We start from the raw sequence: 72,089 nt of genomic DNA, 5'->3' as shown, positions 1-72,089 counted from the left end.
TGCATGCTAGCTCTGTCACATGATTTTATTTACAGTGTAGGCTGGTTATTGCTTACCAACTAAGCAGGTATATATACCTGATGAACATACACATGATGTTTTATCATATTCTGCTGATACAAAATTTTTAACTGGAATTCCAAAAAGTCCCATCAGAATCTATCCAGCAGCTCAGAAAAAGAGCTGGTAAAAAGTTTTAACATGGGCAAAGCTAGGTTCTGCTTCTTACACTTGTTCTGAAGGATTGTAGAAGTGTTTTTGCTAACATAAATATAGGTGATGGAGAGGCACCTTTTCATTTAGGAAAAAAAGATAACTAGCTGAAACAGGTTAAACTATGGCTAGTCAAGAAGAATCTCAATCAGGACTGAGAATTATATCCTAGGCTTGCCACTTGGATTTTAAGTGTATTTTTTGTGGTAATGTTACATCCTTATTTTGAAAAGTATGACTATTATTTTCTGTACAGAATTCTGACTTTATGAAAAATGTTGTATAAAATATCTCTACTGTGTCATTTGAAATCTTTCTTAAGAATGCCTTGGAAGATGATAATTAGCAGAATGGCAGCCCAACAATAAAAATGCTGATTAGCTGCCCTTGTAGCTTAGTAATGTAAGAGCTGATATTCAAGGTATTGCTTCAGAAATTCATATCACTGGTGGTACACATGCTACCTAAACAAGGGTCAAATGGAAAACAGGCTTAGCAAAGATACTTTTGTCTTCAGAAACCCATGCACAGTTAAGCAATTGCATCAGCATTTATGCTGGTACTCAACTGTATTTTTCTCTCATTGTGTCTCCACCAAGAATTCCAGTATATATATTATTATGTAAATACTCCTTCTTAGAATAGTTCAGTTGGAAGGGACCTACAACGATCATCTAGTCCAAATATATATTCTTGATATAACCTTTTAGAAGAATTGTTGCTTCTTATTCCCAGGTTCCACTCTGTATGCCTGAATCATACTGAGGAATGTTAAACTCTAGGTTTGGAAGTAAGGGTTAAGATATATCTATTATTTGCATTTGTGGAATATTGTGGCAAATAAGTGGCAAACATTTTAGTATCTTCACTTTTTATCTTTATCGTCAAAGTAAACTTTGAAACAAATCGATCAATATTTGTCACATTAAAGTAATGTGTTCCCCCTCTATCATATCCCCCCAAAAGCATGAAACTTGAAACAGATGTCCTGATTCTTTATTTTGAATCAGAACTTCTCACTTCTATCGACCATGTCAGCTTAGAAAGTTCCAACACAGGTTTTGTGTGGGCAGCTCTTGCATTAAGGCATGTAACCACAATTCATGAAGCCAGTATTCTCATTTGCTTAACAAAAGACACAGCCAAGAATCTATCAATACTGTATGTATGACAGGCAGCTTTGAGCCATCCCATGATTAGATATTTGCTTTGACATTTCCTAATAAAAATCTTTCCTATGAAAACTCCATGACATTTAAGAGGCCAAGGCTCAGATTTTTTTGCCAGGCCAACAAAATATTATGCCATAAGAATCATCCTAATCCCTGTTAAAAGTAAAATCCACCTTCCAGTCCCATCATCCTCCCACATGCAAAAAATATTTATTTATATTCAAAAGATTTTGTTGGCATACAGCAACTCCAGGGCAGCAGCTGAGATTCAGGTCCACCATTTGGCTTAAACCAACTCCTGAACAGACTAAACTAAAAAAGCATTACTACAGTTACATCTATGTTCTTTTTCTGGGGAGAATCACTGTTCTGATTAGGGATATGGGACTTTTTTTACACTCATAACTGACATGAGTAAATTAGTGGCACCTTTTTAGCCCAAGTACATTTCACAACCTTGTGGCTGTATAGATAGAGAAGGTTGTCTTGTCGAATTTGAAACTGGTAGTGTTTCATTGGCTTGTCCTTTCACTTTTATTCAAAAACAGTAGTACTTCAAGGTGGAAGAAATAGTGAAATTGTAAGAGGCCTTGGAGATTAGTGTCTACCCCCTTGTATTGGCACTGGTATAATTCTTGGAGTGCTCACTTCATGACATTCTCCCCAGTGCACAACCAGCTCTTTGGCCACACCATCACCACATGGTTACTGGGCTGGTCAGTCTTAGTGTAGATTTCTTAGTGCACTTTTGCAGAGCATAAACAAGGTGAAAGTATGAGAGAACCAAATTGAAGAACCAAATGTGTTTCAAATCCTTTGGGGGATTTCAAGAGATGTTCACGCTACCTGGGGAAAAGTTAGCTACTTTTATTTCCTGGCAAGTACCTACTTCCTCCAGGGCAGAGGGGTGGATATTCATGCTTGTAATCAGTTCTCACTAGCTTCTGCACAACCAGTAAAACACATGCAGAGGACTTTCAGGGGAGGCTACAGCAGTCACGTGAACACAGATGTGACCAAAATGGGGATGCACTTGCAAAAAGTTTGGGAAATGTTGTGGATCAGTATTGAGAGTAGTGTAGGACAGTGGGACAGAAAAACCACTGAGCAGGAACATGAAAAACTTATTTTCTGTGCTAAGAGGAGTGTAAAAAAGAATGAAAAAAATTAATAGAGAGAGGAGGAAAGAGCTAGAAATCATACTCAGAGAAAATGGAATATAAAAGCATACAAAATAGATGAGAGAGAATGAGCAGTTCTTTCTCTTCTCTCGCTTCTCCAGCTGTCAGACCCTTTTTTTGCATCTCTTCCTGACACATACAAGAATCACTGCCTATGATCCTTTCTCCCCTCAGGACAAGAGCCTAGCTTTTGTCCATGAAAATCTGATTGCTCTCTAAACCTTTTTCTTTCGTTATTGAAAAAATAATGTCTTGAACTATTAAATGTCTGTAAAACCTTTCCAGAGTCTCTTGGGTATCTTCATGTTTCAGAAAGACACTTCTTGTGTGCATACAAATTTGTTTAACAGACTGTCAGACCTAAGGCTATGGGATGCTTTTGTTTGGCTGTTACCATTGCACCTGACACAGTGAAGACCTAATTTGGACCTTGATCCATTTACCGTTCAGTAAACTTATATCAGAGCAGCATTTCTGCTGTAGTAAAGGTTTCCTTTCTGTTTAAAACCAGATCATTTTAGGAGTGCTAAATGAAAAAAATAATTCATTGAAATTTTCTGTCTCTCTACTGAAGACAGAGGTTCCAGAGATACATCCCTTCTAAAAAAAATATGGTAACTCATAAAATCAAAGTTATAAAAGATTTGCACACTGAAATAATTTTTCTAATCAATTTCAGCCTACTCTCAGACCCCTAATATTTATATTACCTAATGCAAGTTAGCCATTAGCTCTTTGGGGAGGTAATATTTTTGGCAAAATATTATTGATCTCTAACAGCTTTAATCTACTGACTTGCTCATGTTCAGGTTGTGAGCCAAAGAATCAAAATGCACATATGAACAGGAGTCTGCAGTGTAGGGGCCCAAGAGAAGGGAGTGGAGGCCAATGGACAGAGAAGAAGACAGAAAGTAGGGGCTATATCCAGGGAAAGAAGGTTTAGGGAAAAAAGGATAAAAGAAAATGTTTGTATGAAACAATAATGAGATAAATGATTATTGAGCTTAGTGGCAAAGCCAGAAATTAAAATTATGATAATCTAATCTGACCTCTTAAATAACAAAGGTTATAGGATTTAACAGAATTAATTCCAGCAGAATTAAAAGAGTTTGCTGAGAAAAATATGCTGAGTCTTAATTGAAATTTCCAGAGAAAACCAACCATAATTTCATCAAGGTACTTGCTAGTTAATTGTCTTCACTGTTAACAGTTGTCTTATTCTATCAGTCTAAATTTGTCTTGCTTCAGCTTCCAGATGTTGAATTTTGTTATACTTTTGTCTACTATATTAGAGAACCCTTGATCAAAGTTTTGTTTGCCAGGAGATACTTCCAGTATGTAAGACAGTCATTCACCCACACATGCAAGAACGTACACCACCTCCCTTAAATTTATCCCTTTTATGTCTTTGATAAGCAGATTAAAACCCTCAAGGGGTGCTGTTTCCAAATCTTTTAATCATTCTTCTGGATTTTCTACAAACTTTCTCCAATTTCAGCTACCACCAAAAGCACTGTGTTCCAGTAGTGCTTACACCTATACTATGATATTGCCCCCTAATTTTACACAAGATTTCCCTCTTTATACTTATAACTCTCTCTTTGGGAACTCACATTTAGCTTGTTATCCACCGTGAACATTGAAATTCATTTCAAAGTTGTTGTTTGCCAGGCTAAAATTCCCCAGATTGTCAACACAGTTTGCAAGTCTTTGCCTTTAGCTGCATTAAAATACTGCACAGAAAAATCAAGATTGCCCTCACATTTTGGGAGTGTGTAAGAGGATACTTAAGCACATACTCCATTGTTAACAATGCCTTCATAATGTTATCTTTCTTATTTTCTCATTTTTGTCTATAAGATCTTTTCCCACTGCATCTGTACAAAACCAACAGAAAAATCTTTCCTGAACTGAAAAAAAACCACCAGACCTCTTTCCATTATTATTCTTATCTTTATGAAAAAATCCCATTGTGCTGGGTTGTACCTATTTCTGTTTAATAAGTAGAGAACTGAAGTGTGGCATACATGTTACAATCACATGCCTGGAAAATAGGGGTAGATCCAATGACAGGTTAAGGGCCAAATAAGGGCCCACAGATTTTACACCACAATATTTAGTTCTTAAGTCCTACTCAGGAACCCTTTTCTACCTTCTCCTCTGACGACCTATTTTGTTATCATGCCTCCAAGAAATGATCAAATCAAGGAATTATTTTCTAACTATGCAGAATGCAAAAGCAGAATTTGAATCTATTTTATGTTTGAATCTGCTTTACTTTTTTAGGCTCAAAATCTTGTTGTGTGCAAAAGGGGAAAAATATATACATAGGCTCAAATGTTACTGTTAGTTAATACATCAATATTTTAACAAACTAACAGCATGGCTTGTTTAATTAATACAGAAAAGTCTAATAATACCATTTAAATTGCTATACCAAAAAAAAAAAAAAAAACAACAAAAAACCAAACTTTCCTAGTATTTACATTTTTTGTGGTGCGGTGCTCACCCTTCCTGTGTCCCTTTGCATCCCGAGGCTGATGGTTTGCATCCCGAGGCTGATGGTTTCAGAGAAAGGGGCGGGGAACAGGAGGGGATAGCAACAAGCATGCTGAGGTCTTTCCTGGCAGCAGTATGATGATCATGATGGGGATTTCTTTCTCTTTGATCTTCTACTTGGGGCTACTTTTTTCTCAGAGCCCCTGTTTCCCTCTCAGGGGCTCCCATCTAAAGGCAGAGAGTGGCACAATTGCACCAGAGCTGCTGTTTGTCACTGTCCTGGTTTCATCTGGGATAGAGTTAATTTTCTTCTTAGTAGCTGGTATAGTGCTGTGTTTTGGATTTAGTATGAGAATAATGTTGATAACACACTGATGTTTTAGTTGTTGCTAAGTAGTGCTTACACCAGTCAAGGACTTTTCAGCTTCCTATGCTCTGCGTGGTGCACAAGAAGCTGGGAGGGGGCACAGCCAGGACAGCTGACCTAGACTGGCCAAAACGCTATTCCACACCGTATGACGTCATGCTCAGTATATAACTGGGGCGAGTTGGCCGGGGGGGAAGTGATCATTGCTCAGGAGCGGGCTGGGCATCAGTCAGTGGGTGGTGAGCAATTGTGTCGTGTATCACTTGCTTTGTATATTATTATTTTATTATATTATTATTATTATTATTACTACTACTACCATTCTATTTCATTTTACTTCAATTATTAAACTGTTATTATCTCAACCCACGAGTTTTCTTACTTTCACCCTTCCAGTTCTGTCCCACACCCCACTGGGGAGGAGTGAGCGACCGGCTGTGTGGTGCATAGTTGCTGGCTGGGGTTAAACCATGACAGTCGCCCACTGACTCCCTGCCTTGGCCAGGACAGTGCTATACTGAGGATCATAAGAAAAGCTGGAACAGGAAAGCCCATAGGCAGTGCTTCTCTCAGCAACTGCCAAACCAAGCTGAACCCAGCTGGGGCAACAGCAAGCCTGGATAAGCCCTGAGACCCTGTGCTGCCAGGGCAGCAAAAGGTTTGCAGATTTTTACTAGTTGTGGCAAAAATCACATTTACTGGGCTAAAATTGCTTTCTGTCTCTTGAGAGCAGAGATTGTGTCTTCTGGATTTAGATTATGCCTGACCCATTTTTAGATATTACCATAATCTGGGTAAATAATAATCTGTGGAAAACATACATGTTCTCCTAAGAAATGCCTACGATGCTGAGGGTAAAGGAAAAGGAAATAAATACTAAGTAATTTGACACCAAAAGAAAGTAGCATATAGCACTCAAAAATGTGTGATATGATAAGAAAGCCATAGGATCCCCTCACCAAAGATGTCTGGGAGAGAATGTTTTCCATGGGAATGGATATAGACTAATACATGTCTCTCTTATTTCTGACTTGTGTTAGCATCAAGAAGAAATGATTTTGTTCTTGCTCCCCTTTTCTGAATTGACATTAAGCCTACACTTCGCCTCTTCGAGCCACAAGTTCTAGTAAAATGATGTCACAATAAATCAGATGCAACACAAGCTGTTATGTAAAAGTGGTCTGGCTGCACAACTTGCATGGGATTCCTATTTGGTGATAAAAATTTGATTTAGCCTGAAACCATTTTTAGCCAATTCCATGTCATGATATGCCTTTGAGATTTTAGCCAAATTCTTCCTGATATGCCTGCTTAACTCTCATGAGAAGACAGAGGCCTTAGCAAAGTTGGAATAAAAAATAAGTGGAACGTTATCTGTTTGCATTTCATTCATCTTTATTACTTAATTACATATTCTCTACTCAGAGTAGAATTTCCATTGTATAGTAGGCTTCAGTACATACCCAATTTTTTTCTACAGAAATAAAATGTGTGTGTAAGTCTGTATGCATATATAAGTAAGGTCAGCATTTACATAATTTTGGTTTGATAACACATAAAAGTCCCTGATCATTGAGTATGTAAACAATGAAAAGCCTTAACAAGGATTTATCAACTCAGTTAGGTATTAGCAAAATCATTAACTTAAATGCCCATGTTACTGTACACTTCAAAAGAGAAATGTTATTGGCACCTTTTCTGTAAGTTAGACAGTAGTATTACAGAAATATAGCTGAGAGGAGACTAAGTAACCTTCAGTTAAATGAGGCAGCTTAAACTTGTGGAATGAAACATCAGAAATCAAAAATCATGTAAACGTAGTAAAACCAACAGCCTTAAATTTACTTGATTAGGTGATGAACCCTTTAGCTATCAAGACCTCCAGATTATTGGTCCTTATTTTAAAGAGATAGATAATTATTTTGTTAAAAGTCAAACTTTCTATAATGTAATACTTTTTTATATGTATATTCAGTTTGTAAATAAATATTTTAGACAAGCTGGCTGTTTCCATTCAAAACTTTCAGGACAGCACATGTGTCCCCAGATCTGTGTACTCTTCCAGCTGTATTTGTTGATCCAGTAAAAGATGCTATCTCTTCCTATGGAGCTTATCTTGCTTATGTCCTTAAAGCACCTTGGCTATAATAAAACTACCATTAAATTACAATGGATACTTTCACTGTTCCTGTTGGTGTCCTTATTTTTTTCTTTTAAAGAAAAGAAAATACAGACCAAGGGTAAAGACCTTCGGATCTTGAACTCAGAAGTCCAGGCAGCCAATGCAACACACTAACCAGGAAAATACTTTGAGCTGGTTCAAGGGGAATAGGAAACACAGAGGCATACCTATCATGCTCAGCAAACTGAAGGTGTAGTCGACGATTCATTTCAGCTAATGCAAATTTATCCCCAGCTATATACCCAATTCCTTCTGTGGTGGGTTAGCCCACCCCACGTATAGAGGAATTATTAGGAGAAAAGGGTTTTCCCTTCAGACCCTGCTGAAGCAGTGGCCCTTTCCAGCGAACTTAGTTCAATAACTGATAGGAAGGAGATTGTGTCTCTGTATTTAGTCATGATGAGGTTTAGCTGAGGACTGAGAGCCTTAGATGCTGGTCCTCATTCCCAGGAATGCTTGTAGATTTTATCCAGTATCTATTCTGGATCAAACACATACCAAAACAATCTTGAAAGCACAGGTACGTTCCCCATTTATCAGATGGATTTTTTTTTAATGATTGAATGAAAGAAAGATGCTTTTCCTGTGTTCTAGTTTCTTCTCTCAGAGCCTTCTTCTAACAGCACCAACTAGAGCAGGACATAGCTAACTGCTAAGACCATATTAGCCACAAAAATTACATCTGAGCTGTTTTCTGAAAACTTTTCATGTACCTATAAATAAGCCTTAATTTTTGGCATTTGCAATGATTCTATTCACAACGTAAAGCTTTGAATCTGATACTTTACAATTCCTGAAGTATAAGATTTCACCTTCAAGATCTTAAATAGTTCACATTTTAGAAACCACTTCTTTTTTTTCTTATGTCTTATAACAGCCAAGCTTGTCTGAGGCAACTCTGTTAACACTTTCAGATGTCACAAAAGAACTGGAGGAAATATCTTTTGTGTACAGGGTCACGAATTTCCTAAGCTGCAGGTTCTCCGGCTTTCAGATGCAAGAGCACCATTTAAAGCAGAGAGCGGCTAATGCACATCCTTCACTGTGACTTCTATCTGCATGTGCTACTTCCCCTTCTACTTGTGATTATGTGACATCTTTCTGGCAACTGCAACGAGGGAAACAAATATAAAAGTATTTGTGTATTTTTAGTTGTCTAGAATGCAATGATTGTGCTGTCACTTTTGCTCCTCGTTTTGTCTCCCACGCCCATCTGTTCTGTTCCTCTGCTGCATCCTCTACATGCTTCTTTGCCACTTGATTTTCTTGCCACCTCTTCCCTTCGGTGAACTAGGAGCAAGGAGGAGAGACTGCCACCGGACCTATGAATTCTCTGCAGACCACTAGCAAATGGTGCGCAGGCCACAACCTAAGGACTGCAGCTCTTTTATCTCTTATTCAGTGGGTTATTTTGGAGCTTACTGATTTGAGCTCACAGTTTTTAGCAGAGTTTTATTTACCTTCAGACAGATATACTTTGTAAATCTGCAGCGTTTATGCTGAAAATCTGTTGAATTGTTTATGTCTACTTCACACATTCATCCATGAACAGCTTCAAAGGAGAAAGGTTCATGCCTCAGTTTGATAGGGGATTCCAGACCAGAGAAAAGTAATATTGCTAACGTGTTGTGGATTTCTTTCTTCTTCTGTGTTGTCCATGAATTTTAATTGGAGTCCTGAACCAAGGCTATTAAACCAGTTGTGAGAAGAGCTGACTTTCAGATATCCTTATCCCTTAGATATTACTCTCAGTCTATTCTGTATTCCCACACCCCTTATTAGTTTACAGGTGTATATGATCACCTTGAGTATCCAAAACAACCTGTGTCATAAATGAGTGCTCAAATGAAGAGCAGATTTCTGATCCTTCTGTCCCCTGTGAGCATCCCAAAACTGCAACTACTTTTATGTCGAACTTGTTTTTCTTTATTGTTGAAGTCACTTCGAGTTTTTTGTTATTATTTTTGTTGTTCTTGAACAATGGCTAGTACTGTGGATATAGGCATATACTGTACTTATTGATATCTCAGTGTTTTGTTTTCTCTCGCAGATAAATGAATAATCTTTCCAGTGAGATTAAATCTGCCTGCCATTATGGCATGCATTTTTTTGAAGCATTTTTTCCAAAGAAGCTCAGGCACTTTAAAATGCGTTGCTTAACATCTCGGTAAAATTTAAAAGGAGTATTAGCTCTAGCTAAATAAATTCAGGCATCTTTTCAGTCTGTATTCTCATAGTTGTAAGGATTTCAATGCCACCATCAGTTTTTCAGTGATATGCATTGAGAAACATAATTTAAAATTTTTGTTTTCATTTTCAACAAAGGAGGTGAACAAACTGGAAGAACATCAGCTTATCATCAGGTGTTTTGTGAACAAAGTACTATTCTGTTTGCAGCTTGATGCAGTCTTTTTCCCTATCATCTTCTCCAACCACCAACAAAAAAAATTGACACTTTACACTCCTTCTGTTTTGAGTTATGTTGAACTAGCAATATATTGGTGATGTGTACTTGGAAAATAATTGGGGATTTGATGTGACAATCACTCAAACACTGTGAAAAGAGCATATACCTACATATATCTCATACAAAAATTTCTTTAGTAATTTCTAATAATTAGATTTAATGGTCTGAGTATTGAAATGACAGCACTGAATATTTCAGGCCAGAAGAGGGGAAAGGAGGGTGGAAAATGACCTTATTCATGCAGAAAGAGCAACAGCAAACAGTACTGACTCATTTCTCTTTCTGCTGAGAAGCCACATTATATAAGTGAGAAACACTCTTCAAACTGCTTTGCCCATTTAGGTGCGTGCACAAATGAGTGTGTGTGTTGATACATACACATATATAAGTTGTTGTAGCAAAAAACATTATTCCAAATAAGTCTGCCCATTTCTTTCCATATTATCTGTGTTTCTGACAGAAGTCCCTCAGAACAGTTTTGTGTGGCTAGTTTAGAAGACTGGTTTACTCTTTCACAGTGAGTTATCTGTGCAGTGTGGTATATGCTAACCTTTCTCTCATGAGGCCTGATGTTACTGTTTTGGCATAGATAAGGAAAAATGTGTCATATTAATCCTGCAGAAACATCTGCACCAGAAGCACTTTCATGATAGGTTAGGGTGTACAACAGCTTCTTCAAAATAGTACCACTTATTTGGTTTCTATTGCAGAAAGGTCTTTCTTGAATCTAGAGAACTCTGTTTTGAAGAATGAGCTAGCATATGATTGTTCTGCCATGGCTTCACCGTCTCTTAATTTTTTTTTCCCAAAGAAAACCAGCAAATTCATTTTACTATCACTATTCATCCATTATACTGCATGTTTACCACTTCCATCTTACTAACATGGAAGTATTATTTTCCTGGATGTGTAAGCACAGGACTCTGTCCTTAAAAATAATAATAATAATTAAAAAAAAAAAACAAACAACAAAAGGATACACTGTTAATTTGATACACTGAAAGGACAATAAGAACAATAAAAGAGTTACAGAGCTTCAGCTGAAATGATGAGTTTCTTCTTTACCCTTGTGTTTCTTTGCGGAAAATAGGTTTTTAAGAACTCCAGTTTTTCAGTTATAGTTCCTAGGAAATTTGTCCAGCAGGCCACAATGTTCAAGGCTACTCTTAGCTGGAGTAAATATATCAAAGAAAAAGCAATATACTTTAAAAAGATGTATTATGTGCAGTATTTAACAGGAAAATGGTTTGCCTTTAAAAAGATATTCCAAGTTCTACCTACAACTGTTTATGTGAATGTACTTGCAAGTGAGCCAAGGGGCTGAAAGTCCAAAGGACCTGAGTTTATTGAAGGAGTTCATTTACCAAGGGGAGAACACAACTGGATTCAGAACTGACCACACTGTTTCATAGATTTCCATAAGACTGTGCAATGTACAAATTACTAGCCAAGCGTACAGCAGAATGGCAGGTGGCTCTACCCACTTCAGCAAAATTAGGGGTTGCAGTGAAATATCTTTGAAAATTTGCTCATGTGGTTTTAAGGGAATGTGTTTACTTCTTTGTTTTTGCAATCAGCTGAAGTTATGAGAAAGAAAAAAATATGTGGATTTTTTTCCCACATTTCAGGTCCATATTTTAGCAAGACATAAGAATACGTGTATGTTTGCTTCACTGTATTTAATGTTTTAGCCCAGCTCTGGTTTGGCTGGCCTTGGGGAATAAGAAATAGGATCTGCTTTTGACAGAATAAGATTAGCGTGTTCTTTTGTTGTGCTCTGTGTGGTTGCATATTTAAACTTGAAGCCTAAGTGATTGACAAAGTGAAAGGAATCTAAGATCCAGTTACAAAAGAAAATATTTAAAGCAGAAATTATTAGCACATGGCAGTTTTAAAATATGCTTTGGAAACTAAAAGAAAAATATTCAGTTCCTTTGGCTATCATTCACTTATATTTTTCCCAGCAACTTGGCAACAGAGTATTTGCTTATTTAGTAATGATGGTCTTTGAAACTTACCTTGATCAGCGTTCTGAAACAGTTTTATATAGAAAGGTAAACTAAATTAATAATAGAACAGAAATTAGGCAATTAGGAAATTAGGAATAGAATAGCCTTTAACAGATCTTCAGGCTATCAAAATTATAGAGAGCTGTATGTTACTCTGCTTGTTTTAAAATCTATTTATCCTATTGATTTTGGTCTGGATGACTCAACCATATCATTGGATTGATGTTATTAAGCAATTTTTGTGTGAATTCAGTGTCCCCTTTTGAGTTCATTATGGTGAAGTTCAGCAGAGGATTCCTGTAACTAAGGAATGCACTTTTCCTAGGCACTAGAGTTAGCAATTTATTGTTCTACTCAAAGCAGTTTTCATGAGTATTCGTAGCCTCACAGAGTGGACAAAGACAGTTTTACTTCTAGTAATTCCTATTAAAATTGATTTGGGAAGTCAGGATTATGACCCATGCCAAGGGAGAATCCTCAAATATGTATTAAAAAGACTTTTGCATGGGATCTGAAGAAGTAGGTGTAATAGAAGAGGTTCCTGTAAGAGTTAGGCTACTGGGGGAATGGGACATCAATTATAAAGAGAGAATTGCTTTCTGCTAGTAATATATATGTACATTTGTGTGATGTAAGGTACACTTTTATATATGCATGTGAGTATATATACAATCTCACTGGAAATTTAAATTCTGTGGGGAATGTTTCAGGGGCATATAAAGGCCATGCAAAGATGAGTTTTGAATAAATCTGAACCTGCTTCAGTTATGCTATCAGCAGAGTGCTTGGGCAGATAGCCAGAGGTCATTGTTATCCACCGGCACTGGAACCACCTACTGAAGAGAGAGCTCATCTAATGCAGAAGGTTCCTCCTTACCCTGACCTAAAAGTAGCCTTCATTTTATTTTATCTAAAGCATTATACCAAGGGAAACTTTGCTTGCTGTACCTGCTCACTTCAGAAACCTATCAGATGATATATCACCACAACTTAAAATCCAGGTTAAGAGGCCATTCTCTGGATTGCACCTGAAGCATAAAAGACATTCTTTCTAAAGGAATAGGGATATGAAGAAAGAAAGATGGCTGAAGTGTGTGACTTTGACACAGCTGTGTAATATATGCATCTAGAATCCCAAATGTGGAAAATCTACCATGGCAGGAAACTACAGCAAGTTACAAACAGCAGCAATTTTCTGCTTCACTATACACTTAAAGTAGACTGGAGATAGTTGGTTCAGGTCTTTTTGTTAAGGTAATGAATGCCAACATAAAATTTACAGTAAAATGGGATAACCTGATTTGTACAGCCAGCCTGTATATTAGGCTCAGGAATGGCTACATATCAGGGATGGTGTTTTCTCTGTATTTTTTGCCCAGTTCCTTACAGAATTGAGACTTCTGTGATCCTACACTGAGTCCATATGTTTCTGTGAGTCCTTCTAGAAGATTTTAAACCAGTTAGCCAGATTAATCCACTTTTTTTGCAGAGGGGTAGATGTGTCATAGATGGCTCACTTCTACCGATGGTGTAGATATTGACAGCTAGCATACTCGAGACAGTCTATGGGTCCCCATATTAAGGAAAAGATAAAGTGTGAATTCAATCCTGATTAGATTTAAGCTTGAAAGAGATGTTATAACTGCATCTAAGTGAGATAAAACTTAATTTGGCATTTGCTTCTTGTTACACAAAACCAAACCCCACTCCAATACAGGAGGAAATACAATAGGAAACCCACTCTATTCTTCTGATCACAGAACTTCTTCCATTACACTTCTCATTGATAAAGTTGCAGTGCTCTAAGGAGTAAATCAGTTTCACTGCTTTCCATTCTTGCAAAAATAGGATCCAAAACGTAAAATTTTCCTATCATGCAGCAGAGAGGGAAGTAGAAATTACATCTCTCATACTGCAGATTAGCAACATGTCTATTAGACTGAGTTGGCAGCAGTGCCTTAGGTCTTCATAGAAATTCCAGGTAGGATTAAAATATGAGTTTAAGCTGTCAGGTTTGTCTAACTATATGCTAGCTTTATTCAATGAGCAATGCTTGAGGCATGGTCACAGGAGCAAGATGGCTGAATAGGTAGAGAGTCAGCCTTTCTCCTTGTATCTGAACTTGGAGGATGACGTCCTTGTGTGGCAGAACAAAGCCATTTCTCAATGATCTCTGTCTTCCAGGCATGACAATTCCCAGAGCCACTGGGTCTTAGGGGTGGCATTAGGACAAAACAATGCTGCAGCAGTCCTTCTCCAGTCAAACAAACAGTGGATTTATCTCCAGAGATTGAAAAAGAATTTGTTCATGTTTTTTGCCTTTTTTCCACTTTGTGCTGTGAATTCTAAACAGGAACATGAGTAGAGAAGTACTTTATTCTTTAGTTTCTCACTTACAATTTCACACTTGGAGGATACTATGACAAATTTGTACTTTGGCATGAAAGTGTCAGGATCACAAAATTTACTATAAATATCTAGTAAATATATTTAGTAAAAACTGTTTGCTGTAAATGCACAAAGGGAAAAAATGAGATAAAATTTTCTGTGATTTTTAGGAGTTTATTTTCCCTGCTATTTTCATTTGAAAGTTCAAACTGCCACTGAATGTGGCCAAACTGTCAATGCATGTGTCTAACATTACAGAGCTCAAACTTGATACTCTTGGGTAACTTGGGGCTCTAATTATATACTGACCTAAATTTTTCAAAAGTGATTTTAGATATTTCTCTTGGGATGCACTATTTGAGGCTGCTTAAAGAGACAAAAATCTTTATAGGTTCAGAATGCCTTTTGTATGTAATTATCTGGACCTTTTTAAGAAAAGAAAAATTAGGAGAGTTAAGGACTTACTCAGACCTGGCATTCTGAAATTTGTACTGGCTGAAAGTCATCCCTAATTTCTTATAAATGCCATCTGGGGCAAAGTGCTACAGGAAGTCTGGCGCCAAAGGCAGTAATTGGGCTGAACTGTGAAAGGCAAGAAAGAATCTATGATTGCAAGGTGCTGAGAGTGACCTAAACCAGGAGGGATACACTGTTTCATAATATCTCTAGCTGAAGAAATTTTACCCATCTGGGTAGTGGCAAGGAATCCAACAAACCCCAAAATAATACCGATTAAATAGCTCACAAAACCTGTAAACTCAAACCCAAATTCCTTCATTTGGGTTTTTTTCCCCTGTGAAAATTGTAGTTATACTTATTGCTTCCTGTATTTAGTGCACATCAAATTTTAGTAAAAGATGTGTTTTCCCCAAAATGTATTTTTCTCTGTTTGAATTGGACAGAAGCAATTTGAGCTACAACTTAAAATCAACTAAACAGAACACTTTTGGCCTGAAAAAGGACAGAGAATTATACCCTAACATAACTTGAAAAAAAATAAGAGTAGCTGAGGAAGGGAGTAGTTATGATGAAAACTGAAATTCAGACAGTCAGCCTAAGCTTCTTTAATACTTACACTTTTTTCTTATTTTTCAATTCAAAATAAAGGATATTTTATCAGTCACTTTGTGTTGCCCTATTCATCAGATAAATTAAATAGTGCATGTTAGCCAGTATTATTTGTTCAAACACATATCTTCACTGTGTTATTTGATCCTGGTATAATGTAATCACTTTTGATTACAGATATTGCTATCATCTGCTATGCTTGTAATTAATTAATCACCATTTAATTCATTTCCTATTGTAATACATCAGATGTTATCATGTGATACCTTGTAGTGCCATTTTCTATTAACCATATTTGGTGTTGTGAGCTGAAATTTAACCTTTAAGGATCCCACCATTCAAAGTTATCTCTAAAGAGTTTTAACTCTCTACTGAGTTGTGCTACAGATAATTCAATCTGCTCTATTTCATGTTTGTGATATTAATTATTGCACATGAAAGATTCTTTAATTCACTTTGCCTATAGTGGTTTTGCTGTCAGCAATGGTCTTCTTAATGATTTTAGTACAGATTGGGTCCTCATCCAGTTTATACATATTCACAAGAATAACTGTAGCCAGGCCAAACTGTCCCAGTCAGCTTAAAGGAACTCAATAATGTTACATTTACTGACAGAAGTGTTTGTGAGATCTGAGATTCAGCAAGTATTAATATTAATAAAAAAAAAATGCTATTAACAATCTAGATTGATTTCTTCTTTACTCCTTAATGTTTTTAATATTTTGGATTTCTTTTTAACACAAATCCTCTATATTACTATATTGCACTTCTATTTAACAAGATTAATATTCGTCTGGTTATATTTCACAGGTATCTCTGTCTCCATCACAAACATAGAGATGGGGGGCGGGGAGGGGGGGCGGGTTGTATGTGGATATCTCCCATACACACTCAGCTTAGGCTTTTCCATAGTATTTGAAGAAACTTCAGGTACTTGCTTTTAGAGACAATTTGCACCTCTGGAGCCGTAGGAGGAAGTTGGACTTGTCACCAAGATTTCATCCAATAATTCTCTAAGCTCTAAAGCCATGAAATTACCTTCTGCTCAGCATCAAAGTAGAAGGTTATCATATTGTCCTGAAGCAGCCAGAGAAATATAGAGATTGTAACTTCCTCCATCGCTCCCCATTACTCTGGAGAGTCACTGGGCACAGCACAGAGTAGCCTCCCCAAACTACGAGTGTGCACATATTACCAGGTATACTGTGGTCCACCACCAAGGCCTCCTCTCTTCCCTGCTCAGCTGTACGTCAGTAACAAAATGGGTCTTCAGTCCCTCCTCTCTTTACTGTGCCTTTTCCCAGGCAAAGAGCTGCTCAAAGCAATTTATGGTTGTGCTCTATATCCACCCTTTCATGTTCATCTGGTCCTGGTACACTCACTGGGTCAGTCAGCCTTACTCATTGCTGTCCCATCAGGGCCCCTCATGTCTTTAAAATAAGATCTATTCATCTCTCATTTGTTTGTAACCTGTGAATCTCGATCTACAGTTTTACATTAATTGCTATTTAACACAATCAATAGCCATACTTAGTGTTTCTGGTCCATGGAATAGGATCTTCCCATTCATTCTTAGCTGTGCCTTTCCACATAGAAAATGCCTGTGAGTGGCTACTTTGTATTTCTCTTTTGGTCTCTTTTGGAAAGAAACTTTTGTATGAGGTTATTTGACAATTTCTCTATGTACTTAGATCATAGAATAGATCATAGAATGGTTTAGATGGGAAGGGACCTTAAAGATCATTTAGTTCCAACTTCCCCCATACTTATTTGAAGACTGGACACTAGTATATAGGTAATTCTTAATGAAACCTTAGAAAGATGCTTTTTGTTACTAGAAAAGAGGATTTGGTCAAATGAACTGTAGGAGGGGATGTTACCCAGAGGATTCTTCCCAAGTTCCTACTTTATATTATCTATTATTCAAAAAGGATAAGCAGGATATTTCCCTCATGTACAATAATAAAGAGAGGTTGTCTCTATATCCTGATAATGATTGTCGTTAGTAATACTAGAGCATAAGAAACAGAGGAAATATACATTACCTTCTAGAAAATGATGTATTTGTAAACCGAACTCTGAAGTTGTACAAGTGAAAGAAAGGAAGGTTTTTTCCCAAAGTTGTTTTCTGAAGAGCTAATTTTGGCTCTATGTACTTTAGATATATATAACAAGGTACCTTATTTCACAAGTATACACACCAGAATGAACTCTTATGTCCTTTGATATTACACAGTGTCATATGACTGCTCACATGACCATATCTATGCAGGACTGCAAATTAAACTTCTTGCTATAATATGATATTCGTTATTCAGTGTAATATGATCAATCAAATATCGATTTCTTTAATTGTATGTATGCACCATATTAATTTCATTAAACTATGTACACAGCAGAAAATAGCTTACAATGTAGTTACATCACTTAACAGATTTAAAATAATTAATTTCTTGTTAGAGAAAATATGAAACTCTCGTCAATGCTGAAACAAGGTTATTTTAAAGCATGTGCTTACATCCTTTGAAGCCACTGCAACGTCTGCTTTGGTACTGCCCTCTAAATGAGCAGTGAAGTATAGTCTTTTGTTGACTCAAGCTCAGTTGATACAGAATAACAATCCTGATCTACTCAAACAGAAAGTTTGTTGAACTAATTATTTTTTTACTAAATTTCAATTAAACCTCAATAAATACTGCACATGCCTAGATATAATTCAGAAGAGTGATTTGGTTTTTTTACAGTTCTGAAGATTGGTAACTGGTAGAATAATTTTGCTACAAATTAGTAATGTACATATCATTTATCAATATTATATATTTCTATTCCAGCAATGATATGCTTGTGTTTCTTTACTGATACACTTACAACATGTAGCTATAGGATGCTGTTATGTGAACACTTTAGTATGTCTGCTTCCTGTCAGGGGGCATTTTTAAAAATTCAGAGATATTCTCATATCATCACTTTAGACAAACTAAAATGCTTGCAAACTATTAAACTTAATTCTTTGTCTATAGACTACTTTATTTTTACTGATAAGCTATCGAAAAGCAAATCCATTATTCCACACATGCAGTAGACTATACATTTCCAAGGCATATGCAAAACTTCAAGATAATGTGTTTCTAATACTTGTGCTTATCAATCCTCCCATTCATAGCTATGCATAATTCCCAAGGACAATAAAGGGTACTGAATATTTGTTTACTAAAGGGATATAAAGAAATGCCCAACTACTGTATTGAGCCTTAAGAAATGGTGATGTCTTGAATCTTCTGCTACTGTAAAACACAATGCACAAGTTCAATTTCAGCAAGTGGACAAAAACCATGGGATTTTCATTTACAATATGGTTACTTTACACAGCAGTGGCAATGTAAAAAAAAGCACTACAGGTAAGCAAATATTATATTATATAACTTTAGTTTCTCAAGCAAGCTGAAATGTTTTAAACATAAATGATAATTACACTGACAGTTTTACAGAGCTATAAATCCACATACAAGTATTCATACTTCAGCATCATTTGGATCTTACCAGGCAAATATCAAGCATTGCCCTTGGGATACTCTGGGGAGCTGTGCTGAATGCCAAGAAATCATAGCGAAACATTAGGTGCCAGAAGAAAAATGAACAGACGTACAGCTAGTATAGCAAGAATTTTACCTGTCCTCTACTGTTAATTCCCAGAGTGTTTTTTTGTATTTCCATGTATCTGTTCAGTTTAGCATAGATTTGCTCCAGAGTTTTATTATATTTAAAACAGTGGTGGATGTTGTTATGGTTAAAGTGGTATACTGTATTGCAAAAATCACAGCCCAGTGATAAATATAGAGTGTGTAAGTGTGCCCATCTTGTGCTCCTTACTTGAGTGGAAAAGGACATGGGGATGAAGTATGTAAGCATTCATCTATTTTTGGTATAATAATGTAACATTTCAGGAAGCTAAGAAATCAAGACCTGCTATGATCTGTAGTTCATGGCTGGTGCCAAGACTTTGGGTGAAAAACTGGCTGGATAGCCGGGCCCAAAGAGTTGTGGTGAATGGAGTTAAATCCAGTTGGTGGCTGGCAACAAGTGGTGTTCCCCAGGGCTCAGTGTTGGGGACGGTCCTGTTTAATATCTTTATCAACAATCTGGATGAGGGGATTGAGTGCACCATCAGTAAATTTGCAGACAACACCAAGTTGGGTGGGAGCATTGATCTGCTTGAGGGTAGGAAGGCTTTACAGAGGGATCTGGACAGGCTGGACCAATGGGTCAAGGCCAACTGTATGAAGTTCAACAAGGTTAAGTGCTGGGTCCTGCAGTTGGGTCACAACAACCCCATGCAATGCTACAGGCTTCGGGAAGAGTGGCTGGAAAACTGCCTGGCAGAAAAGGACCTGGGGGTGTTGGTCGACAACCAGCTGAATATGAGCCAGCCGTGTGCCCAGGTGGCCAAGAAGGTCAATAGCATCCTGGCTTGTATGAGAAATAGTGTGGCCAGCAGGACTCGGGAAGTGATTGTCCCTTTGTACTCGGCACTGGTGAGGCCATGCCTCAAGTACTGTGTTCAGTTTTGGGCCCCTCACTACAAGAAGGACATCGAGGTGCTGGAGTGTGTCCAGGGAAGAGCAACAAAGCTGGTGCAGGGTGCAGAGAACAATTCTTATGAGGAGCAGCTGAGGGAGCTGGGGTTGTTTAGCCTGGAGAAGAGGAGGCTGAGGGGAGACCTTATTGCTCTCTACAACTACCTGAAAGGAGGTTGTAGCAAGGTGGGGGTCAGTCTCTTCTCCCAAGTAACAAGTGATAGGACAAGAGGAAATGGCCTCAAGCTGTGCCAGGGGAGGTTTAGATTGGATATTCGGAAAAATTTCTTCATCAAAAGGGTTGTCAAGCGTTGGAAGAGGCTGCCCAGGGAAGTGGTTGAGTCTCCATCCCTGGAGGTAGTTAAAAGACGTGTAGATGTGGTGCTTAGGGACATGGTTTAGCGGCAGACTTGGCAGTGCTAGGTTAACGGTTGGACATGATGATCTTAAAGGTCTTTTCCAACCTAAATGGTTCTATGATTCTATGACTTGTTGGCCAAGAAATGTGCCTTGAATACAGAAAAAAGATTAAAATAATAAGTAACTGCAAAATATTCTTTATTACTGAATTAATAATTTGGCTTAAGACAAGGAAGCATGTGTGTTGCAGCAATCTCAGCCACAGATAAAAAATATTGCTAGGTTAGAGAGCTGCTTTTTAGTCAGGCCACATGTTGAAGCTGTCCACTAGCTGTGAACAGAGCAAATATTATGGGCCATTTGAGGCTCAGAAAGCAGAAAACAGTTATTCTAATTCTCCATTCCCAACACCAGTGCTGACAAGGTGTGTTTCATTCATGAGTCACATTAACTACTAGTCTGCCAGCCTTGTGCTGCCCCTGTGAAGACAAGCACCATTGCCTCTGTACCTCCTCTTCCAGAGGAACCCAGCTGGAGTTGGATGAAGCCTAGAATGTGGAATCTGCCATTTAGAGCAGAGGAACTGGAAAGAAGATGAAAGTGATCAGGTTCAGCCACAAAATGGTAGAAAAATACCAAACTGCGATGTCTTACCATGAAGAGCAGGACTTGTCCACATGGGACATTTTTTTTTCATAAACTTTCAATGAACTTTTAAAGCTGCTCAGTTAACAAAAGGAAATTGATGCAAATATTCATGTTCAAAATCAAAGATGTTTAATGCAATTTAGTTTTGTTTACTTAATGGTTGAACTTGCACACTTATGAATTGACATCTTCTGTTCCCCAAACATGCCTGTCTGTGGCTTCAGTGATAAGCACATTTTTTATTGACTATGGCTGTTGTCTCTATTAGTAGTTCTTTGTGACAAGTGCCAGACCACAATCAGAGCTCATGGGGATCTTTTTTCTCGGATGGGAGTCAAAATGAGTTGCTTCTCCTATAAACAAAGGACTATCATATACTTGCAGTCTGAAATACACTCTTGATCAAGGACCAAAATCCTTTAGGAAAGACCTGTACATGTACATGAAAAGACATAGCCCCTCAAAAGGCTGCAGTAAATCTGATAACAAAATGATCACAGACTTTTCTCCCGGATACCTTTCTTCATCCTTTATAGGAGTAATAAACATAATTACACAGGTCCCTAACTAAATACATTATGAAAATATTATGAAAAAGTAATTCAACTAAGTTAACAGAGTTCATCTAGGAGAAGTTCACTCTCTCAAAGAAATCAAATATTTTATGAATATTTTTAGTTTTCAAAAGTCTTGACAATCCAAATAGGTTTAATAATTAAATAAACTGTATCTCGTGTCCCAGTAATATCTCTAACCTTTTATTATTAAGCTAGAGTCTGGGATTTATGATGTCTTTCTTAATCTTCCCTCTGGGATCACACTTACCACACACTGTAAGTTGTGCATAAAGCAAGTCTTTTATTTATTTTTATGTTTGCTATTTCTTTCCTTATAAAAACCTCTAAACGTAAAACTGTTCTCCTCACCTCACAAAGAAAACTGAAATATGTATTTAACTAAAATACATATTTAACTAAAATACATACTTAACCTACCAAAAACATCTAACATTTTTAACAAAGCTTTCAACATCTGTGGAGTGTTGGAAGATGGGACAAGAAGACCTGAACAAGTTGTTGTGGACAAGGGAGTCTAACACTCCTTAAATATAAGGTCTGCAACCAGTGTTTCATGCTTTTCCACTGATGCACAGTGTGAGAGACACATTCACCTCCATCTACCACAATGAAGGTAGACAGACGCATAAATCTAGTAAATCCACAGTAAGTTATAGAAGCAATCATGGAGACCCAAAAACATCTACTGGATTTCATCTTTGCCAAGCAAGGTCCCTCCCACCACTCTATTGTTGGTACAGCCCAGCTCCACATTACCTCTTTAAAAAACTTTAATTTTACCCTGGATTAGACCTAGTGCATACTGAACATATGTGTCACCATACAATACCCTTAAAACTCAAAAAAAAATTGTGTTGACCTCATAATTTTTATTAACAATTAATCTATATTCTATACTTCCCTGCTGTGGAGAGAAGTCCCTGAAGACTAAATTTTTTTGAAGTGCTTTGGCATTTAGGTTATTTTCCAAAGCAGTGAACTGTTTCTCAGTTGTTCAGACAGAGACCTTAGTGCTTGCACCATAATGCAGATCCTGATGGCAAAACAGCAGTTGGCAAGATGACATCCAATTAGTATTGTTCGTCCCACCAAAAAGCATTCATAATTCCTAGTTCTGCTGCTTTCCCAATCCTTGCTCCTTTGTGTGTGTGTGTGTGTGTGTGTTCAAAACTTCCTCCTATTGCCTTTTGTTAAAAAAAAAAGTGCCTTCACAGATGGGGTATTTCATTGTGATTCTTTGTGATTGTTATTGTAACTTTTAGCATAAAGAAGGCTTCATTGGGTTAACTTAATGGTACAAGGCTTATACCATACTTGGTGTATGGGTAGAAACACATATGGGAGAGAGTAAGAAAGTGAATATGCACACAGTGACCCCCATATTTTATATATATATAGCCCTAGCTTCTGGTAAACTGAAGTTTAGGGACTTTCAGAGCAAAAAGTTGTATGTGAAACTGTCTTCTCAATGCCCCTCCATACCCTTATCTTCCATGATCTCTCTGACCTCCTTTTGCACCCATCCCCTGGTAATGAGTTCTGGGGTTTAATTATACACAGTGTGGAATAGCACTTCTTTCTGTTTTACACCAGCTGGCTGATTTTTTTCATTTTCTATTCTTGGGTTCTTTTATTGTGAGAAGAAAACGAATGAGGAGTGATTATTCACTCTTCCATATTGTTCATATTAATGAGCATATTTATATGAACGTGCATAATATTAAATGCTAACCATGCCTTCCCATTTTTTACAAACTGAAGAATGTTAATCTGTTCAATCTCCTCTTTTGTAGAAACAGCATCACGCCAAGAATCAGGGAGTTTTATTCAGTTACAGTTTTACTGTAATTGTACTGTTTACTGTATGGTTTAACTGAGTTTACTCAGTTACAGTTTTGCTATATTCTGGGTGAGCAGTACAAAAGGAGGGTAGAATTAGAATGCATGCAGTGTCAAAAATACAAATGTAGCACGGATTAGTTCATTGACACAACTGGTTTTGTTGTTGTTTTTTTGTTCTTTCTTCCTTTTCTTTGTATCCCTCCATCTTGCCAAAAAAGAGAGTTTTCTTGTTCAAAAGAAAATGTCTATTCATGTGACATACAGACTTAAATTGAAGGCTGTTCAAAAACCAGAAAAATGAGGACACATTTTTACACCTCTTTCTCTTCCTTTTCCTATGCCTACTTGCCTACTTGCCTACTTACCTTACAGTCTTTGCCATTTAGAAAAAAAAAAAAAAAAAAAAGCAAGCAACTTTCAGCTCATTCCAGGTATAAGTTTATCACAGTGTGAGGAACTATATTGATCCCAAGTTTTTCACAATATATTCCTTTCATTAGATTTATATATAGGTGATGTGTGGGGAAGATAAATATTTTACCAATACAAATGTAAGCACCGTTTTTCTTTTGCAAGTTATGTGCCATCTTGTCATCTACTATTAAAGAAAATGAAGTTGATCTGAATAAATGTGGAAAAAAACCTTCAGAGTTCAACCAGTTACTTTTCCTGCCATTAACCCATCTTCCACTTCGTCCTCAGCAAAGGCTTGCCATGCATTTATACATCACTCCTTCCCTGTTCTTTCTTGCAGAATTTTTTTAATCAAAACACCTACCACATAGCTGTCAACATAACTATGCTGACTTGGGGCTCTCCTTCAGTATCAATACTCTTCTGTTCCCATAACAGAATATTCCATTTTCAGTAAGCAGAGAGCCATTTAGAGGAACTATGGCCTCTTTGATCCATGACTTTATGCCTTTACATATATGGCCCAGGGTATATTTGCTTTTATTGCCAGCATAACACATTACAACACATATCTAATATGTTGCCCACTGACTCTCTTCCAATGTTACTACTTCCGTGGATTTTCCCTCACATTGATTCATACTGCTCTAGTTTTAATGTGTTAGTATGCCTTTTTCTGAGTAGTGGCTTGTTTTGTTATTTCCTGCCCACGTTTCTCCCTAGGGCCTTTGCATTATGCTTCTGTCCTCACTAGTATTTGTGACTCTTCCTAATTTAGTATCATTTGTGCATTTCATTAACATGCTGTTTATCCTTTCTTCCAGATTGCTAATGAAGATGTTAAATAGGAACAATCCTGAAACTGCACCCTTCATTACCCTACTAGATATTTTTCCCCTAGTCACTATCATAATCTTTTGTTTATAGTCTTTCAGCCAGTTTTAACCCACATGCTCCTATAAAAAACATTTCAATTCATTTTCCACTTACGACTGCAAAAACCACTGCAGTGAAAATTTCAAGAACATATGGATACAACCTTGATGCTCTGAAAGTCATGAGAATTGCTGGTAACCAAGAATTTTCTGAGTATCACCATTACATGTCAAGGGAGAGAAGATTTTAGGGATCAAAATGATGGTGGTGTTTGGGACTATGTGTATTGCTCCTGCTCTGCTCTTCGCACTTACTGTCATATATGCCATCATATGTGCAGTTACATTCAAAGGCATTATTAATACATTGTCTGAATTGTATGACAGAAGCTGCATCTTCAATGTAGTAGATTTCTTACACATTCACATGTAGATACGTAATAGAATTAATACTTTCTACTTCAATTTTATTCATTATCACATACTGTGGATCAGTAGCTAGATATCAATTTGTTAAAAATAGTATTTAGCTTTTTTATTGCATGAAAGCATAGTAGGTGTTAAAAAACATTCCTGTTTGTTTGTTAATTAATACTTTGCCACTCAGAACCATGTAAGCTCGGTGAGAGAAACAGATGTAGTGTAGTTTAAAGCTTTGTGAGGAGAAGATTTTCACACTGACTTCATTTCACATTCCAGATTAAAACAAACTTAATTGTGCTCACTGGGTCAAATTGTTTCCTTGTTTACAGTGAAGCACCTTCATTGATTTCAAGCTCAACATAACAGCAATGTTTAGGTTAGTGTACAATGCTGGGATGCACAGGATCCTTTAGGAAAATAAGAGTACCTCAAATTTATAACACAATGACATTGGACTTTAAAAGGAACTTTTTTTTTTTTAATACAGTCTTTTGGCTTTACATAATTGCTTCTGTACAATTAAGCAGTCCAGCATTCCAATAAAAGAAAAAAAGTCCTGCTTAAAAATGCTCTTCGGCACTTCAAAAGGCTATATATTAGAGAACTAATTGGTATAGCTTTTACACTCTACAATTGGGGTTTTTTTTTGCCACATTGATTTCGGTTTTTATTCTGGATACAACAGAATCATTCTCTCTTCATTCTGTTACAGCGTTTTTATGATTGCAACGGTTCAGTTCACATAGACATAGACAATACTTCATGTAAGCTCAGGAAGTGTGAATGATTGCAAGTTTCCTCAGGACCTTTGCTAGTATTTCTTTGTAGCATAACTTTTCTAACTGACTACTAGACTACTAGACTAGATTACTACAGTTCTAACTAACTGTTGCTTTTCAGAACTTAGAGCCTGTCTGCTGAAGTTCTTGTGACAGATGTGTGCTGCAGACGTAGCCAATCTAGTTTCACACTATCTAGTTCAGCTAAAAATCTAGCTTTGAACAGCAGAGAGGGTCAACATGAAGAGTGAAATTCTATCTTTGCTGATGTCCATGCAAACATGGTTAATCAAATAAGAGTACTCAACACAGCTAACATAGAGCTCCCATATTTGTGTATGCCATTTTACAGTCACAGTGATGTTAGCTGAACCCTAAAGAGGAAATCAGGTTTCCGAAGAAGTCAGTCTTCTGGCTAAATCATCTGGTAGATCCTAGTTTAATTTCTCACTTGGCCCTTTACATCCTTGAGCAACTCATGGGAACAAAGATCCTAATGTTTTGGGGTGCAGTTCCTATTTCTTTCAGTGCTAGAGAGCTTCCTGCATAACTCTGAGCACATGCTTCTGTGTCTTTCCAGGTTGCAATCCAAACTCCACAGACATCAGGAAATCCCAACTTTGGGGCAGAGACTGTTTCTCATGCATGAAATGAAGGTGGAATTGCTTTCCTTCTCCCGTCTTTTGACTGTTTCACCTGCTTAGACTGTAAACAGTTTAGTGCAAGAACTGCACCTTACGCTGCGTTACTTAAGTGACTGTTCTACATTCTCAGATCTCTTGCCGTTACCATGATACAAATAAATGAGAATACTGAATTATTTTGGTGATCCTTCTTATCAGGTTATCACATTTGAGTGGTAGAATCCCTGGAACAATGTCCAAAACATGAGACCATAAATTAATTAAGTATGTATGTATTATTATCATTTTTTATTGTTATTATTATTACTATTGAATTTTTTACCAGAAGAGTTTACAAAGGCAACACATTTCCCACAGCTGATTCCAAAGTAATTTCATTTTTCCTCTGATTGGATGCCCAGATGAAAGCCTCAGTTCCCAAGAGCATGGTGGTTCTCCTCTGATTGTATCCTCTGTGGAGTACAGCAGTATGTACCACACACAGTAGCTTCTCAGCTCTGATGTCCTTCCTCCCAGCTGGCAGTTGCAGTGAATTCGCAGTGCCTGAAGTTCTCCTCCCATTGCAGTCCACAGTGCCACTTCATCCTGTTCTTCACCGCAGAGATAAGAAGAAAGAAAAGCAGCTAGTGTGCTACACTACAACACAGCAGGGAACAGTCTGGCTTGTGTTCATTGCCCATCCTTTTTCCACTCCAGCTGTTTCGAGCCAGTGCCAGAGGGGCGACATGCTGCAGTCTTCTAGCAGGTACCATTGCCACTGTTGCATATGGTCTTTTGTGCCTTTGGAGGCTGAATGCCTTTGGGACTTGCCACAGATGTCTCTTCTGCATCACCTCTTTCAATGTATAGGTAACTCTAAAAGTTACAGTCTAGCTCTAAGTGCAGAAGGCAATAAGGACATATAACTAGAGGAAATATAGCTCCAAGTTCATGCAAAGGTATCTTTCCAAAGGAAATAATTTTAATATTATTTATATTATTATTTATAATAATATTAATAAATTGTTTGCTTTATTTTTTTCAAACACAGAGCTTTATTTAAGTCTCAAGAGGGGAACATTGCACTAACTTGGCAAAGCTCTATCACAATGAAATGGCATAAGCCTCAGTTCCACACTATTATGTATCTGTCCATACATAGAGACATATTGTGTATCTGTGCACATACCTGCATGTATTTGTGTGTGCATGTGTATGTAAAATACGTAACTTAGGTCTCTGCTAGCCTGGGAATCTCCCTATCACACTCCATCTCACAATGCAGTCATGTCCTATAATGTCATTTTCTGAAATAATCTGCCTTGGATGCACTACTTCCAGCAATAATTGCCAGGCAGATGGCGGTGGTAAATTAAGCAGTATTATTGGTAATAAAAGTTAGAAGCTTCAGATTTTCTGAATGGCATATTCATATAAAGACTTCCAGAAACAACATCTTTAATGACAGAACCAACATCCAATTTCATTTTCCCTCCATTTCCTGGAATATTTTACTAGTATTTGCTCAGTCTTTTTCTGTCTTTTGTTAGTGACTGCGGTGGTTGTGTTGTTTTTAAATACCACCTACTTCCAAATAACTACTCTCTGTTTACTTATCACCACCAGCTCTCTCACCAATTGCTATCAAGACCTATGCTTTGCATAGGGAAAGCACACAAAGTTCCATACTTTAACACGATGTAATATAAAAGCATTTGCAAAATAATGTAGGCAGCAATGCTTCTGGTTGCTATTACTTCCACTGCAAATAATGCCATCTGTTTATCACTATGCCCCAGTGCCTGCTATCTTACACGTGGACAGAACTTGTAATGTGTTGTTGTCTCTGTAGTAAACAGCCTGAATACTACACCCTGGAATAATGTCATGAAGAATACTCTCTTGGCTTTTTCCAATTAATTTCTCAGAAACAATTTATAGTAGAAAGCTGTAGTTAAAAGGCAACAAATACTGACTTGACCTTTCAAATTGGAATTCCCATGGTTCAGTTTTTCTGGAAGGAAGGAAGAGAGGTTCCAGAAAAATAAAATATGAGCAGTATCCAGTAATAAACACAGAAGTTTCTCAAAAGAACAGGAAATGTATGAGAAAATGTTAATAAGTTTGAACAGTTAATATTAGTATGAATTCTGCAAAAGCATTACACATTTAGATGTTGCTTTTGTCTATTACTGTTTAAACTCTCACACAGAGGTTGTTTATGTTTCCATACCTAAGAAAGTTTCATTCAACTTGGGATTCCAGCCCAATTATCTTTGTACTGTGTGATATTCAAAATACCATAAGATTGCGTGTGTGTCCTCTGGCCACACAGTCTATAAATAAGGCATGTTTATGGACTTTTGTACCTGTATTTTCATTTGTTGTATTCTGGCATTCAACAGCAGACCTTTGATTTCTATCTGAAATTCCTGTTACAAAAACAGACAGGGAAAGAAGCAGATCTCCAAAGACCATTTTCAAGAGACAGGATCCTCCTGCCTTTTGAATGAAGACAGGGTTGGGGTGGGGTTTTTTCCATTCTTTTGAATTTAAAAAAAAAAAAAAATTGAATGAAAAAAGGGAATTAAAAAAAAAAAAAAGGCAACTTTCCTAACAATCCACTGTCCTTCTTTACCAACAATTACGTTTCCACAGTTACAGACTCACTGTGCAGCAAACAGCAGTCATTTTTCACCAAGCTGTGAAGACAAGTTTGCTTTATCTGTTCAGGCAAGATTAAAGGTGTACAAGGAAGTTAGATCAAATACTGAACTTCAGAGGTCTACCTCTGCTTTCTCTGGGAAAGCTCCAATTTGATTCCACTTGAGATGAGGCAATGGTCCGTGGTTCCTGGCGAACATTCATCACAGGCTTCAGAATGAATCAAACTTTTCTCACATGGTGTATTTTATATTTAGAATGTCAGAAAACAGCCTGTAAGATTTCCTGCAGGCAACAATCAGCCTGAACTGTATCTCTTTTTAATTTAGAATTTAAAACATCTGATTTTGATGTGCTCTGCGGTTTCCATGTGATGAAAATATATAAATTATTTCTTCTTCAATAAAAAAAAGAGTTTCTCCTCTCTTGCAGAGTTTCTGAGCTATATTGTCTTTTTGCTTCTGATGTGCTTTAAATGGTGCATTGGCTTTTTCATGTCCTAACTAGGCAGCAGGCAGTGATTTTCACATTAAACTGTATGATGAGATTTTTGTCGAGTAGTAAATTCAATGAATCGTTGCCCCATATTCCTTTCACCCACAATAATTGGGTTTTGCTAAACAAAATCTTTTTTAATATGTAATTTATCTCTTTCTGTCAAAATTAAATGGAACTAAAACTGAGCTTAATTAGCTCATACTCCAGAATGCAGCAAAATAACTTTTTGATATGAGAAAAACTCCGAAGTACTCAAATACTTTTGTTTTCAGACATGGGCAGGTTGTATACAGAATTCAAGTCATATCTGGCTCAGCTGTTTAGACCAGAACTTTACTCATTCAAAATCATGAGGAGACCAAATTCAAGTCAGATTTCTGTTTACCAAGGAATTTCTGTTTTGTTCCAGCTTCTAATATAGTGGAGTGCTAAACCATGCCTGTGACTCCTAGATGCTATTGCATCATAAAGAAACCACACAGATGCAAGCAGCCCTCTCTGACTGATTGTTTTTAGGCAAATTAGAACATTTCCCTGCTATCTGAGCCAAACAGAATAATGTGGGTAATGACAGGGGGAACAAACGGTCAACCTTTTGCACCTACACCCTTCCAGAAGAATGTCATTCAATTACTCAAGGCATGTCTACAGGGATGGGTTAAGGCATGCGCCTGTGCTGCTCATGCTTGTAGCTGGTTAGAGAGAGCCCAACTCAGTCTAGAAGCCACAGAGGTGTACTAACATGGTGCCGGACATCAGTTAATATGGCAAAGTTACCTCAACAGAGGTTATTTGCTAGGTGGCAGCTCTGAGCGAGGTGCTACCAGCTACAGCTTTCATCCGTCTAGCTCTGAGCAGGGGCAGGCTGGACGCCCAATCATCCACACTCATCCATGTAGACATGCATGTCATGCAATGAAGACACAGACATCATGTCAATGTAATAAAATAGTGGGATCAGTGTCTTTTGCTTTGAAAATAAACTCCCTTGACTTTGCTTTAGTATTTGCACAGCAGCAGGAAGTCGGTGTTGATAAGCACAATTGTATGCCATTGGCATGACCTGCTTACTAAATGGACAATACACAAACACAAGCACTCCCACTTCAGTTGCACTTTGTGAAAGTAATTAAGATAATGTATACAAATACAGACTCTAGATTTAGTCATCCTAAATACATAATAAGGGGCTGTAACAACAGATACTTGTGAAAAGAAGTGAGGATCTACAAAGAATTAATGAAGTTTTTCAGGAGTCTAAATATATATTTAGGTAACTGACTTTGAGCATGCACAGTCATTATTTTTAGATAGCTTTCATTACCAGCAATAAAAGCAATGCTGAGGAACTGGAGAGAAAAATATTCTTCTTTCCTTTCCAACTGACTGGAAGCTTGGCACAGTGACTGTGAGACACTGCAGCAACCATGCCCCCATCTCCTTCCTGCACAGACTCTGAGAGTTGCCTCCACAGTCTCCACAGGACAAGAACCATTAATATTAATCATCTGAAGCATATTAAAGATGTGAACACTTCCTAAAGACTTACAGTCCTGAGATCGCCTGCTCCTTGCCTAAAGCTCTGATCAAACATCAATATAATTTTGAAACTGGAAATATGTAAGCCACTTATAAGAATACACCAAAGGGTATTAATAAGACTATCACAGCAAAGGGCATTAATAAAAACTTTAATATGAAAAGAAGAGGCTTCCGTTCCACTTCAGAAACTTGTCTCATATTTAGGATACAATACAAACAAACAAACAAACAAAAGTCTTTATGGACCACAACAGTAACATTTCTTTGTTTTCAAATGTGAATATTGGGAAGATTCACTAAAAGACAATTGTAAAATAGTCCATTTTGCTGGTGTAGAACATATGCGCACATTATAATGAATCAGACCAGCAGAGAGAGAAAAAATATCTGAAAGTAAATTATTGCTATCAGCCTGTACCTTGAGTAGTAGAATTTCCAATCTTCTACTCAAAAACCAAAGGTCCCTGGCATTTGAGAAAAAAAAAAAAGCATTTTACTAAGATATAGTGGTGGTAGGATTTTAGGGTTAGAGGAATACTTGGGAGTAGAGTATTAATAATTAGCACATGAGTCAGACAAAAGGTAATGTTTTAAAGTTAGAAAAGGTTTTCTCTATTTATGTGCTGTTGTAATTTAACCATTCCTTTACCCAGGAAGCAATGGAAGATGATTAGAAAAGTTGTTTCTGTGGTACTTATTATCAAGAAGAAGCCTAATGAGTTTCAAAGAAGATATTTTGATTATAGTACTAACAGACTCCTGTTGCAACTTCTGACTTCGGATAAATTTGAGATGTTTATTTGAATAGATTCCCCAAGCCTCTAGCAGCTTGCCAGCTAAATATTAACTGGAGAATTATCAAAACTTTCAATACATTCAAAGTTAGAATATGTTAGGGACATTACATCCAAAATAGTTAAGCTGTACACCTGCAGACCAACCAGCACTTTAAGATGTCTTGCAAAACTGAATTCACAGAAGTCTACAAATTAGCAAAATTTCACATCAAATTTGAACAACTGCAGTTGCTAAGAATAATATCCTGAAATAGCAGCTGAATCATCACTAATGCTGACTGTTTATCGAAGAAGGTGTTTTGTATTTGGTCTAGCTAGCTATGCTATACCATGTCACCAAAGGCAGGTGTGAATAATCAAATGAAACAGACTGGATGTGAGAAATGAACGATTATACATTATGTGCTAAGGACAGGATTTTCAAAATTGATTTATGATTGACTTAACCCTTACTTCAGTGGTGAAAAGCCAGAAGACTTTTTCACTGGCTTGAGTGGGAACAGAATTAAGCCAATATTGATCTTTCAACCATTTATTATCCTACCAGATATCGTAAAATTATCCAGCCAATTATCCTGCATTTACTATCTGACTGGATACGCTTGGGCTTCTTCTCTGAATAAGTCAGAAATGTCCCAGACCAACATGTGGTTGAACAGATGAACTATTGTGTACTATCTTGCAGGCACCCTGACACAGAAAAAGAAATCTGATTTGTGCATTGGGTATGTCTTTCTCTCACTGCTTTTTGAGCATCATGGAAGTGTCCTGATTCATCCTTTGTTAAATGACAAGGGTTACACTAAGTCTTATTCCCCTTGCTCAACAGAGAGCAAAATATTCCTATGTCCATACCAGTATTTTTTCATGCTGCTAAGCACTGATTTGGCTGACAGACTGGAAAATGTCACCATCCTAATTAAAAATAAACGGAACCTAGAAAAATATGCAGTGTCAGAAAGAAGAAAATATTGCTTTAATCAAAATTTAAAAGTTTTATATTCATGGTCAATAGTATCAAACAGGGCAGGCTCATTCAGTAAAATTAATAAAGATAGATGGGCAGAGTACATCAAAAAGAGAAGATGACTCCGTGCTATGTAACAGGAGTTGTTTTAGTGCTATGGTTGAACGTGTACTCAGAATAGAAGCTCTCAAAGAAAGAAAAAGAATTTATGAAGTTTTCAGTGAGACATTTGGTCTCTTGAAGGCCTCATGGATTGCTATTGATTTTGGTGGATTTGAGCTATTATACCAGCTGGGGCTCTTCTCAAATCACTTACTTCATCCTACCGGCTTGCTGAATTTCCTATTTCACCTTGTCATTCAGAACACAAACCCAATGAAACAGGTCCTGTCATATTAATATATTTGTTTAGTACATACTTCCCAAGGGTCCTATACTGAAAGTCATGTAAGCAACAATGCCAGCTATGATTTTTATCACATTCTCCTATGCTCATCCCCAAGAATGTTTCCTAACAAACCTGGAACTAAATCATTAAGGCTGCAGAGAAGCAATATATTAATATCTACCCAAAACACTAAAACAAAAAAACATGCATCTGTCAGAGTACAGGAGCTCTGCTTTTCATGACAAACACTCTCTATCTTACAGCAAACACGATTTACCAAGAAAAATGAAATATTTTTAATGGCAAAACCGACATGAACCAGCATGGCAAATTCTAAATCTTAATAGAAAATCTGAAGCCTTTAGGCAAGAGCAGTTAAAAAATAGTTCCCTTGGATGGTATTGCTGTCCAGGCCTTTAGGGAGCCAGTAAGGCACAGAGGAGGGTATTTCCATAAACTAACTTTTGCCTAGGGAGGCCACTAGCTCTCCACGGGCTCCATCTGCAGTGAGCAGAGAAGAGAGAGATGCTCTCAAAATGGCAATTCAGAGCCAAAGCCCAGTTTAACCACTCAGAATTGCTCTCCTGGGGGATTTTTTCTCTTCCCAATGACAGCAGAGCTTTTAGAGGACTATTAGCCTTAGGTAAAGTGAGAATACTCAATCGAACAAGAAACAATGGGTAATCCCTATCAATTCAGAAAATAAACTCGGAGCTCGGTTTCCCCTATTTGACAACTCTGTTAATTCCATTAAACAACTTGAGCAGCAAACAAGAGGAGGATCTTAGGTCTGCAGTAGATTTGTAGATTTCCATTCTAAAATCTGTTTTATATTCCTCCAACTGAAGGGATTTTTTTTTTTTTTTATAGCTGATGTGGAAATCAGAATTTAAAATGAGCCTTTACTCCTTTACTCCTTTGGGTAAATCAAAATGAATAAAATAATAGAATAGTCTTCTTTAAAATAATATGACTCTATGCTAACCCCCAAAATGCTTACAGAACTTTTTAGATTTTTTAGTTTATTTCTAATTAATAGAATATGAATTCACAGAATATACCCTAATTTCCTGCAACCTACACCACAAAAGTCTACAGTGCTGCAGGAATTCCTCCTGTATTTAAGACACCAGGTAGATTTGTCAGTAGCAGTTCAGCACCAAAAAGATTGTTTCCTGACTCAGAAGCCAGACTCAGATAAATAGAATGCCTGAAAAAAACCTTTAGATGTTCTTTGCAGACAGCAGCACACAGTAGATATTTTGAAAAGTGGGGAGTCTGCAGCTGGAAAAGAGCCTCCCAAGCCAGAATTGCTATCCTGTAACAAGTCAGCTGTTTCTTAGTAAACTGTTCTTCTATGGTCTAAATAGCATGGCTTGAATTTCCTATGTACAAGGTATACTTTACTTGTAGATATGCATGGATTCATGCGAATAACTCCTGTTAACACTAATGGCAGTTAAATGCATCAGTCCTTTAGTATTACTATTAAAATACACCATTTACTTGTACCCTTGATTAGCATTAACATGGGGCTAGCTGGAGTTGCAAAATGGTCTTCAGCAGCAAATTGTTAGTAATTTTAAGTGTCAATAATCATTATTCACCTTCTCTAAAATACAGTTGTTAGGAGACAGGGAGTTTTCATTCCTCAGCAAGAGATATAAAGCAGAGCTAGTCCTGAACATGGTCTCTGCTACAGCTCTGTAAAAGTTGGGCTACTGTAATGTCAATGAGTCACTTAGTCTAATACCTTTCAGCGTTGCCAGGAGCCTCCTTGAGCTGGCTAAGCACACCTCATGGGTATGGAAAAGATAGTGTGGCAAGTTTAGGTGCCCCAAAACTGGTAACACTAAGAAGGAATTATCAGTGATGGTAGTTTGCACAAAGCAACCATCAGCGTAATTAAACAGTAACCATAGAATTACTAGGGGATTTGCTCCTTTTTTTGTGTGTGTGTGTGTGTCTGTGTGTCCGTGTGTCTGTGTGTCTGTGTGTGTGTCTGTGTGTGTCTGTGTGTGTCTGTGTGTGAAAATGAGGAGTCAGCTTGAAAATAAGTTTAAAAGAACTGTGATAATTTGCTACAGAAACGGAGAGACCTTGGGGAGGGAAGGAAGAGCCATAGGCACCCAGGGTGGGTGCTGTCTGCAGCTGCCCAGCCAGCATCACCACCTCCACCTGGGACAGGCAGAGCCCCCTCCCATGGGGCAGCCTGTGCTCCACTCATGGGACTGAGATATGGGGAGACCCACACCAGCTGTTGCAGAGGGGATCTTGCAGAGGCTTTTTCACCAGCACCCATGTGCTGGGGGTCACAGGAGCAGGGCGGGTGGAGGTAGGACTGCAATGTGTGCATGTGTCGTTGTGGGACTAAAACTTTTGGGGATTAGTTACAGAAGGGTGTTTAGAAATTTTAAGTGCTTATTAACATTTCAGAAGTGACTAATATTGTGGTTTATCTGCAATATTTTTCATATTGATCCTGAATATATAGTTCACTCTTCTCCAGTTAATCACATGCTATCAATAAATGAATAAACTGCTTCAAACCTGATTTCATTTAAACCACATGACTTGAGCAGTGTTTTCCCTGTAACAATAAGTAGTGGATAAATATACCAAAAGTCGGGCACAGACCCAGTTTTACACCCAGATCACCGATGTCTGTGAGTACTCAGTTCATGATCTACCCTAAGCAAAAAGTGCTGTTCAACCTGAGCAAATGTTAGAGCAGAGAGGTAATTATATGCAGTACAACTACATCTCTGCTACTAAGTCATTGTTCAGACAACGAGTTTTCAGCATAAAGAGTGACCTGCAATGGTAATAATATGAATAATGTTGAGCTGCATCAAGCAAGTTGTGAAACATAAAATCTACATTTTTAAGAAAATGTTGATATTTCTTTTCTCCCACTTCCAGCAAAAATGAAGAAATGAACACAATTCAAACATTACAATATCAGAATAAGTGATCGAGCATATTGGAAGATTTGACACAAAGATATAAGCTGGTGTGCTTCACGAAGCTTAGGCCTCTTTTTATGTAGCTACTTAATAAAGCTCTCCTTGGTTTGCACCTGTTTCTCCTCTCAGTCACCAGTGTTCCACAGGGTGAGCTGTCACCAGTTTCGTGGACAGCAGTACAAAGACTTCTAGACACAAACACATGATGATTACACTCTCTGTTGCAAAAGCCGGATCCAAACATGGGTAGATACTGGAACAAATTTCCAGGTCCCATTTTTTCAAGTGAGTGCATTGAGCCTGTTCTCAATGAGCATTAGCCCAAAGGGTATGAAAAACAGAATAGGTGGAGTAGAGACAATCCTATACTTTGTTGTGTCTCATCTTCCTGTTCCTCCCAAGTCTAAGCAATGCAGGGGAGGAGATTGGAAATTGATTTCCCACCCTATGCTTCTGTATTAGTAAAAATATGAATATATATCCTTTGCCCTATAAATGTAAGAGGTAAAGGCATACTAAATTTGTAAAAGTTGCTTAGGTTGCTCTGACCCTCAAGATGTCAAATTTCCACCAAATTTCCACGCAGCACCTGTGCTGGAAGGAGCGCCGCCTGGAGCCTTTCAGCAGGTGCAGCCACCACTCCCCCTACATACACTTCCACATTGGCAGTGGTGGGCTCCTACTTATCATGGCTCACAGGCAACACAGGATCTCTGCAACCACCAGCAACAGCAGGCTTTCCTTCCCAAACTTGGCATGGAGAGCAGTGGTTTCACATTCAGTAGCAGTTTGTACTGTTTCCTCAGCACCAAACTCCCACCAAAAGCTAGTACCTGGATATACTTGGGGATACAAAGCACAGCTCCTCTGTGTAAAATGTTGCCTTTGACAGACACAGGAAAACACTGCAAAAATTGATAGTGCTAAAGAATTTACCAATGTAATTGTCATTAAGTAAATATGATTAGTAAGCCATCTAATTATAGTATGAGAAAGACACATTATATTCTCTCCTCCCTTTCATTCTTCACCACTTCCTTTATGTGACAAAAAAGAAAGCTCAGTGTACTGGGTCTGTGACTTTGCTTTGTCAGAGGCTTGTTTTTCTTGTAAGTTATCTTCTGTTCCATTGTAAAATTGTCCTGTTTCCTTACAAATTCAAGTATGTGCATCACCTGCTTCTGTGATTTTGCAAAGCACATGACTTCGTTTTCCAAAAAGGAAGTGGAGATTTAAAAGGGCTTTTTCCTTTAAATAAAATGGAATAGAAGCTACAAAGGGAAAACATCATTTTTTATTATTTTTTTAGATGTAGCCCAGAGACAGATTTTTCTCTTCACAAAGTAGAAAATTGAATTATTCTATCTGAGTGCTCTCTCTTTCTTTCTCTCATCCTCTCAACTTTCTACAAGCAACAGAGAAATCATTAAAAATACATGGAGTCTACAAAAATGGGGGGGGGGGGGGGAGGGAAATCTTGTGTAACACTAAGAGAAAGGTTTAATAAAAACATTGCTTATACTTTTTTTTCCCTTCTTTTTTTTTTTTTTTTTTTTCCCCCTTCCAGCCAGGGAAACGCATCTAGTAACAGAATCTGGAAACAGAACACAAATCCCATCCAACAGGCAGAAAATGTAGTGTTGTTAAAATCTGATGTTTATGATGCCTCTCAGTTAGTGAATGGTGGCAGTGGCAACTCTACAGCAACAAATGACATGCAAGAAACTATTCATTAGAGAAGGGCTGCTTCAGAATGTGATATATAAATGCCCTTATTTGCAATAAATATTTAAACATTTTATTTAAAACAAAGAAAAGAAACACAAATCAGAGGCTCCATTACCATGATCTGTTTTTAAAGAAGCTAAAATTATGTATCATTAAGCTGGAAAACTGAAACACTGAGGGATTGTTGCTGGGGAAATTCTTTCCTCTTCTGCTTTTTCTTCTGTTTTTCTATGTGGCAAGAATTCCTACCACTTCACATTTTTTGTAAGCCATGATCCTCAGCAAATACGTACATAATCACATCTGAAAAAAAAAGTATACTAGTGCCTAATACACAAGTGCCAGAGGGGTAAAATTCTCTGTCGTTTAAATCCTCATAACTTAATTGATTTTCACAGAGTTACATCACTTTGCCCCTGCTGAGAATCTGGCCTCATGGTTCTAATAATGTACAAGCAGAGCAAAAATTATATATGCACTCTGAGAAAAAAAAAATTAATGGGGTTATTCATCCTTGCAGCCTCACTGATAGTCACCCTAACCTTAAATGAAACGAAGGAACTGAATTCTCCCATTTGTTGTATGCTGAGGGGGAAGAAAGTGAGAGGAGGAGAGGAATGTGCTTTCTATATCGGTATGAAGGGTAGTTCAATGTACAGGCTACTACTATGGTTTCCACAGTCCTGGATTCAGCTCTGCATTGTGCTGCAGAAATGTGAAGTGTGCTGAGTAAATGTGTGGATCAAAGCTAGAATTATCTGTTAAGTCGGGTGCTGCAGTGCCTAGGCTTTAATCATCTGCTCCTCTTCCATCCCTTCACTGTATGGGATCTAGCCGCCTACTCCAACACCTACCCTCCCTGCACAGCAGCCGGGCAGAGGCAGGACTCCCACTGCAAGCTGCCAATGCAACCACACACAGAGCAAACCTCTTCTGATCCTCTGGCCTCCAGAACGGTGCCCCTCTGCACTTGTGATCACAGCACTCAGTCCTTTCTAAGGCAGTTTTTCTTCAAGGACTTGGCCAAATTATTCTTTTTATTTTAAAATATAGGTAGAAGAAGAAGAATACAACCCCACTTCCCACAACACAAACTAAGGTGGAAGAAAAACTTAGTGAGTTTACTTGCATGCCCTGAAAACGAGAGATTTGCTTTCAATCTTTTTTTTTCTTTTTTTTTCTTTTTGTTTTTTTTTTTTTTTAACCAGAAGATTCAGATATCCATTTATCGAGACAGTGTTTGAAGCAACAGGGCAACAAAGCAGGGTTGCTGTCCAATAGTTCTTCAGCTAAGGATGTGCTAAAGTGCAAAAAGAAAACCTAGTGAGTCCTTGGTCTGGAAATTACAGACAAAGGAATAGGAGAAAGAGGACGTGATCCCAGGATGAGGTCTGCTTTGTATCCACTGAGTATCTACAAAACAACCATGTAAAATTTGTGCCACCTGCAGACATTACAACATATTTTTGACCATTCAATGCAGTTATCTGCCCTGATAGCTAAATTCCGCACGTTTTTTGCACACATCTTTTAAATGAGCTTTAATCAGTCTAAGTGACAAGATTGAAGATCTTTTGATCAGTTCAGTATCTGAGTTGCAAAGGTGTCATTAGACTCCTTCCTTCAAAGCCTTCATCTGATATGTTACAGGTACCACAAAGAAATCAGCGATTAAAACCAAAACTGATACTTTCAATATGCGAAGGGGGAAAACCTAAATAGCATCTGAACTGCACTGTTTTCTTGAAAAATGAAAACTAAGAGGCTGCAGGTTTGCTTGCTTTGCTCTTTGATGTTGTGTGTCTTCTTTAAAAAAATAAAAAAACCTTGCATGTTATCCTCTGCACAAACTTGAGTACTAGCCTCAAACCCACTTTATTTTCCTGAGAGCAGAGACGATTATATGAATAAATTCAGTTGTGCGCTTAATAAGCTTTGGCAGGAAAGGGACTGGAGGAAGGTGAGCAATGGAGCAAGCCAAGAAAAATATCCAAATTGGCCTTCAACCTCCTCAGTAATATCTAAAGCTGATAAAGGAAAGTTTGTGAGTTAATTTCACAAGGATATAGCTCTCTGTTAGTGTAAGTAGCAAGTGGGAAATTACAAAGTAATAGAAAATACATTGTGGAAAGAAAAGAACATTTTAGGTATTTCACAGAAGCTCCGATTGTTTCACCTCTCTTTTTAGCTGTAGTTTGTAGCTCAGCTTTTCTGGGATTTAGTCAAAGAAATCAGACATCCTGGGGGGACATCCCATGGGACTGAAATCATCAGAGCAAAGCTGGCGTCAGCTTGTCCGTCCCCAGTTGTCATTTTAAGGGGATGTTACTACGAGACTTGACCTAACCATGTAAACACCTGCATTCCTGGAACGTTGAGACACCACCTTTAAAAGCAGTATAAAGTGGAAGACAGAAGGAGAGAAACCAAAATCCCTGCAATTAAAAAATGTATGGCAATGACATCAGGAAAAATTCAGTCTTGCTGTGTTTCTCAGAGAAGATTTAATGCCCAGAAACAGCTCTTTGGGCCAGTGCTGTTCTAATAACAATGCATGCTCACACTTATAGGATAATCTCATCTATTGTTTCTGATTGAATTTATAATAAAGAGAGATTACCTAAGGAAAATTACTTGGTGATGCTGCCTATCTGCAATTAGACATGCTCATGTTTGGAAATAGACACTATCATTTACCAACAGCAGTTCTGAGGGTAGTTTGCATTAAAATGTTTCTCACATCTACTGTATGCAATCTTTGTCAAATGAGGCCAGGCAGAAAAATATACATGAAGTTAGTGAAATAAAAAAAATAACAAATGGTGTATTCTGTCTGCTTGCCAGCTGCTTTATATCCACTGGCACTTGTTTTTTGATCCAACACACAAAATAATCTCCTTCAAATCTGTAGCTACAAGTACATGAAAGTGAGAATCCAAACTTTCCAAAAGATCTTAAAATGAAAAAAAAAACTGGTGTGAGGAATAATCTAAGATTGGATTTGGAGAAATACTCAAAAATAGTAAAATATATTGGATATGTAAGTTATATTTTGGTCTGGAAGCTGCACTGCAGTTGAAGTGGCACTGGATTTTCTGGCAACACATCCAGAATTTTCTTTTCTGAGACATACTTGGAAAAATGCAGAGTAGACCATTTGTGTCATCACTCAGGATTTTAGGTTTCCTATACTGAATAAAGTCTTTAAACTTTTCAGTGCCCCAGTGGCTTGCAGGGTCAGTGAGAGGGCCTTCTTTGGTTAAATAAATCTGAATTCTCTGCACAGATTAGAAACTTATAGTCCTCTAGAAATCTAAGTGCATGCTGTTTAACAGGAGAATTACAATGAAACAAAGGTCTTCAGAACTTTGCTATTTTTTTTATTTACACACAGACAGCTGAATAGCCTTGCTCACAAATTCTACATTAATCATATATATGCATAGCATGTATATGCACAGCAGCACATGCTAAAAAGCAAGTAGTTTGGTCCCATACTCCTGCAAATTTCAGTGTGGACTTCCTAAGGGGAATCCTGCAGCTTCCCTGCAGAAAAGTCACAGCAGCGTCTTTCTCATGAAACAAATAGTATGAGTGGAGAGGGATATGAAAGGCTGTGTGGCATCTGATACAGTCAAAACAACTCTTACTGTGATGCCTGTGTACCCAATGATATTTGACAGGATTTTCATGATTATATCTTCTCAGGCAGATATCATAGAATCATAGAATCATAGAATGTTCTGAGTTGGAAGGGACCAAAAGGATCATGGAGTCCAACTCCTGTCCCTGCATAGGACAACCCCAAAATTCACACCATATGTCTGAGGGCGTTGTCCAAATGCTTCTTAGATGTTGTCAGGCTTGGCGCTGTGACTACCTCCCTGGGGAGCCTGTTCCAGTGCTCCACCACCCTTTGGTAAAGAGCCTTTTCCTAATGTCCAACCTAAACCTCCCCTGCCATATCTTCCTGCTGTTCCCTCGGGTCCTATCATTGGTCGTCAGGGAGAGGAGATCAGCACCTGCCCCTCCCTTCCCTTCCTTGAGGAAGCTGTAGGCCATGATGAGGTCTCTCCTCAGTCTCCTCTTCTCCAGGCTGAACAGACCAAGTGACCTCAGCCGCTCCTCATACGGCTTCCCCTCTAAACCCTTCACCATCTTTGTGGCTCTCCTCCGGACACTCTCTAGTAGCTTCATATCCTTTTTGTACTGTAGCACCCAAAACTGCACACAGTACTCAAGATGAGGCCACATCATATATTTTATTCCATTTTTCAGGTGAAAAATGGAGATACAAAAAAATTCAGTCACTCATTCAACATAAGATATCTGGGCTGAGGCTGAGGATGGCTTTGGTCCACACAGCCATCCTTTTTAATAAACCCATGCACTTAGATTAGGTTACTACCTTGAACAATTGTATCCTGAAGCACAGAATATCAGGGGATTAAAAACTTGATACCGGCTATAGACCCTTTAGGAGCAGTGACAGCAATGCTATGTCCTCTTATAACTGTACTTGCAGGAGTAACAAGCCAGGCTTTCCAGGGTTCTGTTGCAGACAGAATGGGCACCAGGGTCACGACCTCATGATATTTCTTGCCTCAAGCAATTGGTGATTTTGTCTATGTCTAATATATTTCCAGGCCATTGGTATGAACAAATGAGAATTTTCCCCTCTATAGATTTCCAAAATTGCTTACTGCTTATACTTTGGCCCTTTACTATCTGCATACTCATCTGTTTTGAACTGTTTGAAGGAGATAAATATTTACTGTCTCCTCTGTTTCTGTGATCATGAAAAAACTTCAGCATGGAAGAGAATTTGAAAGGTAAAAGCAGATTTGAAAGTAGAAAAGGTATACAACATATTTTCCTTAAGCTACTGAGATATTTGCTTGCTGCTTTTATAGAATCCATGAAGTCTGCCTTTCCTTTTTATGTAATGTAATCGCTGTGATTTTCAGCCAAAATGCAAATATGCAACCTTGGCTGCCTTTTGCTGATCCTTCTCTTTTAGCTCTCCTACTTGATGAGCTGAGATGGTATTTATCAGGATGAACATGTTGTTTTGGCTTTTGGACCAGTTTTGACCTCTCCTATCTCCCCATTTCTCCCATTGTGGCCAGATCATTCCCTGCTTCAGGATCTAACTTCGCTCTGACAATATAATGACGACTTTAAGTAGTTTAATTTGCTTATCATAAAATGTTCACACTAAGTCAGTGGGACTCATTTATCATTATTTAGATATCTGGGGATGTTTTAGATCTAAGAGTCTGCGTGCAGTTTCTCTCTACTAACAGCTAACCAGCACCTCACCCACAAATGCCTGTTACACTTTTGGCATCTAAATCTGTAAGTAAGTTCCTTTACACCCCTTATTCTATACCGTCTACGTCATGCCCAGGTCCCACACTTTCCAATACATTCCAATTAATCACCATCACTTTTCCTGTTTTTTGATATATACACACAAATATCTTTCCCCTAGTCTATGGGCCATCCCTCTAACATGTCCATTGAGTTCATTTAGTCCATGACTTTGGCCTCCGTCTGTCATAACAGTCCTTCAGGACAGGAGAAATGGTGTGTGGTGTTGGATTGTTGCATGTTGAAGCCAGTTCTGGTTCCATCACGGCTGCACTTGTCCGATTCTATCATCGCTGCACTTCGCTCAGTTTGATCAAAATTCATTCTTCATTAATCTGGGTGATTCTTGCTGTAATACCACTGATATGGCATATAGCAACCATAGCAGTGATGACGCACGGTATTATATAGCAATTAACATCATACAATTCAGTTCATTGGCTATTTCCACCCAAAATCAAACCCCCTTGAGGTACACATTGGCCTTCCCCATCCTTTCACATCACCCACCAAGTGCACCCAGTTCCTTGAGCAAAAGTAATCCCACAAATGGGTTTGCCTTTTCTTGAGGCAGGAATAACCCAGACTGTCTTCCCCAGCATATTTTTTAGGTGCACTACAGGGATTTATCCCCTTCTACAGTACGTAAAAGTTTTGATTGGGCAGGGCCTGCTCGATTGGCAGATGCCCTAGTGTTGACTAACCAGGTAGCTTTTGCTAAATGTGTATCCCAATGTTTGACTATCCAATTGCTCTCAGTGTAGTCTTTAACAGTCCATTGTATCATTCGATTTTCCTGGAGGCTGGTGCATGATAGGGGATGTGATATACCCACTCAATGCCATGCCCTTTGGCCCAGGTGCCTATGAGGTTGTTTTGGAAATGAGACCCGTTGTCTGGCTCAATTCTTTCTGGGGTGCCATGTCGCCATAGGACTTTCTTTTCAAGGCCCAGGACAGTGTTCCGGGTGGTGGCATGGGGCACGGGATATGTTTCCAGCCATCCGGTGGTTGCTTCCACCATTGTGAGCACATGGTGCTTGCCTTGGCAGGTTTGTGGGAGTGTGATATAATCAGTCTGCCAGGCCTCCCTGTATTTATATTTCAGCCATCACCCTCCATACCACAGAGGCTTTAACCACTTGGCTTGCAGCTCATGTTTCACATTCATGGATAGCCTGTACAATAGTGTCCATGGTTAAGTCCACCCCTCAATCATGAGCCCATCTGTATGTTGCATCTCTTCCTTGGTGGCCTGAGGTGTCATGGGCCCACCGAGCTAGAAATAATTCACCCTTGTGTTGCCAGTCCAGACCCGCCTGAGCCACTTCAATCTTAGCAGCCTGATTCACCTGCTGGTTGTTTTGATGTTCTTCAGTGGCCCGACTCTTGGGTACGTATCTACATGACATACTTTTACAACCAGGTTCTCTAGGCAATATCTTGCCACAAAGCAGCAGTCCAGACGGGTTTGCCCCTGTGTTGCCAGTTGCTCTGCTTCCATTGCTGCAACCACCCCCATGGGGCACTTGCCACCATCCATCAGTCAGTATAGAGATAGAGCCCTGGTCATTTTTCTCATTCAGCAATATCCAAAGCCAGTTGGATGGCTTTCCCCTCTGCAAACTGACTCAATTCACCTTCTCCTTCAGCAGTTACTACGACTTGTTGTATAGGCCTCCATACAGCAGCCTTCCACATCCGATGTTTTCCCACAATACGACAGGACCCATCAGTGAATGGGGCATATTGTTTTTCATTTTCTGGCAGTTTATTATACAGTGGGGCATCTTCACCTCCTCTTCTGGCGATATTCCGAAATCTTTGCCTTCTGGCCAATCCATGATCACTTCCAAGATTCCTGGGTGACTGGAGTTTCCTGTTCGAGCCCGTTGTGTGATCAGTGAGACCCACTTCCTCCATGTAGCTTCAGCTGCATGATGTGTACAGGCAACCCTCCCTTTGAACATCGAACCCAAGACCAGCAGTCAGGGTGCCAAGAGGGGCTATACTTCAGTACCAACCACTTCCAAAGTGGATCAAATCCCTTTATAAGCTGCCAATATCTCTTTTTCAGTTGGAGTACAGCGGCCCTCGGATCCTGTGTATCCTTGACTCTAAAACCCTAGGGGTCAACCTCGAGTCTCCCCTGGTGCTTTCTGCCAGAGGCTCCAGCTAGGGCCATTCTCCCCGGCTTTGGTGTAGAGCACATTTTTTACATCTTGACGTGCCCGGACTGGCCCAAGGGCTACTGCATGAACTATCTCCTGTTTAATTTGTTCAAAGGCTTGTCGTTACTCAGGGGCACATTTGAAATCATTCTTCTTCTGGGTCACTTGATAGAGAGGGCTTACAGACTGTAATTTGGAATATGCATTCTCCAAAAACCCACAATGTATAAGAAAGCTTGTGTTTCCTTTTTGCTGGTTGGTGGAGACATGGCTGTTATTTTGTTGATCACATCCATTGGGATCTGACGACATCCATCTTGCTGTTTTACTCCTAAAGACTGGATCTCCTGTGCAGGTCCCTTGACCTTACTTTGCTTTATGGCAAAAGCAGACTTCAGAAGGATTTGGACTATTTTCTTCCCTTTCTCTAAAGTTCTTCTGCTGTGTTGCCCCACACAACGATGTCATCAATGTATTGCAGGTGTTTTGGAGCGCCACCCTGTTCCAGTGCAGTCTGGTTCAGTCCATGGCAAATGGTAGGGCTGTGTTTCCACCCCTGGGGCAGTCAATTCCAATTGTACTGGATTCCACTTCAAGTGAAAGTAAATTGTGGCCTGCACTCTGCCACCAAAGGGATTGAAAAAAACACATTAGCGATCTCAGTTGTGGCACTCAGTTGTGAACTCAGTTCATGTTGAAGTTCTAGCATGTCCCGCACAGCAGCCCTTAGCGGTGCCATGACTTCATTCAGGCCACTATAGTCTACCATTAGTCTCCACTCTCCATTGGACTTTTGCACTGACCATATGGAACGGTTAAAGGGTGAGCAAGTCTTGCTGATCACTCCTTGGCTCTCCAGTTGACAAATCAGCTTATGGATGGGAATCAGGGAGTCTCTGTTGGTGCGATATTGCCACCGGTGCACCGTTGTGGTATCGATCGGCACCTGTTGTTCTTCAATCCTCAGCAACCCCACAATAGAAGGGTCCTCCGAGAGACTGGGCAGGGTAGAAAGCTGTTTAATTTCCTCCATCTTCAAGGCAGCTATACCAAAAGCCCACCAGTACCCTTCTGGGTCTTTGAAATACCCTCTCCTGAGGCAATCTATGCCAAGGATGCACGGATCCTCTAGGCCAGTCACAATGGGGTGCTTTTGCCTCTCATTCCCGGTTAGGCTCACTTCAGCCTCCAATAACTGTAGTTAGGTTTTGGGATCTCCCTGTCACTCCAGCAATACAGATGGGTTCTGTCCCTTTATGGCTTGATGGCATTAGGGTACACTGTGCACCAGTGTCCATTAGAACCTTATACTCCTGTAGGTCTGATATGCCAGGCCATTGAATCCATACAGTCCAGTAAACCCAGTTGTCCCTTTCCTCCACCTGGCTGGAGGAAGGGCCCCTCTAGTCCTGGTCATAGCATTCACTACTTACTTCTTGTAACTATGAATCAGAAGTTTCTTTATGAAGATCAGGAGTAAGATCAGGCCTTCTACTCTGTCTGGGGAACTGCTCACTGGAAACTGGAGCAGCAATGTTCCTGGAAGAACCCCCTTTTGTGATTGTTTTTCCTTGCAACTCATGTACCCATGCCTCTAGGGTCAAGGTAGATTTTCCATCCCTCTCCATGGTCACACAGGTAAAACCACAGGGTAACCCATGGTGTGTACCCAGTATATCCTCTCTCTTGAGCAGAGAGACACTTACTCCTAAAAGCTGAGACACTGATCAGTACAGGTGTGGAGTAGGACATATCCTCTTTGAGTTACTGGACCTCCTGGGACAGTTTTTACACAGCTGAGACACAGGCCCATAGGGAGGAAGAGAGGCTTTCTTCATATTGCTGGAGTTGGCCAGCCAATTCATCTACAATTTGTCCCTCTCTGTCTTTACAGGTCATTTCTGCCAATGAGTTGATATACGATGCTCATGTGCTCTGTACAAACTTCTGCCACGTGGGTCATGTACACTTGACTTGATCTGGATCTTTGGATGACTGCTCATTGTCCAGGTCATCATAAATCACCTCCAGCATGACTAATTCCCTCAGGTACTGGATCCCTCTCTCCATGGTGTTCCACTTGCCTGGGTGACATATGACCTTTCCTTCACACCTGACAGGAGTCATCTCCAGAGGCTGAGGGCTTCTGCCTCTTCTCCAATCACTTTGTCAATGCCCCCTTCTCTAGAAAGGGATCCCAGCTGCTTGGTTTCCCTACCCTCCAATTCCAGGCTACTGGCCCCATTATCCCAACATCAGAGCAGCCAGGTGATAATGCGCTCGCCTGGACAACAGCTGAAATCTTTTCGCCTCGCACCTCACTCAGGGACAGGGATCGGGTGGTTACTGCCTTGTTTATGAGTTCTGCCTCTTCCTCCTCCTGTTCTTGTGCTAGCCCTGCTATGGAGTAGTCTGCTTTGTCCACTTCTTCCCTTAGTAGGGGAAGAGTTTCTTCCCTTACTGAACAAGCTGACTTTAGCTTCCAACATTTCTTCTTGTGTATAGGGGTGACAGACACCAGCACGGGTTGGTTCTCTGGTTCAGCTGCAGTGCCTGTCATGGGGGTTGGAGTAGCCACAGTGCCTGTCCCTGGAGTTGAAGTAGCTGCAGTGACTGTCACCTTGTCATCATATCCAGGGACCTTCTCTTCCTCTTGAGGGTTCTGAACGGTGTTGGACAGGGCTCGTTAGGCATGGGCCAGGCCCCAGCACGTTGCAGTCATTTGTGTCTCTCTGGAATTGCCAGGATGACAGCATACTTTTTCCAAATATTTTACTAGTTTTTCAGGATTCTGCACTTGTTCAGGGGTGAAGTTCCAAAACATTGGAGGTGACCAATGTCCTAGGTACTTGCCCATATTATCCTACACACCCTGCCACTCATAACTATCCAGCCTTGGGGCAGATCTCTGGGTGATATTCTTAAGTAGTTGTTTAACCTTAAATAAGACCTGAAACACATTCAGGAGACATAGCAATAGGAACATGTTGGTTTGAACATCCCAAGGATATTCAAAATTCTCAAAAGCTGTTGTAACTAGCTTGGAGGAGAAGAGGAAGGTGAAGGAGCGGCGGAAAGTGTCCCTCCTTGTCTTCCCCATAAATTGTCTCTCCAAGAAGAAAAGGTAACAAGTGTGATTATTAATAGTTTCTGAGAGATGGTTCCCAAAGTACAGAGATGGTGGCAATGATGAGTACAAATACCAGATTAGTCTCTCGACCAGTAATTTTATCATATCGTAAGCCAGCATTACATAGTACAGCAAAATGATAACCTTAATCCAGCCCCCAGAGGTGATAAACAACACAACAGGGAACATATACAGCAAGTAAGGTGTTGCATAACACAACTCTGAGAACAAGCACGACAACTCTGAGAACAAATAAATCAACATTGCCACCAGCAACTATTAACCTAAAAATGACTGCTTATAACAAATTTGTTCTAACACGCTCTGATCACATCTGTTGTTGTCTCAACCCTTCGAGCCCCACACTGGGAGCTAAAAAGGACTGTTGTGGTTTAACCCAGCAGGCAGCTAAACACCACACAGCCGTTCACTCACTGCCCTGAAGTGGGATGGGGGAGAGAACAGAAAAAAAAAAAAAAAAAAAAAAGGTAAAACTCATGGGTTGAGGTAAAGACAATGTAATAAGACAGAAAAGAAAGGGAAAATAACAATAATGATAAAAGAATATACAAAACAAGTGATGCACAATGCAACTGCTCACTACCTGCTGGCCTATGCCCAGCCAGTTCCCAAGCAGCGGACCACCAAGCAGTGGATCCCCACCCAGCTTTTCCCCTAGTTTATATACTGAGCATGACGTCATACCGTATGGAATATCCCTTTGGTCAGTTTGGGTCAGCTGTCCCAGCCATGTCCCCTCCCAACTTCTTATGCACACCCAGCCTACTCGCTGGTGGGGAGGGGTGAGAAGCAGGAAAAGGCCTTGACTCTGTGTAAGCACTGCTCGTCAGTAACTAAAACATCCCTGTATTATCAACATTATTCTCATCCTAAACCCAAAACACAGGACACCAGGATACCTCATCATACACATACAGTATGCACATCCCTGATAGCATAGTTGTCTTAACCATGCCCAGACCACTGTGATTAGCTCCCACTTCTCAGAAACATAACTAACCCTCCCTTTCCATCAGCCCTAGTTATGCCTAATTCATGACGAGCTGACTTAGCAGCTTACCATGAAATCTCCAGAATTATCCAAGGGGTTTGATTATCAGCCCCATACATTCATCCCAGCCTCAGGGTTAGCAATAAGTATGAGCAGGTAATTAGTAAGAGCAGGATTTTTTCCAGAACTTTAAGATACCTTAAGTACAGAGTAGCTAGTAGGATAGAGAAGACAGATCAATGCCATCAGAGCTTACAGTAGGTTTTTCTTTTATGACAGACACAAGTTTGGGAACCACGCTTAATCTGAGTAGGTCTTGAGCAAAGGGTTAGGAAAAGATCCAGCCATGATGGACAGTATCCATTGTGTCTAACTGGAGATACTTCACCTCAGCTCACCTAGTAGGAGAGCTAAAAGATGAAGACCAGATGGGAAAAAAAACAACCCTCACGCAGGTTGCAAAGCCTGCCATTGTCATTGCCTGAGGTGTCTGTGCAGGTAGGGCTCTGCCCAGAAGGTTTTTCTGCCTCTTGTGGGATCCATGGGTTTGCATGTGCTCCTCCTGACACAGGCACTGGAAGGAGCCCTGGAAGCCCTGGCAGCCTGGGAGTGTCGGAGGGGAACAAGAGGACGAAGTAAGCAATTCTAGGGATTACTGCTTTCATTATTCTGAGCTGGTAGGGACCAAAGGCAGCACCTCTCCAGCCTTTTAGTCAGAAGAGGCCCACATCAGATCTGCCATGGTGATGGTCTCATCTGACACTTCAGGAGCACTGGGACACAGTGTGCAGTAGAGAATGAGTAGTTTTTAGGCTTTGTTTTGCTTGGCAGAGATGTGTCAGCCTGCTAGGTAGGTCAGGTCCCAGACTACTGCAGTAACAGGCAGGAGCTTTGGGAGGATGGATGAGATGATGATGCAACTGTCCTTTTCCCGCGGTTCATCCACCTATATCAGTACTGACTTCTATCCTCTTCCAGTGTGTATATCTGAAATGTCAGCAGGAACCTCTATGATAATCTGTTCGATTTCCAGTGGCTGTGCCTTTGAACTTCTTGCCTTCTTCTGTGTTAAGGTGGTTATTGTTGCCATAGCTACCATAGTCTATGTGTTGTGAAACCTTTGAAGGACGTAAATACATGAAGCCGTGGTGTTCCCAGTCACCTCCTCAATGTACCCAGAAATCCCAGGGGTGTTCCCACAGGGTTTCACAAGCTGGGCTTCTTCCCCAGGGAAGAGTAACCCTTACAAAGATGGGATATTTGAGAGGGGGGAGAGCTGGGTGGGTGCTTTTCCAAAGATCCTTGGAGCTTCCCCCTCTTCCTTTCCCACCTAACACATGCAAAGGACGGATCAGGAAATCCCACAGAAATCTGGATCAGCTTGGTGGTAGACTAGAAACTTACACTATGTTCTCTGTTTTTACTAAGCAGTCTGCTTGCACTTCAATCAGTGCTGACCTTAGGGCCATTTTTTCTGCCTTCTGTTGCAGCCTTGCACCTACCTTCACTGAGGCTTCTTGAGTGACAGTGACAACAAAACCTAGTTGGAAAACTTGATTTGTCAGTGGGTTGAACAGTTTGCTGTAATCCCATTCCTGTGGTGTGCGATATGGGTATGCAATGAAGAAACAAGGAAGGCTGGAAGTGAATAAGCACTCAGTCTTTGTCCCAGAAAGAAACAAACAGCTCTCAACATACTGAGTAAAAAACAATTCCTCATGTTATCATCTCTGTATCTATCACTCAGTTCATTTGATCCAAATCAGAACCTCTCCAGGGGTTCTACCATATGCTTGCAAATGTACTGTTTTTTGTATTAAAAGCTATCATTCTCTATTGACAAAACCACATAGTAACATAACAAGAATCTCATATGAATTTGTGAAGCTCGGAAATCATCACAATGTAAGACACTATTGCATCAATATTTATAAACACTCAAACCACTTTTGCAAGTATGCTTCCACTCTTCTTACTTCAACCATTTCTTTCCCCTGGAGCAAGGCAGCTCTTCCCTCTGTTGCATCAGTTTCACAAGCTGTAAACAATAGGAATTACATTCCTTCCCCATCTCAGTAAAGGTCTTAAAAATTTACAAAGGAAAAGATTTGTATTAATGAAGGCTGTTACTAGCACATGAAAATATTAAAGAAATTGCTTCTTTCGTTCGTTCTGTTTCTGTCAGAACACCAAATACTTGGCATCCCACACAACATTGGAAAATATATATTTTTTTTTCCATAGCAGAATCTATAAGTCCTAATTGATTCCTGGTTCCAGTGAATAACATCAGGTTAGGTAAGTGTAGGAAACAATAAGAGTGTACTGTAGCTGAGATCAATACAGCTTGCTTCTGAACTCCACAACCAATCTCTCTGGCTACATACATTGATAAATAGACAGTACTGCCCCTCAGCTGCATGCTAGTAGCTATGCTTTTATTCAAAGCATCAGAAAGTAAGTGGTATACCTAACATCATCTCAAAAACAACAAGAATGTTTTGTCATTCTGCTGGGCTGGGGACACTTGTCTGGCATCTCTATTAGTTACAAATGCTATTAGTAGCTCATTTAGCTTGGTTATTATGCTTCACACAAGTCAGCAGTAGCTTTGCAAGTATGTGTAAAAGCAACAACAAAACAAATTTTGAATTTGAAATGTACCACTCAAAAAACAAAGCAGCTTGAAAAGAAAATAAATAGGTTTACTGCAGACAAAATAAATATACTAAAGTAACAGCACTGAGCTTATATTATAGCATGACATCAAAACCCTGAATTGTGCTTTCAAAAACCTGGTAAATATTATTTTCAGATGTTAATCTTTTAAAACTACTTTGGCATTTTTCCCACAAACAAAAATGTGACTGTAATAACCAAGTTCCAGACACCCTGTTCTTCTTTTTTTTCACGTTAGTACGATCTTCTCAAGGCATCATTAGTTTCATAATAAAACAACTGAAAAGAAATTCAGCTCACCTTCATAAAATAAAAAAAAGAGTTCGAAGATCAGAAGTGTAATGGTAAGTCCTTCAAAGGACACATATACAAGGCTGCATATACTGGTAGCTTACTAGAAGCTCAGCTTCCCCTCCTTTCCCCATTCTCTCTTTGATCTCAAGCTAAACATCAGAACCCACCTTTTAAAAAGACTTGAAGTGCCTTTCATTTTCTCTCGGCTGCCTGAGGAGCAACAACTCCCGCATCTTACATGAAAGAATTTATTTCTCCCTAAAAATAACTTTACTTTCAAATGCCCCCTGCAAAGAGGATGAAATAATTTATCCTCAACTCTGTGAAGACAAAAGAAGGTAATTGCATGGGTAAGCCATTACCTACAGCAGGGAAAAAGGCAGAGGAGTCATTATGGATCTAGCTGGAGCAGTAATGGAACATTTCCTGCTTGTCACTTCTGTAAGAAAGGAGCACAGTTCATATGTGGCAACCTTTCGGCCTCTCACACATGGATCATTAACACTAGCCATGCTGGCTGAGCTGCTGTTAGATATAATCTACCAATTCTTATCCTTCAGGCGTTTTCTGCATTTCCCCCCCTCCCCTCTTCCTTCCTGTAAATGCTGAGAGCACTGGGACTTTTTGCTCATTTGAAATATAAATTTTCTTTGCTCCTCAGCTGACTTTGCTCAGGGTCAGGTACATAGCATAAGCTTTTGCTTTCAATATGGTAAATTTAAGTTAACAGGCAAGGTCTGGAGACTAGGATACATTTCCACTGCTCACAGATGCACTTTTCTTCTCTCATTCTTCTCTGTGTCATGACACAAGTCAGGTAGGGGAACACCTAAAGGTGATGAACAAACCTCCAAGCTCAAATTCAAACCAATTAACCTGCCAAGGTTCAGATCCTCAGGTGCAATAGAGCTGCTTTGTGGATTTCAGGACTGTAGACACATGAGAGATTTCACCGCTGTTTGCCTAGGTAAACCAAGAGAACACCATCTCTCCAGTTTTTCCATTTTTTCCATTACATCAGCGTGGCTGGTTGTGCAGTGACAACAGATACCCCACCCAAAAAAATGCTGATGTCCAAAATATAACAGAACTTCCAACAGCAATTTTAAATTTTTTGGTATATCTTCCCTCCAAAGGTATCTTCAGTCAGAAATCAACAGGCTTGAATGCAGAGGCTTGAGGTGGCTTGAGGTAGTGAAATTTCTTGCTTGATAGCAAACAATAAGACAGAACTCATGAACAGTTACATGATACAACTTTTAAATATTTAAAACTGAGAGAGATTCAGATTTTGTTGTGATTGATGCCACAAATATGAGGATATGCAAAATGTTTTGATGTTTCTAGCTTGAGCTCCATTACACATCCTGTGTGCCTTCTCTCAGAGGTGCATTTTGGCATGAAAGGTTCTCTTCCCAGCCAGGAGCCAGATGGACCACTCCATGAGCCTTCACACTGCAAATAGTTTGGCCCTGAAAAGACTAGTGATTGTAATAGGGACGCTGTTGCAGCAACAGATAATAAAACAAAGATACATGTTGGTTTTAAGCTGTGTTTTTATTAGAGGCTTAGGCTGTCCTTTTACTTCCATAAGAAAAGTATTTTACATAAACAGGTAATATGGTTTAAATGTGCCAGTACTAGATTCTGTGTCCAGGGACTTGCTAAGCCATTGTCTGTGTAGCAACATTGCAAAGAGCAGGCTCAAGCATGAGAGAAACCTCACTTGGAAACTCATACTGCCTGGCCCTGGCTTGGCCTTGGCCTTCTTGTAGCATGAGACTGTAACATCTGCACTGCTAAAGGAAATACAAGCTCCAGCACAGGAAACATCCCACAGTGGGAAGAACATGAAACGTTTTAGGCTCTGGATTTTGTGCCAACTGACCTAGCTGGCACAATTTTGAATGTTAGCAGTAGACTAAGTGCTGGTCTAGGACTGAAGAGCAGAACAGGCTGGCACCATGGAAGAGGTGGGGGGATTAGCAGGACCTCAAGCAAGTTTTGGGTAGCACCACTTTGAATCCAATGGTAATCCATGTATCTACAGAGACTCAGCCAGGGAACTGAAGACCTTAACTTTCTTCCCCCTACTGCAAATTAAGGACAGTGACTCCTACTGAATCTTAGAAGATTGTCACTTGAGCCTAACAAGAAAGCAGCCACAAATACAAAAGATTTTCATTTTTCTGTAGCATTTAAGATTTTTCAGTTTCATCTGCAACAGATATATAGAGAGGACAGTGATAAAACTACTACATTGAATGGAATTCTGCATAAGTAATTTACTATTAACATATAGCTTTGCTCTTCAGAAAAACCCTTTAATATCATTATCATTAATTTTAGCATTTATGATGCGGAATTTTTAGGCATGCAAGTCCCACATCATGACAAGTACAATTTATAATAACTTTTCTCAAATGTAGGGAGGCAATCTTTAAAAAAAAATATTTCCAACTCACATTCACTACAACCACTTCACTATATTTATTTCTCTAATTTTCTTTTTGTAATGTGACCATGAAAAAATGACCAGTTGCCATGCCTTAAACAAAAGCATTCTTCATTCTCATACAGGAACCCATTCAACCAGATTATGAAGGTCTTCATTCATTACATACAGTATGTTTATGATGGATTCTATGTAGCATGGGCATATGCACAGTAGCAAATTTTCTTGATACTGGTGGCTTTAACAATCATTTTAACAACATCAGAAAACTCTTTAGAGTACTCAGATTTTTTTTGTTTTTAATTGCTTTAGCTTTCCCTTTCTTTTAAAAACAATGACACATATGAAGCATAAATGTAAAGGTTTTAGTGTGTGTCTCACTGCTTTTCAGTAAAGAAATCATTTGTATCACAAAGTCCTACAGCTAGTTTTAGGCCTACATGAAAGCAACTTAATACCACTGAAGTCAATTGTGTGATCACATCAGGAGTGGATATGGTCCTTCTAGATGCAGGCTGGGGGTCTTCCAGAAAGATGGGTATCTTGTGTAAAATGGCTCCTTATTAAGCAGATAACTGTGGTGTCAGTAGTTTATTTGCCCAGGCTCTCCACAAGGGAGCTCTGCAAAGAAGCGAGAGGAGGGAAGGGAACCTCCTCAGCTCAGGCCACTGGAAAGCAAGACTGCAGCCGCTCTCCCAGCCTTCAGGCTGCAGTGGCCACAGTCCTTGCTGTGCTTGATCCTGCATGTTTACAAACCCTTTCTAAGCTATGCTAGCCTTGGGAGCTGAATTGGCATTTTCAACAAAGATACTGCAGTCCCTGCAGAGTCCCAGCACTTCAGCCTTTTGATAATTGGCAGCTGATGGACTGTGAGGGATCTGGAGAGTCACAGGGATTGCTGGAAGGGCCAAATTACAGTCTACTCTGGAAAAGTAGGCAGCTTCTTTCCTGCTGTTCCATCCCCTGTCCCCCAGCCATTCCCAGGCCATTATGGTACTAATAACATGAGGAGAGAATTTCAAGTCACTGGTGACAGTATCATGTCAAACTTGAATACCTAAATAATAAACACTTCTATTAAGAATTTTACATCCTGTATGCAGTATCACAGAAGGGTTTGCATCCTAGCATCTCCTGGATTTTGAAGAGAGAATGTGCCTGAGTGATTACTTCTGTGTTTGCCATTGGCACCTGAACGAAATGTCATTCGATTTTGCAGAGAAGAGGCAGCAGTTCCTTCCGAAGAAGTTGACACTAAGTACTAAATCTATTTTGACTGGTTTCAAACCCGTTTCTGAGGTGTAACGGGGATGCACAGGTCATCATAGGAGAAGAAAGTGGAATGAAAAGTGAACTGCTTTGCAGATATATAGAAATGCAGTCTGGTGGAAACTTCGAGTGCCAAAGTGACTGAGGCTGTGAACTAACCTGTCTTGGGAAAAAAGAAACAGATATCTGTTGGCAGAATGAGGAAAAGAAAACAATCCCAGAACATGAAATAGTCCTGGAAGAACACTGAAGAAAATACCCTGAGCTAGAAAATACTGAGAGCAGAACTACATTTTTTTTTGTCATTGTAGGCTTTGACAGAACCCCATTTTTCTCTATCTTTTTGAAGAGGGAGGGGAAGAATTGCATGGACGCAGTCCTGAAAAGACAAAGGCTCTTCCCTATTAAGATTTATAGTTAATTCTGAGAGACAACAATAATTTTAACTGACAAAATCAATATAGTTGGGGGTCTGGTGAATAAAAATGCTGCCTTTCTTGGTAGTGGAACACTTCTAAGGGGAACAAACATTCTCGTTTGATGAGTGTAAGTTTACAAAGAAACACCAATGGTATATGTAGAAATCTTGTTTCCTGGCTGCATGGCTGCTGCGTTGGTTTCAGATATTCTTAGTACTCCTGGTGTGACAAGTTTAATCTCAAAGATTCAGACATGCCCAAGTATCCATGAAGACACGGAGGTACTGTGAGTAGTGATGTAAACAAGAAGAGGAGGCTTTGTTTTTATTGCTTGTGATGGCACAGATCAAATAACCTGGAATAATTGGTATTTAGTCTCCCTTCTTCCCCTCCCTTACTTTAAAAGATTGCAAGGGTTTTGGTATTTGGCAGTTTTAAAACTCCAACTTGGTAAGTATCTTGAATACATTGCATGTTACTGTAATGGCCTCTGCAGATGAGATCTTTCCTCATGACAAGCAAAATTCAGGTGCTTCTCTGCATACTACCATATTGATCAGCTGTCTCTGGTTTCTCTGATAACAAGTAATAGCGACTTAAGTAGGAGAGGTGGTAAGAGACTCTTTGGGAGCTACTGCAGTGTAGTTTTCAGTAATTTTCCTCTCTCCAGTAGTCTGCCTCGAGGATTTTGGTAATGCTCTGCCTCCTCCTTCTTCTCTTTTAATCTGACAAGAGAATTAATAGGTGGAGCAAATACATGGCTGTTGGATTCTTTTCTTGGTTTCTTATGGGGGGGAGGAATTCCTTACCAAAGAAATTCACCCTGCTAGCTGAATTTTGGTAAAGCTTTCACCTCTCCCAAATAAATAAAGAAAATCCCTTTTCTAATAACAGTCTTTTCCATCTGAAAATATTGAAAAACTTTTGATTTGCTCTAGCACTGAAGGGGCTTCATCTCTGGCATAATTGTTTTGGTATCCTCCACCTTTTCCTACGAAATGACAATCTTTGGACATTGTGGAATGGAAATGAGGGTGAAATGTCTGCTCCTGGAACTACAGATGAAGTAGGTGCTGGTACCAGTTGCCAGATGTGGTAAAACTATACCTGCCTTTTAATAGGGGCAGTGCCTAGTAATCATTTCTCAATATCTTATCTACAAGTGTTCTTAATTGTGTATCTATTGTCAGCACTATTACACGATAGTGAATTTGGACACGCTTTTTTCCAGACACTTAGGAAAATGCCAGTGCTTATTTAGGAGGCTTATCTTGCCACAATAAGGAAAGTGTGATGAGATAAGAGCAGAACAGTATCTTCTAAATCTGTCCACACTGAGCTTCATTTCACAGTTCCGTGACAAGGAGGCATGTAACAGGATGTTAAATTCTGTAAAACAAGGCTGCTGGGATGTTGGCTTTCCAGTTTAGGTGACCAATCTTTAAAGTGGGAAGGCAAGTTTCAAGCTGGTAAGATCCATCCCAAAACCATGCACAGTCCCTCCCCTGCAATGTATCTGAGCAAGTGGACAAACACTAGTTGAGAAGAGTCAGCTTCTGAGAGTGCATTCCTCTCAGGGGACTTTGATTGCTGAACAGTTCAAATATGGGGCTGCCTAATACAATATTTTTATTACTGTCTCCAAAATCAACAACTTCAACTTATTTTTTTGCTCTTTTTGCCCTTACACTTAAGAAGGCTTCCAGGGCATGGGTAGGCAATATGTGTATGTACAAAGCAAAGCAAATAATACTATTAGGCAAATGCTAGAAAGGCTTCCTGGGCCACTAGACACTGTGCCCTTTGGCAGCTAACTGCAGCTTTTCTGTAGGTATAAACAGCATTAAATTGCAGACAGAAGGTTGAAATTGTTGACGAATATAATATCTTAAAACAGTAGTCCCTAAAAATTATTTTGCATGATTATCAGAAGTGTAGATACAAGAGGTTATTTGAAACCTCCATTGTGAGCTGTATGACTTCTAGTTATGATGAATTATCTCTGTAGGTTGTTGAGGTTTCTATAAACATACTGTTTCTGTCACTTTCAAACTAATACTAATATGTAATAATTATATCTGTGCCCACAGTAAACATTACGTAATTTGTTTGCTTAACCCTCTTTCGTTAGAGCTGTGTAAATCTTATTATCTTGTGTATGCCTTGAACTAAAGTAAGTATAGACAATTAACACTATGGCACAGTCCACATGCAATAGCTAGTTAAAACTGTGACAGCATGATATTGTGTTTCAGTCCTTCTAGAGTAATCATTTGGAATAACTTGCTGTAAAATCCACTGGAGAACTCTCCAAGGAAGAAAAAAAGAAAAAACACAACTGGAGAATTTGTACTTAGAAAAATATGGGGACAGAAAAAAAAAGTATCTAGTGTTTTTCAAAAATACAATACTTTGTAGACAATCAACACCAGAAACTGGCATCTCTTGGACCTTGTAGCTTTAAGTCCCAGGTTGAATTTGAGACAAATGATTGTGTTCGCTACACAGCCATTATACCTAGGTGAACGTCTGCATCCAGTGTGTGCTTGTCCTACTTAAAAATATCAGGTAGAAAGAAGATGGATCATTAGCCTACCCTGTTTATATTTCACCATTAAAGGCACAAAAGGAACATGCGTTAATCACTGACCTGATACAAAGTCTGGCATTGCATTCTGAAAAAGAAAATCATTATTTTAATTGGAACTAATGGCTTGTGGCCATGATAACTCATGGTGAGGCACAATATTAATGTCACTTTGTCTGGTGACAGAATATCTTATGCCCACTTACTCACAGTCTGCCACAATGTCAGCTGATGCAAATTGACATTGTCTTCAGGCCAGATCCACAAAAAAGGCTTTGTTTCCTTTCATCCCTAAAAGAGAGATTTTAAGTTTTTTACCCAATGTCACGTGAAAGTGACAAATCCAAGTACAAGCCGGGACTACTCTTGTCAACTCTTAACCAGTAGCCAGTAATTACCTCCACACATTTATTCCTTTTCCGTATTCTATACCAAGTGTGTTCATGTTAGTATCAAGAATAAGTAGATGGACGTTTCACACAGGAAAATGTACATCAAAGCATGAAAAGGGAGGAAGAGAATTTTACTCCTGCCAGTGAGTTAAGTGCAATAGGTGATGTTGTCTAATAAAATAACAGTTACATATCCAAAGAAAGAACATACTGATTTTACTTAGAGATATATAAAGATTATCTTCTGAAAAATTCTGAAGTTGTTGGCTCTGATAGATCCTTTTGTTGTTGTTTCTGGAACCTGTGGAATTCCAAAACAGAGGTTGTTTTAACCCCTTACAGCTATCATGGTTTATTATGCTAAGAACTTGTATCTGAACTGACATATGAACTGGAATCTTTATTATAATCTTTTTCCTTTTTAGATAGAAGAGGGTGGTGGATGTCGTAAGCATTTATTTTCCAGTCTTGATCAGAGGAGTTGAGGATGTGAGGAATAATATCTCCACGCCATAGCAAATAAGTCAATGATTAGTGATGCTGGGTTTGTCCTAAAACCCTTTAGAGCCATCACTGGTTCCTCCTACAAATTCCTCCTACATCAATTCAGGCTTCAAGATCAGAGCACCCGAATCATAACAGTACAGTACAACTAGGGACTTTGGACTAGTGAATTGATTAGTATTATCTCAAAAGCTGCTTCAAATTCTGCAAGCTTTTATTTTTGTTAACAAGTCTGAAAGCCAGATCATAGGCCTAATATTAAGCAATTCATTTTAAATTCGCTATTCTATAGCACATTTTTGTAGTTAGGTGCAACTCTCAGCAACTAAATTGCACAATTAGTGTATTCATCTTAAAACATAAAATTTTTCTTCATTCTTCAGTTTCTTGCCTAAACAATTTCCAAATGCTGAGTTATATGTGCAAATATACCCAAAGAATTAAAGACTTCTGAGCTGTATCACAGTATAGATATTTCATCAGCAGTGAGCCATAAAAGGTTAATTTCCAAGGTAGTACATAATAAACTTATCAACTTTTATTGATACAGTAATGTAAAAAGGATATTTCACATCATAGCTTCAAACTCATCAGCTCCTGTTGACATAGAATCATAGAGTCATAGAACTGTTTAGGTTGGAAAAGATCTTTAAGATCATCAAGTCCAACAGTTAACCTAGCACTACCAAGTCCACCACTAAACCATGTCCTCGAGCACCACATCTACACAACTTTTAAATACCTCCAGTGATGGGGGCTCAATCACTTTCCTGGGCAGCCTGTTCCAGTGCTTGACAACCTTTTTATAAAGAAATTTTTCCTAAAAATTTCCTATCCAATCTAAACGTCCCCTGGCGCGACTTGAGGCCATTTCCTCTTGTCCTGTCACTTGTTACTTGAGAGAAGAGACCAATCACCACCTCACTACGACCTTCTTTCAGGTAGCTGTAGACAGCAATAAGGTCTCCCCTCAGCATCCTCTTCTCCAGACTAAACAACCCCAGTTCCCTCAGCCACTCCTCATAAGACTTGTGCTCTAGACACTTCACCAGCTTCATTGCCCTTCTTGGACACGCTCCAGCATCTCAATGTCTTTCTTGTAGTGACTGAACACAGTATTCGAGGTGCAGCCTCACCAGTGCCGAGTACAGGGGCACTATCACCTCCCTGGTCCTGCTGGCCACAATGTTTCTGATGCAAGCCAGGATGCTATTGGCCTTCTTGGCCACCTGGGCACATGGCTGGCTCATATTCAGCTGGCCGTCAACCAACACCCTCAGGTTCTTTTCCACTGGGCAGCTTTCCAGCCACTCTCCCCCAAGCCTGTAGCGTTGCATGGGGTTGTTGTGACCCAACTGCAGGACCCGGCACTTCACCTTGTTGAACTTCAGACAATGGGCCTTGACCCATTGATCCAGCCTGTCCAGATCCCTCCGTAGAGCCTTCCTACCCTCCAGCAGATCAATGCTCCCACCCAGCTTGGTGTTGTTTGCAAACTTACTGAGGGTGCACTCAATCCCCTCATCCAGATCATTGATAAAGATAGTAAACAGAACTGGCCCCAATACTGAGCCCTGGGGAAGACCACTTGTGACCGGCCACCAACCGGATTTAACTCCATTCACCACCACTCTTTGGGCCTGTCCGTCCAGCCAGTTTTTTACCCAGCAAAGAGTACGCCCATCCAAGCCATGAGCAGCCAGTTTCTCCAGGAGAATGCTGTGGGAAACAGTGTCAAAGGCTTTACTAAAGTCTAGTTAGACAACATCCACATCATACTGTAAACCAACACTTTCATATCTCAGCATAAATCCCAGCGATGTCTAACTTTTTTGTTCAAACTTTTCTATTGACACTTTGAAGTAAATGATCTGTGTCTCATCATAATCTACCATATCATAATCTTCTGCATGTGCACTGGTCAGTGTCAAATTAATCATTACAATTGTTTTTGCTCCACATTCTTCTTTTTTATTTAAAACTAGAATGGCAGTATTTCTCAAGTGTCTTGCAAACAACATTTCCATATATTCCATTTAGGATGCTTCCCAATTGAAACCCATTTTTTCCCTTTCCTGTCCTCTGAAATCAAATCTGCATATACATCCTTATATTTGAAACACATGTGACCCATTATTACAATAGGAATTGAGTATCATGTTTAAGCTGGTGCAATAACCCAAACTTTCTGTGAACATATTCCAAAGTGTTCTTCCTTTTTTTAGTCTCGTAAATGAAATGTCCATCTTAGACTGATTTTCCAGTAGTGAACCATGATATGCAAAATCCAGTCTTTAGCTCAAAGGACACCCTGAGTTCAATGAGGTCTGGGTTCTTATTTAAAGGCTATCCTTTCCTGGAATCCCTTAAGCTTTGAGTATTCCCAGATAACACCTTTTCATAGTAGCTGTCCAGCCTATTAATCTTAGCACTTCCTGTTCCCAAGTGTCCTACAAAGAATTTTCTTCTGAAACTGTATCTCCTTGTTCTTACCCCATTAGTGCCTTGAACGGTCATATATCACCCTGGAATATGACCAGGGGCAGTGGGAGAAGAAATTCAGTATATCAGTTTCACACAGTAGTCTGAAAAATGACTCTGTAGACTGCTTGCAGGAGAGATTACAATAGATCTTGTAAATATTTCTCTAGTGTATAATTCCCTGCTTAGGCAAGTTTTCACTTTGGATCGAATTGTGGTCCATGAGAGGGCATTATTACTAAACAAAAAATAAACCTTAAGAAATTATGATGCTTTCTGAAATAGTGGAGGCATGGGGGAAGTTATTGACTATTCTAAAACGAATGCAGGAACAGTCTGTGTTATATTCATTCACCTTCCCAGAGATCATTGTTGGATGACAGCTTTGCTAACAGGGCATTTCTAGGCAGAGGCATGGTCTGCCCTAATAGAGCCATTATGAAAATAAATTATTCTCTTTATCCCCTCTCAACTGAAATAAGGGCTTATGAAGCTGCATTTTGAGATAGTCTGCAGCGGTACATATGGTCTCCTTCTTGATTTGTTTCGAAGGCAAATAACTCTGAGAAGTTCCATTTTAAAAGTAATAAAGATCATACTAGGCTTAAATCTAGGGTATGCTAAGCTAACCATTTTAAAGAAAAAAGATGATAGAAGTTCTTTTTTCTGTCCTCTTTTATAATTAAATAAATTAGAGTGAAGTTTGATGTTTATGAAAGTTTGAAAATACCACCATGTTTCTTAGGAGTCTTATTCATTTTCTTAGAAAGTAAAAGGCAAACACATGATTCTGAGAGCTGTGAAGGTCCAGCTATGTTTAACTTTGATAACTGTTAAAAAAAAAGAAATTGAGAGATTATTCCTATGGAAAAGCTTAATTCATGAGCACACGTCCTTTTTCTCTATATACTACAATTTGCATATGTGTACATTTTTGTGTGTGTTGTCTAGCAACAATAGCTGTACCTCCGGAGCTCCAAAAGATGGCCTTTAAAATTATAAAAGCTTTTAAGAAAAGCCTTTCATGCCGATAAATATTAAAATGCTTGTAGCTCTAAACTACTCTATTATTTTTTAGTTGTCTGCCATTCAGCCATGGCCCTTGTATCTGTAGGTATATTGTCTGTACATCCTGCAGCTGCTTTTTAGCCTCAAACTGCACAACCTTATTCATTAACACATTAAAAATATATATTCCCTGCTGTGGAGAAAGGGCGACTGCTGTGGGGCCTGTCTAAAAATGTATGCTGTTATAAGATGTGTATTAGCACTCTAGCCTTCTAAACATATTCTGCTGAATGTTGGAGAAATAACAGAACATAAATACAGGACACTAGTCCTAGTGGAAAAGATAATTGATCTAGCCAAAAGTCAGGAAGGATTCTCAAGGAGGAATCCACAAACCTATTAATATGAAACATTATTTAATTCACTATTAAACACTACTTAATTTACCATTTAATTCACTAGTGAATGGAAGGGGGACCTAACTGTTGGGAGCAGACATAGGATGTTGGCATGACAATGACAAGGATGCAAATTAATTTGGGGGAAAATGTCCTGTCACAGGTTTGACCAGTACTGTTATGTCAAGTTAGAGAAGACTTTAGAAATGGAAATTTCACACTTGGTTCAGCTTAGTCACTGGCTAAGCATCTTGACAAGATATGAAAAGAAAGACAGTGGTATGCTATTTCAAGAGCACTGTATAGCAAAATGGTCATACCAGCTAGATTCCCAGTTGAAAAGTTTGGAAAGAAATCTGGGTGTATCAGCAACAAACCTGACGATGCCCAAACCTGACAATTCTTCGTAAAAAAATCTTAAATGCAAAAATGCAGCTTTAGTACACTGAAGAAGCAAATGCTGTCTCCAATAAGATGCTCTTGTAAAACAAAGTAACTTTCTGATCTTAAACTTTTAATTCCATTCATATGTTTTGATAATCTGTAGGATAGAAATTGACAAACTTTACCATCGTTAGCCTGGACCTCTAAGCTGTCCTAATGATTTGGCATCCTAATCAAGACTCCCACCCATAGTTTAAGTAATCCTTGCTCTTCCAATTCACTAAGTTATATACAAAGAAACTGTACCACTGCAGAAACATAAACCAGAGAGCACAAGTAACTAATTCCCATGTAAGAGTGTAACATTTTTAAAACCAATGAGATTGTAATGAGGAGAGTAAAAATCTAATTGGTCCTACATATGCAAAGTAATTCAAAACTTGGATCGTTCCTATTCCCTTTATTTGTTTTTTTTCTGGTTCTTTTCTTTTAGAAGGAGAGAAAAGCAGATAAAGACCAGAAACACATGCAGTTATCAGGATGAGGTATCTTAGAACTTTGCACACAATAACCTCTTAGTAGCAGAACAATCTCTTCATTTTTCCTCTTCCTTTCCTAGTTCCAAACAGTTTGGTTTGTTGGGGTTTAATGCTACTGAGCATTAAACCACCTCTTTATTTTTATAACTGGAATGGTTATAGTCAGCTCAGAGTCTGCCCCTTTCTTTGTTGGAATTAGATTCTTTAATTCAGTCAGTTGAACCATATGGTAACAATTGCAAGATGCTGTGACTCTACTTCTTAGAAAGAGGTTTAGCATCTTTGTCTTCGAGCCTGGGACACACAGCAATATCCAAACAGGGGTTACTATCTCAGCAGTGCAGATCAGGTAATATTCCTTTCCATAAACAAATACTAAGAGAAATGGGAAGTGAACAATGTGGATTCACTTACAAATGTTCTCAGCACTTCACAGTAGTGAAAGTGGGCCATCATCAGGATATGTAGCCTGCAACAGCACTCTCTTGTATAACAGCAGTGCACTAGCACCCTGTTTGTCACTTGCAACATCTTGATTATTCAACAAAAACATTCATTAAAACACATGGAGAAGAAATCACAAATGCCTCAAAACAAGAAAATGAATTAGAGGACAAATTAGCTGAAAGCATTTTGCTGCTGCACATAAGGAGCCAGAGCAAGTAGTCCAAAATTATAGAAAATGCAAATCAGTCTGAATTTGCAGAATTATCATATTAATATAACTTTTTGAACCACACCAAAGCACACAGCTTGGAGAAATGTAACTGAATTTATTTTGGGTTGTTTAGAAATACTTTAGCTGCTTACTGTGCTTTCTGACTATGAGGAAAAAAAGGGGAGGGAGACTGCCCAACATTGATGCCCGTTTAAAACTTCCTTAGTAGATAAAAATTATTGCTCTGGGCTGTAAAAGCTGGCTTCAGGATAATAAAAAGATTAGCTATGGAAATTCAGGAAGCCATAGAATTTTCTCTGCATGGTAAACTACATTTTATTGAACCAAGGGTTTTGATATAGGTTTTCTGATATCGAAGGAAAAATAAAGCAAATCATTAATCTGACTGTTCTCAGCTAAACTTAATTAAAGGTTGAACACTTCTTTTATCAATTTCTTATTTCTTTCACCCACCTCTTAAAGAAATGTTATTCTTGGGCTTAGAATAAAATAAGAAATTTTCCTATAATGTTAAGGACTTTGCCGTCACCAAAGATAATGGTTTGTTTGCCTAAGGGGAAAATTGAATGAATTGTAAGTAATACAAAACATTATTTTTAATTTCTTTTTTGCCTTCTCCATGGCATTTCTTTAACTGTCACCGATGTAGATTTAGCCCTATGGGGCTGCAATTCAGAACAGGAGCTCTTTTAACCCCCAGTTTTCCCTGGAAAGATTTTCTTTTACAGAAACGTTGTTTACATTTCATGTGTTCCTCAAGACTTTCAGTTTTATTACCAGCCTGGGAAAGATAAATAAATAAATAAATAAATAACCAACTTTGTTTCTGTTGCTTGCAAAATTTCTGCTTCAATCATGCCAAGATTATCAATATCCATCAATCAGAGTGGAGATTTTTCAAAAAAATAGCTTTCAAATGTACTCTCATTTGCTCAAACTAAAATATACATTTCACATGAAATCAATAAATCAGGGTGATTGAAGAATATCATGAATAAAATAACAAAGGAAATCAAACAGGCATGTCATGAAATGCAAACATGTCTCCAGTTCAAATACTGCTGTTCTAATATTTCATGACAATGTGCCCTTACTTATTTTCTACTATGAGAAAATGAAGCTGCTGCCAATAAGACTTTTCCTAATTTTAAACAGAATTCTTATTTTTCTTTCCCAGAATTTAAAGTAAGGAGTACAAAGAGTTGCCATGTCACTGAACTTATACAAGCCCTCTGGCCAGAAACAGAGGAGTGCCAAAGGTTTCAATACCAGCATGTGAAATACCATAGAAAATAGTAGGCTGCTTTTCCATCTCTCAGGCTTTCTGAATCTTGTTCCTCTCTTTTTTCTCATTACAAAATAAAACCTTCTAAATCCACTGATCCAGTTCTACAGCATTTCAGGCCCCATGCATGCTTCTTTATAAGGTTCTAGAGGAAAGAAATTCTGGGGGAAACCTGTGCAAAAAGCAAATAGATCTCAAATTATAGATGTCGCAGAAGCTGCAACCAGCAAGACATCCTCAGAAAGCAGGTGGCGTGTACAAAATTGCTTTTTCTCCTGGTGGAACACCAAGACTTTCTATGGATGTCTATATCTGTTGGAAAAGAGTTGATGCCATGGTTTTGTAGTCCCAAATTTGTGAGACAAGCATGAGCCCACAGCAAATGTTAGATACTGTTTGTGGCCAGTGAATACATGGGGGTTTTGCCTCTGGAGAAATGTAAGCAAGCCATATGCACTGTGTCCAAGCAGAGAGGAAGATCAAGTGGATCAAAACATAATTTAACTACTGCTTTTCTATCTTTTCATCTGTCAAGCAGTAGAGCACGAGCTCCTGTTTTGCTTTGAAGATTCAACTGGGCTTTTGGTATTTGACTTGTTCTCTTGAAAAAAAGCATATGATATAGGAAGGGTGAGAGATTTAGGAAGTCAGGGATTGAGTTCTTATTCTCTTAAGCTGTCAATTTCCCTGAAGGAAACTGAGGAAATATCGGTACTGCCTCAACAAACCAAGTAAGACCCTGCAGTGGGTTGACAAAGTCTCTAACATATGCAGCCCTTTTAATATACTGTGCATTCATCAATATATGGGGAGGGATGGAGGAAATGTCAGCAGAATGTCAGCCATAGTAACACCTACTAGAGCTCTCACTTCTAGGAACAGCTAAAAATGGAGGAGTCTGGGAAACAGCAATAGTGATGAAAAGGCTTTGAGTGAAAACTTCTAACATACTGTAACATTTTAATGCAACTATAAGCAGAAAATAACATTTTTCTCACTTACCAAAGTAACACCTCTCTTTGTCAATGGAATAGTTGATAAATCAGTTAAAATAAAATGTAAATTGAGTTTTCCATCTGGCCACAGTGGCACCCAATAATTCAAGCCAAATAATGTGTTGTCTTTAAGGAAATCATTCTACTAAACAAAACTGTACACCCTACTTTTTTCCTTTTCCTCATAACTCTGCTTAAAACTCAAGATAATGACCAGCCTTATAGAATAAAGCTGAAGGCATGTACATTTTTAAGCAAACTCTTTCCACCTTTGTTTTAGACTCTCTGTGAAAGTCATATGGTTATATTCTTCACAGTTTAGCTAATGATAAAGAAATTAAATCAAGTAAATTTAAATTTGTCTTTTTTAGATAAAGCCATGATTCTTTCATTTAGCAATCACCATTGTTATCCAATTCTAAAATGATTCCTGAGCTAAACGGATTTATGCAAACTTAACATCACCTTGCACTAGCTTTTTTCCTGGGTTGTTTTTTTTTTTTTGGTAAACATCTAGTTTCTTTAAATTTGGTAAATTCCACATGAACTTTCCTATATATTTGTAACTCTTACCTCAGTAGTCAGTGAAATTTTCTTTAGCCACACTTTGATGGACAAGTCAATCCACCTTGTAGTCTAACCCTTATATCAAAGTGACAGAAGATTCTGCAGTTTAACACCTGGAGATATTTTCATTACTTCCACAAGATTTAGATAACACTTCCATTAACAATGCTTAGATCAATGTTTCAAAACATACAGTTCTAAAACTTCCCTTTGGGCTCCTATTTATGTATTTTGAAAGACAAACATTTCAGGTGAGTAAATGTAATGTGAACAAGAGCTCACCTTTTACAGAAAGTACTTTTGATGTCTAAACAAGACATTTGTTAATGATGCAGCAATAACAATTTCCACATTGTCCATTATACAGAAGATATTTGTTTTGTACTCAGATGAAGTGATTTTATTTCTGAGCACAAAACTCCCCCCCCCAAACCAAACCTACACAGGTAAAATGCCCCTTAGTGCTAAAAAATGCAGAAATCCTTTTTATAGTTTTGCTCAATAAAAGTGATTTCTTAAAAGGCATAGCTAAAAAAGAAATTTAATTTGAAATATAACATGGCATACCTCACTGAGAAGGGAAAGCCAAGAAAAGTAAACTGAGATAAAATATCCGAGTCTCTCCTTCTGGACTTCAAGCTTTCCTTGAACTGTGGGGATTGTTGTAGGGAAAGAGTGAGGGAATGGAGGATCTGATTCAGGAGTGTAACTCTCCCAAAATAGACAGAAGAGTTAAAACACAAATCAGCCTTTTATATGCTTACCTACTGCTCTTCTCAATATTGTTTTGTAGTAATCCTCTACAAAGATCACACATACACCAATACCACTAGGGAAGAGTACAGTAATACACAGTCTTTCATTGGATTATATGTCATGATTACTATAAATAAATTACAGAACAGGTATTGCTGTAAGTCTGACTTTTAGGGAAGAAGGTATGAAGGTAGAGAAAAAAGAAGGGAGGGACACAACAAAGTACTGGTCACCTAGTTATCTCCCCTTCAAAAAAAATTGGTTAACTGTAATGTACTACATTACTTTCTGTCTTCAAACATCTGACTTCTTTTCATTATGTGTGGGTGTAAAGAGGCCTCATATACTCAAAAAGTGTTTAGCTGACCTGACTGCAGGGAACTGATAAAGCCATTAGCCTCAGACTAACAAAGTCCACCTTGTTTTATTTTTATTTTATTAGAGAACAGAATATATTGTTGCAGAACAAATTGGATGCTAGACATCTTCAGTGCTTTAACAAATTTTGTTCCAGGCCATCATGCCTAATACTACAATCCTGTATTTATAACTTGTTTATGAAGTTAGCTGGAGGCAACATGACAGGTGCTAAACTTTCAGCGTGGGTAGAGGAAGAAAGGTTAACTGACACAGTTATGCTAGTCTGCTCCAGTCAAAGTACAGTTGTGGAAACCATCCGACTACTGTTACAAATATTAAGTAATTAGGTCAATCCTGCTCAGTTCCCAGGAGACAAGAACTGGAATCACAAATCCAAAAAATCACAGCTTGTATTGACTGCCAGTACTGATAGCAGTATCAGCAGACAGATGAAAACTGCCTATGTAAGATATGAAAGCAACACTAACATCTCCTACTGTTCACAGAAACAGCCTGTTGACAAGAAACATTGCACTCCTTTTCCTTAATCCACCCTTGATTGACACCAGGATGAGAACAGCATTCAAACATGACTGTTTTGCACCATTATAGGTATCACACCTTCCAGTGCAAACTGAATATAGGTAACCCATGAATTTCAGTAATATCTTCCAAACATGGAACTCCCCTAGTAAGCCATAGTATTGAGATTTTCCTAAAAGTGAGCATGACACAAGACACCAAAAGGCCCTTCATTTCCAAACTTCCTGTACTGAAAAACCACCTAGCACACAGCAACTTTTGAGACTGAAAATCTGAATCGCTAGTGTGTAACACTAAAACAAGAGGGCTCAGAATAAAATCTGCACAACATATTGTTGCAGAGTGGGACCCTCTCTTCACTCTTCCTCATGGTTCAGCAAGTCTTAGTATTGTGTGACTGCTTGCATATTGCCTCTGGGCTTCTCTTGTACTCCAGAAGTTACCCATTTTCTCCAGGGAAAAATCAATTTTTTCATCTCTGAGGACCACCTACACACCTTCCCCCTGCTCTTTGTTGAAGTTTTTCAGTTTATTTGTATTACAGTTTCCAGCTTGTTGTCTTTCTCATTCTTTTTAGAGGGCAGAATAAAGTTGGCAGAAATCAGTGTTCTGCTCGAACCTGTTCAATTGTTTTTGGAAGGGACTTACTTTCTCTCCTTTGGGAGAGCTCTACCTGGCCCAGACTGCAGCATACAGAATGACGCAAAAAGGCAATCCTTCCACAGCTCTGTCCTCTAACAGGCCATACGGTACCCACATATCGTGCTGCGTACTGGTGTTGTGAGATCAGTTTTATTTACCATTTAATCCTTGCAATTGAAATACATGCCCTTTTCTTGTATCATTTTCCTCTCTAGCTAAGAACAACCCTCTTCTGTCACACAGAAACATGAGAAGTATTTTGCTTTCAAACCTGAGAGACAGGACTCAGTTCATTTAACTCATTAGAGTGGTGCACATCATTGCCCTTTGAGCAGGTTGCAACAGGAGCACATGGTAAGCTGTAGGTATGAGCAATTGAGAGTGTTTCAGGGTTGGTACATGTTGTCACTGCGAAATGGCAGGTTATTCTCTTTAACCACCATCTGTGTGACTTCCCCACTGGTGAATTTAGTAAAATAAATATATAGCATCTCTCAAATATTGGGCCTTTTCTTTGGGGACAAAAAAGCCTGCCTACAAAAAGTAACTCTGAAGTAGAATGTAGGAAACAGCACCACGTTTGATTTTGCTTAGTAACTTAATGGCATACAACTAAACAAGTTATGCAGTATGCTGTGAAAGGATCTAATATTGCCTTAGAATCCCTTGAGTATTCTTTAAGGAACACCAAGTAAAATAATGCTACTGCAAAGCCCCAAGCATACTATATCATGAGTCTGACACCACTTTAATAATGTATTGGACAAACACGGTTTTGGTCTGGTAGGATCAATGGGGGGAGGCAGTTTATTAAGTGAAAACAAGAAGATATAGAGGAAAACAGAGTGAAAAAGAAAACCTACTGTGAAATGCATGTTTTCTAAATTAGGAGATGTCCAAACTATAATTTCCCCTGAATTTCTCAAAGTCTAAATCAATTTAGCTTAAAGTCTGTG

Source organism: Nipponia nippon, unplaced genomic scaffold (assembly GCF_047370975.1).
Source record: "Nipponia nippon isolate SJK-2023a ecotype South Korea unplaced genomic scaffold, ASM4737097v1 scaffold_1, whole genome shotgun sequence".
Lineage (NCBI taxonomy): Eukaryota > Metazoa > Chordata > Aves > Pelecaniformes > Threskiornithidae > Nipponia > Nipponia nippon.
This window is presented reverse-complemented; position numbering follows the sequence as displayed.